Source organism: Temnothorax americanus, unplaced genomic scaffold (genome assembly GCF_048541705.1).
Source record: "Temnothorax americanus isolate GAGA-0224 unplaced genomic scaffold, ASM4854170v1 Scaffold53, whole genome shotgun sequence".
In the NCBI taxonomy this organism is placed as follows: Eukaryota; Metazoa; Arthropoda; class Insecta; order Hymenoptera; family Formicidae; genus Temnothorax; species Temnothorax americanus.
In genome coordinates, this window is record NW_027509688.1 from 330,714 (window position 1) to 402,802 (window position 72,089).

Consider the following 72,089-nt stretch of genomic DNA (forward strand, 5'->3'; position numbering starts at 1 on the left):
GATATTAGATCTTCTGGTACAAACGGTGCTGGCACAGAAGCGATAGGACGAGAACTGTTACCACTTCCACCTCCCATAATAACTCCGGGTGGTCCTATACGACCACCACTGCCACTCCCTCCGCTGCTGCTACCTCCACGTATCGCAGAACTGTTACGCATGATCCGTGCACGTGAACGTGACATCCCTGTTCTACTGCCACTACTGTTACTTCCATTCCCATTCGGCACAGAATTAGAATTTCCAACATGATTTTTACTTGTGCTACAATAAAATAAAACATTTTCTTATTATTGAACTGTCCTCTTTCATGCAATTGTTCTCTCGTTACTCACTTTCTATTAGGTTCATTTTTACTCAAATCCAATTTATCTGGTAGTACTGTAAATGCAACTCTAGCTATTCTATTGTCATCCGTAAGAAGAGCGATATGCGTTGGTCCAACTACAATGCGCTTTATCGACGCTTTTAAAGAATTAAAAGCCGGTGGTGTTACAAATCCATATCGATTTATTTTATCTGCTATTTCCCTCAATCTAAAATATAAAAATACAAAATGTAATAGAATTGTCTACATATATAAAATAGACAATTTATAGATTATTTTTTTAAATTGATAAGCTAAATAATAATGATTCGTAACTCCTACATTGTCTCCTAAACATTTCCATTGTTACTACAAGATAACTTTTCTTATCCATAATATCACAAGTTTGATATCAAGTTTCAATAGTGACATGGTTTATATTCATCTATTACACATGAAATATTAAATATTAGATTCAATATTATATCTCTCAATATTGTATCTTGCATCTTCTACAAGATCTTCTATATAAGACTTGAAACATAATCAATATATATACATATATATATGTGTATATATTATGTATAAACAGAATCAATTACTATAGCTGTGGTCCATTTGATGCTACAAATGCTTTGAAGAGTTCTTCTTCTCCTTCTTTCTTCATTGAAAGAAAGAGGAATGCTTTGAAGCATTTGTAGTGTCAAATGGACAACAGCCTATATCTATCTTTTGGAATTTCCACTAGTGGATAGTTGAGATGGTTTCAACCCACTCTATAGGCTTATATTGCTCATAATTTCTTGATCCTATTCTTAATATTTTTAATTCACAATCACACTTTTTTAACTCTTAACCTCTTATCAAGGCATATGCAATACTTTTGATCTATTTCATCATAAGTCTGTTTTTGTTTTATAGCTGACTAGTGAAGGATTTCTATACTTAAAATGCAGTACACTCTTGAAGCTTGACGAAAGCAAGAAGTTCTAGCTACAGTCCTAGTGCAGCAATAAAAAAAAAAAAACCACAGATTTTTCAAACTAGAGTTCTTTAAAATATCAGCCTCTTATCGAAGTACATACATATGTACAATGCGGGATGAGGGCCGGGGATCAAATCCGAGACCACACTCGAACGAAGAGCCACGCTCCGTCAACCCGCAATTGATAGACATCACATTTTTATAGGTTGCCATTAAAATATGGCGAGGACATCGTAAAGGGAGGCATGTTCGTCAAACGAATATACACAGAATAAGAGAAAAAATAGGTAGGAATAGTTACATACGCGTGACACATCGCAACATGTTGCGACATGTCGTGACACGTCGTAACGTAAATGGAAGGCTTGAAAATAAGAAAAGAATAGTATTTCTCTTCTCTCAAGTATGACGTACAAACTAGGATGCAGTAATGGAAAAACCGATAGCGGATGAAATTGCTTACCTATCATTGAGTTGGTCGTCAGTTCCTGGCAAAGGGTGTACGACGAGGTGAATCGAAGTCATAATGACTTCAACTCACATGAGTTCAACGTTGGATCGTCCTCTTACTGTACACAAAATTTCACTGAACAACGGAAAGATAATTCAGCCATGTTTTTGATGAAACATCCAGTTACATGCCTCGGATGCAAACATGGCGTGCTGTTTCCGCGTTCGTAAACACATCACCTTATTTCCTGGTCCCAAAGGTCAATTTACAATCGGCGTCAATAAAATGTCTTCCACCTAGGGCATAGCATGGTGTAAAGAAAGTAAGGTGTGCTATTACGCAGGTTTTTGAACAACCAATCAAATTTTGTTCCAGCGGCCGCCATTTTGTAGTGGCAAATTAAATTGACATATCACACTCATTTTTATACAATTTGCATAAAATTAATAAAAGGATAAAATAAAGAAAGAAAATAAAATGTACGTTCAATATGCATATATTATATAAAATTGTAATAAAAAAATTAAACATTTACACATAAAAAAAATAATAATAAATTTAAAAAAAAAATTTTTTAAGATGAACAAGTAACGAACGGAACATTTTATTACGAACGTATATATATTAAATATACATATACAATATGTATGGTCAAGTATAATAATCCATGAAGCCTCTTTGTATGCATTTGCATGAAAATGAAGCGAACAGATACGAGCTACACATATGTGTACAAAATATATATTATTTTTATTTATTTATTTATTATAGTATTAACAAATACATCAAAATAGAAAGTGTTTGTTTAACATACCATTTTTTACATTAATATTTTCATTTTCGCAGATAACTTTCCATTGCTCACTCATTACTGGATCTGCAGGAAATCTAAAAAATCTGAGATTTTCAGATCCCTTTTTTCCCGTATAACTTCGGCAACTTTTTACTGCACATGAAGGCATGTTAATATACTTTTTACTCTCGTAATTGCCGGGTACATACGAATTTAAAAATGGAGGCGGTTGGTACAATGCGCAGAACGATACGAAAACGCGTCCTCGGTATGAGCACACCTTACTTTCTTTACACCATGGGGCATAGTATTGATAGTATAACTAGTATGCTCACTCTTTATTCATTTCGCTTACGTCCTTAGAGAGCTGGAAAGAAAGCTGGATTTTCTCAGCTTTAGCGTCAAAGCCAAAGCAGCGCGAAGACGCCGAAATTTTGACGCTGTTTTCCTTTTCATGAATTTCAATTGACGCCGACGTCACGTGTGGTCATGCGACCTTCTTGCCGCTGAAAATGAGCGTCGAGCGTCAGCATGAAAAGGCACCTTTACTCTTACTCCTTACGCCTCTCTTAATACTTAATTTAGGCTTACTCTACGTAATGTAGACGGATCAACTTCTTATTGTAGATCGGGCATTACTGTCTCTGTTATAAAATTCAATAATATCATCCCATGAAGCAACTTTGTTATTTCTAAATTGTATTTTGGAATAATTGAAATAGTTATTCTACCGAAAATAAATAGGGAATGTTGACTAAACTCTTTGAGATATAGTTATGAACAATAGAGCTGTTATATTACGTTTGAATATTTCCGCCAATGGCTGCCGAGCCATAGTTACAATAGGCGGCCGATAGTGACGGCGGCGGCGTTACTTGTGAAATGATTAATTTGTTAATTTTTCAATAAAAATGCAATAAATCATTAAAATTATGATAGAGCAATAAGGAGCAATGAAGGAGCAATCGTTCTATGCCGGATTTAGTTGCATAGAGTTATTATAAATATGTTTTTCAATAAAAATTAGAAATTTTTCGTTTTTATTAAATATCTCAAAAAATAATAATTTTAAAAGGGGAGCAATTGTTGATTCTGAGGGAGCATAGGGAGCAATTGTTTGAGCTATAGTTCATTAAAAAATATGAACTTGCAGCGCCAACTCATTTCCGGTGGTAAAACTCCTTTTTTCGGAATAGTCGAATAGCCAAAACAGTCGATAATGTCAGTATTCTTCAATTACCACCGGGCCCCCGGGCAGTCACGAAAATTTACTCAGGGTTGTCGGTCTTTAATAGTATCTCGTCGGTGACGTAGTATAGGCCAATGATGCTTGTGTCGCTAAATGAGAAGCACCCATTATAATGACCACGTGACATGTTTGTATGTATGTTACATACATCGCATACATTCAACATAGACCAGTGTACACATACCTACATATACATATGTATGTATACATTACATCTCAATCCCAGGCTCAGGTGTACACGTTTTATTTCTCTGTATGTCTTATTGGCGCGAGACACTATCCGAATATCGTGTCTCTTGATATTAGAGTAAATAATTCGCTGTCACTTTCTCGTTGTAGAAAAATATGAAGCTTCTCACGCACAATATGTTAACATCTAGAGCTATGAAAGGCGTGACGGTCGGCTATCCTCTGAAAATTATTGTAAGCCTTTTTCTTTATTATATTAAGATACACAAATTGCAATTTATACGTCTAGAATATAAAATTGATTTAGAATTGTTGAAATACTCAGCAATATAAGTATTGAAAATTATTATATGGTACACTAAATATAGTACATTGAATAGTCTCCAAAGTAAGGTTATTTTTATTAAAGTTGTTACATTTAACTTTTGTTGCTAAATTGTTGCATATAGAAAACTGGAAAAAAAAAACGAGTTGATTATGAAGGAGAAGGGCTAAAACTTCACAATTTTGTGTATTTTTGTGCGTAAAACATGAATCTATAAGTTAAAATTGTCGCTCTCAATTAGGAAAAAGGTTATCAACAGTTATCAAGTACTAAAGTTGACGGTTGCGTGGTTAGGATGTCTGTCATTTATTATACTTTGTATTTATTGACTTTTTAATATGCCAATTACTTTCTGCTTTAAAAAAAGCATAATAACTCTTTCTATTATCTTTTTTAATCATTTAATTCAATATATTATGGCATAGTTGGTCCAACTATTCTCTGCTTCAATAAAAAACATAAATTATTATTTCCTTTGGAAAATATACAGTTTTGTTGCACTGGATATGGTTGGTCCAACTATTCTCTGCTTTAACAAAAGACATAAATTATTGTTTTTTTTGGGAAAATATGCAGTTTTGTTGTACTGAATATGCTATAACATATTGAATTAAATTGTTAAAAAAGATGATAGAAATAGTGTTATTATGCTTTTTTTTAAGCAGAAAATAATTGGCATATTGAAAAGTCTATAAATACAAAATATAATAAATAACAGACATCCCCTAACCACGCAACTGTCAACTTTAGTACTTAATAACTTTTTCTCTAGCGAGAAAGCGACAATTTTAACTTATAGATTCATATTTTAAGCACTAAAATACACAAAATTGTGTTTGTGAAGTTTCAGCCAAATAGGTAAAGAAGCTCCTCTCCTTCATAATTATCTCAATTTTACTTCATTTAATTAGGTCCAATGAAGTTTATGAATGTTATATTCTTTGAGTTGATAAGAATCAATAAAAATTTTAAAAAAGTTTCCAAATTAATTTTTATATCAATTTTTACTTTATATATATGTGTGTATATATATATTTTTTTTGTCAAAAAGTAATATATTTCGAATTATATATCCTCTTTGTCATTTGTTTAAAACATGAAAATATATATGTTTATGAATAATTAAAAAACTTGTATTAAATAATAGGAAAATAAGAGGTAAATCTATTATTTTATATATATATATATATATATATATAATTATTCATAAGCATATATATATTTTTTTTCATGTTTTAAACAAATAACAAAGAAGATATATAATTTGAAATATAATTACTTTTTGACAAAAATATATAGTTTCATGCTATTTTGATATTAGTCTTTGTTTTATAAAAGCTTGAAATTTATTTCTATTATTATTTTTAATTTTGTTTATCTTAAAAAACAAAAAAATTTATTTTAAATCTACAGCTCTCATTTCTCTATTACTGTTACATATGTATTAAAAATATTTGCAGGCTCGAGACATCCGAGTGTCCGAAGTAGACTTTAATCCAGAATATATCGCTAGGATAATTCCAAAACTGGACTGGACAGTACTATGGAAAGCTGCCGAGAGCGTAAGATATCATCTTTTCATGTAAAATATTGTAATAATAAACAATATTTTAAATTAATATATTAACAAACGTTTTATAGATAGGGCATGTTGGTGAATTACCTCAGATTCTAATAGAAGACTTCGAGACTAATGAAGACTTTCTGAAAAAGGCTCATCACGTTTTGTTGGAAGTCGAAGTTATAAATGGAGATTTGTTGTGTCCAGAATCCAATAGAAAATTTCCGATCAACGATGGCATTCCAAACATGCTTTTAAACGAAGACGAAGTTTAAATAACAGAACCAAATATTCTAAGAATATTATTTGTCATTGTATTCTTTTTAGTTATAGTTGTCCTGTACATTGTTTCTTTAAGTGCATCTAGTTTATATATATTTGTATCACGCGTATCACCATTAATTTTGTTTTTTTTTCTTCTTTCTCTTGAACTAGGCTTGAGTGAGTCTTTTTCCAACTTTATGGCGCCTCTTCCGAGGCTTATTGTTGGACCTGTGAGCATTTATTTTTGTTTTACTCATGGATAGGTTAACCTTGCCCATAAAGCCTCTTTCTTTGTCCGAGCTTGGGGCCGGCAGTGTTGACGTCTAACAATAAGCTACTAACTCATTTTTTACACAGGCAGAGTAAGCATATATAGGATAATGATCAAAATCGAACTCGATTTGCTTATGAATCGGTCGGTCTTGTATAAAGCCATAAGTTACCTCCTTATTTTTTATATTGATACAAAATGTTAATACTTTAATAAGGATAAAGAAAGCAATTTATATTTAGCGCATAAATAATGCATTAAGTTTGTGTGTATGCTTATGTGCGTGTATATACGTACGTGTGAAACTTTATAAGCTCCTATCTCGAATAATTTGGAAATATGTTTAATTGGAAATGTAGAATATAAAGTACAACAGTTTGTTTTTAGATAATAAAAAAATTGATTTTTTAAACTTATCCCAAGCGCGTGTAAATAATATATTAAATTAAGCTACACACAAATGTTATTTAAAGAAGTACAAAGTAAACTTACACACAAAAAATTTATCTAAGATAATACTGGAATTACAGAAAAGCAAGAGTAAAAAGTTTTTTGTTTGATCGGCCTAACATACGTAACTTATAAATTAATAATTCTTAATATATAGGTGATTTAATGAAATTAGATTGTCGCATATATATAATATGATTACAGATTTATTGCACATATATGTCTAAAGATAATGAGATATCATTTCTTGTATTATTTGCAATATTTAACATACATTTTTTATTTACATCACACTTACATTGCTACTTAGATAATTTTCTCGAGTATTACCTATTCGTTTTTATCAGAGCGAGCTAGGCCCAATTTCACCAACGTCGATTAACTGTAACCTTCGATTAAACTCACTCTCTGTCTCTTTCTAACTATTTCCCTTATAACCATTTCTATCAATATGGATTAACTAATCTCGGTTTAACTTACTTTTTATCTTTTTCTAATTTCGAAACTAGAAAAAGAAACTAGAAAAGTAAGTTAAACCGCGGAGATTGAAGTTAATCTGCATTGATAGAAATGGATATTAGAAAGAGGCGAAGAATGAGTTTAATCGAAGGTTACAGTTAATCGACGTTGGTGAAACTAGGTAGTAAGTTACTTTAGCAATGTAATACTTTGATACAATTGTTTTACTACAGCTAAGAGCATAGCAAACTCTTGTAGCAATATTACAATGAAGTATATATTAAATTATAAGTGAAATAGAATACCTATATAATTCTAGCATATATTATATTTGGAAATAAGATAATACTGATTGATATATAGGTACGAAAAATATCTTTTGACAAGATACACGCACACGCATACACGCACGTACACATACTGACACACACACACACACATGTAACACATGTGTAAGTTATTTTGGACTTAAATTTAAACTATCATGCAAAGTTATTTGTATATTGATTGTGCGTGAGGAATATAATAATTTACTGATAGATAAACATATACTTTTGAAGATTAATTTTCTAAAATACATATATAGTAACATAAAACAACATTTAACATCTTTTGCACAAAATTCTTTGTCATATTTCAAATTGTAATTTGTTATCTGAAATACGTGTTACAATTATTTATAATTTGTTATTTAACTGAAATTTTTTCATAAAATGTAACATACTGCGCAATTAAAAATGTTATTATCAATTATCACTATTTCTTCTTTATGAATAGAATAATGCATATATTTCAAATACACAAATTTGACATCATTAAATAGCTTTTTTCATAGAATAATATGTATAATATAAGCAAATATACTTTAAGAAGTACTTATAAATAAAATGACTTTAATTTAATGGCTAATATCGAAGGACGTGCGATATTATCTACTTGTAGTTTTCTGTACATATTAGTTTCCTGTACCAATGGCAATGCTCAAAATATAGCAAAATATATTACTTTATTCCTTGTAATTTATTTTTAAAAGTCAAAAAGCTATAAAAATAGCTCTCAATTAACATTTCAGCCACAGCCCATCCGTTATTAACATTTTAATCGTTTAAACATTTATAAAGCTGGATTACTCTTGAGTCAAGCTATGAAAATATTTCTGTATATTAATATTCGATTATAGCGTATATAAATATTAATTTTTATATAGTTTATTATTGGAAAATTAATTTTGGTTGTGACCTATTCTGCACATTAATTGTTGGAGATTTTGCTCTGTATTAGAGATATGCTAATTTTCTCTATCTTTATCTGGTTTTGTTTTTTCTGTTTTATATATAACGCAAGTTTACAAAACATATCTCTAAATATACATCCATCTAATGGAATTTCTCTTTTACATATATGTACACACACACATATACACACACGCACGCATACATTAAAATATATTTTAATACTGTATATTTGGCTTTAAATTTCAGCCAAAATTTTCATTTGGAATACGACTATTATAAACACTGTACTTAAAAGGAAGTTCATTTTATTATTAAGGAATTTATCGACATTAAAACATTTTAAAATTATCATGTGGAAAAATTTCAGGATTTTAGCTCTAATATTCAAGACTTAAAGTTACGTTATAGTAATGATAATTTTACTGGATAATAATAAATCTTACATTTTTGTAAAATAATCTGTAAAAATAATATTTAACAAAAGATAAGTAATTAATGATCTTATATTTTAATACCAATAAATTCCTCAGAGTATATAATTACTTATTTTATAAACTCAAAATAGATGAGACATTACATTCAACGACATTACATGTAACGAATATTAATACAGTGTAGTATTATGTTAAATTAGATTATGCTAAATTAGCATACAAGAATTTCAATAATATACATAATTTTATCGTTTCTAACGAAAAAAATATCAAAAGAAACAATTATGCATGATAATGATACTTCAAAATGTCATTAGATTGATGCTAAATTTTGAACTCTACCAAAGTTAAAAAAATCTTTAATAAACTTGTTCACATTTGTGGAAAAGTTTAAAAAAGATTCAGTTATGTATTATTTATTTAAGAATATACGAATATATGTAAATATATACCAATTAAAAATATGTACTATTAAGTATAATATATAATTTTATGTGTATATGTGTATAGAAAATCAAGTTTAAACTTCACCGGTAATACTTAAATATGTTCTGAGAGAGTTTCAACATGTTTTATACATATACAATATCAAACTCAATAAGATATGTCAAAGATAGAAACGCTATGTAATATTTTACGTTATTACGTATTGCGGAATAAAATTTTATAGGATGTATACTATGATTCTAGGAAGATCTAATAGCGTATTTGCCCTTGAAAAATATACCACACATTCTCTCAATCTTTCTTATTTTCAAAGAATGTAACATTTTCTGACATGCTCTATTAAATGGACCTGAACACCATGTTTTTATAAAGTAAACTCATGATACACGACTCATTAATGTTTCTCTTCATTTGTATTAAGCGCTTTTCCTTTCTCCCTTTCTTTACACACATACACATACACACAAAATTATTTATAATTGTTATAATAATAAATTATCATAATTACAAGGTTTAATTTTTTAATGATATTTTTGTACGTGTGCGTGTATGTGTGTATATGCATTATGGTCAAAGCTCGAAACACGGCATTCTTAGGACTGAACAGTCAATTCTGCGGAATGACTGGTCAATCCTGCGGAATGTCCAAGCGTCTTGATTAAAGCAGTTTCTAGGAATAGGCTGGGAGTTAGATTAGTTTTTTTGTGCGGCGGGGCCCCTTCCCTGCCTATTTATGTACTGTCTATATAAACATATCAGCAATTAATTACTACAAAACTTTGACCAAGACGCTTTGGCCATTCGGCAGAATTGATTAGTCAATCCTAGGATTGCCTGCATTTCAGGTTTTGACCATAACATATTCTTTTCTATTATATTTTTATATTTCTATTATTTTCACAAAGAAAAACAAGAAAAAATATATGGAAATTAACTGAGATGTTCCGTATATTTTTATCATTTTTGTATCCACATAACTTTTTTTCAACATAATCTGAAATCAATCATTTCTTAATAAAAATATCAAACCGGATAGTGGAAAAAGTCTCGAGTTATGATTGAAAATAAAAAGTTTTTAGGGGATTAAACTTTACAAGCGTATATAGATAGTAAAAGTCTTATTTTTCGTTTAATTTCATGTAAGTTTCGACAGATTGTTAAAGTCTGATAGTTAATTAGTCAAATTGCAACAAACGATATGATCTTTGTCAAGATAATTAAATTAAAAAAAAAATCTGAAAAATCCTAAATTAGTAAAAGAAAATTATGTGGCAGAAATCTGATTTGCTAGGCCTAAAATATTTTACATAGAACAAGTATATCGATAATTGCTAGTAAAAACCGTACAATAAATGTTAAAATATTAAATAAAAACTTCATAGGAGAGAGAAAGCAAATTGCTTTGCAATAGAAACGTATTTTTCTACTTATATGGTTTATTATGAATTATTGGTGAGTTTATATCATGTGGCAACTCTTACGAAATACAAGTTCTTTCTCTCCATACTTCTTTACAAATCTTCCTTTTTCTTTTTCTATCACTACCAGAATGTGTTAAAACCACTAAATATTCTATTATTTTTGTAGTTATTTTTGATCAATCTAGATAGAGAATTCTTTTTAAAAGTTCTAATTTTTGTCTCAGAAAATTCAAAGCTCTATATGTAAAAAAAGTAAAAATGTTTATGCTGCTTATTACTGTTATATATAAAAATAGGTAATTATGCATAAAAACACCCCACTCGCCAATGATCTTGACCTTGACATATGTTGTTATGGGGACCACCGCGCGCCCACGGTTGTTACGGCAACACCCGCGGAGGGGGGTGGCGGATGGACGTGGGGTCGTCCATCGACCATCCGTCACAAGTTAGATCTATGGGAATTTGCCGGCAAGGCAAGGCATGGGGGGGCTCATGGTAGATATCTCAAGTTCCCGGAGAATTTATGCATTGAACTTAGTTTTTTTATACAATTAATTAGAGATTTTCGGTCGGGCTGGATCGCTGGATCTTGGTAGCCAATAATAATATTTCTGTTACTACGTTTACGCGAGCGTTACTTTTGTAGTAACTTACGATAATTCACTCGTTTACGCGGAGTAAATTATCGTAAGTTACTACAAAATCCCGTTTACGCGAAGGAATTATCGTAATAAGTTACTACAGAAGTAACGCTCGCGTAAACGTACTAATTGTCAGTAAACTGTTTCATTTATTATTGTTTTTTCATGTCGAAAAACGTTCTCCTTAATAGTTACTGGTTATTGCGACATCATCACATACCTCAACGGCGAAGACGTCACATTAGAGACGTCACACATTGTAGCGAGGTCCGTTCGAACCCTAGCTGTTCGTGATACTTTTCGCAATAAATTCTTTACAGTGATTTAAATAGGATGTTTATTAGCATCAAAAGTTTAATCGATTATCGATTTAAGTGGATTTACTGTTCCAACAAAAAGCTGTGTTTTAAGACCGACAAATAATCGGCGCGCAGTTTACTGAGGAAAAAGTATACAAAAATTCATACAGAAATATTATTATTAGACTACCAAAATCCAGTCCGACTAGTATCTTCTCTAATTTATTGTATGATTTATATCGGTCCTGTAATTTATTATTTTTTGTTTATTTTGTTTAGATTTCTAGATTTGTGTTAAAAAATTGGCACATCTTCCAATAAAATAGTAACTCTAATCAATTAGTAATTTATTTATTACTAGACATCACAGGCGCGCGCTATTTAACTTTAATATTTCACTCTGTTACTATTCCACTATTAACCACACAACTGTCGAAATGTCATGACAGCCGCTCATGAAGCGCAGAGAGAGAACGCGGAAAAGCGACAACAATACTTTAATAGATTCGAGTAGATGACATGCCCTTTTGATTTTTATATGTAAATAACATTGAAAAAAAAACTTGTACAACTATTTTCAAAGGTGTAGTATATGTTTAATACAAAGTAGTACAGTGGAATTTTCGTATATTTATATAAATTTATCGGAACTATCCATGTAGTACAGGTTTGAGATACGATTTGATCCGGAAAAAATTGTACCACGCACGTTTTTAGGCTTAAAATTTTCAGAAAAATATACTGAATAACATATCCGAAATCCACCAAAATCGCCTTTGCCTCTATATTTTTTTAAACAAAATACACGTGAAAATGTAAACAAATGAGTTTTTCTAAAAAACTATGAGGAATATCGAAAAAACTCAAGAGATCAAAGTTGTAGATCTGATCAAGATCTACAAAACATATTTTATCATTTTTTTCTTAAAATTTGTAGTTTTCGAGATATTTACAAAAAAACTGTGATTAGTCAAAGGAATGAATTATGCAATGTATACACGTTTAATTACTATATTGTTTTGGTGCATTGTTGTAACAATTTAAAAAAATTATTTATTTAAAAAAATTTTTAAACAAATAAATATTTTTTATTAACATTATTTTTGCAAATAAGAAGTATCTATGTTATAGTAATAAATAAATTGTAACACAAATATATAATATATCAAAATTGTGAGGTGATCAGATAGAAAATACCCGGTTTGACTTGATTTTTCTTGTTCATGTATATTCGCGTAATTCAACCGTACTCGTAAATTAATTACTTGTTTTAAATGTATGTGCCAGTTACTTTTAGTTATTTGTTTTAACATCTACATGATTTTTTGAGTATAGAAATGTATCCTACATATCGAAAACTTTGGACAACATAATCAGTGTTTAAATAAAAAAAACTAACGTAAATATGTAAATAGTTATTGCGTTTAAAATGCGAAAATGTCAAGCAATCCTATATAGTATATGAACAAAAAAAAGGTGGTGATTCGATGTACACAGCCGTTTCACCAGTTCACTGTCGTCGCTGGTTCATGAGCTATGATTAATGTATATTTTTACTTGCATTTACTGTACAAATTGTCTCATTATTTAAATTTATAAGTTTTACTTACTTTCAGCTGACATAAATCTATGTATAGCATGGGGCCGATTGCACTTGTGTATATAAAGTGTTTACTTTAATAGTGAGATAAGCCAAGTTTCAAAATTTTTAGCAAAATCAAAATGCATCAAATTTTACGCAGCTGCGTCTTATTAATAGATTACGTTTAGTAAAGTTTCTTTTATATATATACACATGGCTCATATGATAAATATAAATTAAGTTCCTAAGAGAAACAAATTCATAAATAAATTTATTGTGGCTCAATAATAAATAATATAATCTCAAATAATAATCAATATAATGTATTTGTCGTTTAATCCTACCAAACAAAAATATATATAAACTATCAACAAAATATAAATCTATTAAATTACATAGAACCAGATTAGATTTACATAAGAACAGATTATATTTTTGAATGTGCAAATCAATAAAAAATATTAAAAATTAAATCATAACATCCCAAAACGGGACAGTTGTACAGTTGCTACTAAAAATTAGAATTTAATATATAATTATTTAACAAATGCGAAAATATCAAGAAAGAAACAATTGCACATATTTCATTTACCACGACTCTCGGTATTGGCTACATTCCTTTGCGAATAAATGGAGCCTTGGGCCAATCCCCTTAACGGTCCTTTTCGTAATTCGGACTGAGAACCTTTAGCAAGACAATTGCGGGTAGAAATCAGACTTGCATCATGCCCCATCGCGAGTGATCTTGAAAATGGTTGCTTGGTCAGCAAATTTGGATCTGGCCCCGACCACGGTGCATAATCCGGCCTATAGTTTTCGTTTACTTAATGTTTATAAAGATATACACATCGTGAAAAGTAGTTAAATAATATTCTTTTTAACGTACAGCAGCAGATCATTATTCGCTCCCTTTGTTAAATCCGAGTTTGATCCTACTGGTTTTGTTAAGTATGGGGATTTATATTCTTTATCCTCTGTAGTACTGGTTCCACGTGAAACTCTAACGCAACATATTTTATTATATAGATAAGTGTTATCATGGTAATAATACATCTTAAAAGACATAATTTTAAAGAGATATCTTACTTCGGTATCTCAGTCTTATTTTTGGACCGTTTTAATTTTTCAGTTTCCGCATCTTTACTTATCTTTTTAATTGGAGAAGCAGTTAATTTTATAGCTTCTGTTATTGGCAGACTATCTTTCCGTTCGTCGCTTCTACTACTACAATATTTTATATAAACTCATGAGAAACAATTAATAGAAATATACATTTATGCATAATTTTTTATACATTGTTGAAAAATGAATCATTACCTTTGGCTGCTAGAAGTACATAGTGGTCGAGTAGCTTCTTCTGCCATTACTATATCTAATATATGTATTGCTCTTTCTTCATCATAATCTACACTATCCATAGCAAGCATCACAATTCGATCCGGTAAATTCTTATATTTTTCCATCAAACGTGTTTTTACTGTAATGTTTTCTTTCTGTAGTATACTATCACCGGACATAAAAAAAATAGATATCTAAACAAATACATACACTTATTCTTTTCTTCCAGGCTTTTTATGCGCGGAGGAGGCGTGGGTGCAGTTGGCTCGTCATGTACCTATAGAAACAATTTTTTTTGCATATAACAATATTACATTGTTTGGTAAAAAATTCATTACCCGTTCTTCTTCTTTCTTCTTTGCTAAGGCTCTGGCAGAAACAGTTGGATTTCGTTTTTCGTATCCTAAATTAATTAATTTTTCAGATGCCTTCTGCACATTATTATCGCTCTGTTCTAGCACATCTAATAATATTGTTTCATCCACTTTTGGAAATACATTTTTCAGGTACCTGTACATACATTCCAAACATATAAATGTATAATAAACTGTTATCGCAATATGCACAACATACAAACATAATACAGTGCATATCATATGGACTTATGGATTATATACTTTTTAATAGTATACAAATTGTAACTCATGACTAACACAACGATAATCTAATATAATCTTATTTAAATGTGACTCGTGCACACAGCATTAATGTGTGCCATCCGGTATATGCGCATTCAAAATTTGCTATATTATATTTAAGAGAAATTTATCTTGTCACTTACATTATTAATAGTATCGATTATTTGAGTTTGCAAAAAGAACTGATAAATCACAGATAAAGATCTTTCCGTAAATGCGTAACGGATGACGTTAATGCTCTCGATCATAACTTAGTAAATTAATAACACATAAAAGATTAATAATTAACATTATTTATAATATGTACATGTGATCTAACACCTGAAAATATTCATAAAATATCTCTTTTCTTCATGGCAATGAGATATCTGATACAATTATTTTTATTTGAACATTTTTAGAATAGAATGCACATGCACATACTATCATGCTTAATTTTTATCCCATTTTGGGATAAACGAGTTTCTTTTATATCTACCTATATAAAGCAGTATTTAAAGAAAATATTGCCAATATATATTTATTTTTAACAATAATGTATGTGTGTGTGTGTGTGTGTTTGTTTGAAAAGTAATGAGACTGATTTTTTTTCAACAACTGGTAGTAACACTGTAAAAACTGCAGTAGATCGAGAGCTACATTCATACTCTACCTTCAGTTAAAATTTCAATTTGATAGCATTAACACATGTGATTCTACAATAATTTGTATAACTGTATGTTTGAGTGACTCATCACGAAAATGAAACACAAGAAAATCGAGCAACGTTATGCAAAGTTTGACACGGTAAATTCCGTGTAAAATTTCAGGATAACGTGACAGAAACATTTAAAAAGTTGACAATGATTGGTGATCAATTTTATTAAATTTAAATCACCAAATTATTTATGCCATTAGTGATCCAGAACGGGATTCATCTTCACAATTTCACCGCCGTTTAAAAATGCCTTGTGCCAGGGATAGAACTTGACCTTTGTAAGTCTGTTTCAATTTCTTAAATGTTTCCATTGCATTGTCCTGGAGTTTGACACAGAACTTAAGCCCCTTGCAGAATGCCAGGCAACAGGTAATAGGAACAAAAAAATTGTTAATTATAACCTAAAAAATTCGAATGCTATGATTGGTTGGCAACAGGCAATAGGCACAGAATTTCCAACGTGACTGAAACTCTGTGTCTATTGCCTGTGTCACTGTTTATTCTGCATTTATACATGATTTCTGATTTCTATTCCCTGTTCCTATTGCCTGTTGCCTGGCATTGTGCAAGGGGCTTTATAACGCTGCTCGATTTTCTTGTGTTACCAGTTGTTGAGAAAAAAAATCAGTCTTATTATTTTTTAAACAAACTACGTATATTATATATATATATATATATATATATATCTCCTTTATATATATTTGTTTCTACAAAAACATAAAAACTCCTTTATTCCCTTAGAAATTTTTTAACGACTAACATAACAATAACATCTAATGTAAGCTTCAATTTGTGCCATTAAATGACAAACAAAAACAAAACAAGAAGAATATTGAACAAAAACCAACCTATTTTAGATAGAGTAAATTTCATACTATCCAACATCTATGTTATAGCAAACCAGGAAGAAACTGAAAGATAAAAGAAAAATCTAAATAATACAGATGTCATAAAATTGGGTATTATTGATCAATGTGACAAAATATTTTTCAAATTTCTGAAAAACGATGAAAATGTAACAAAATAAACATAATTAATAATAACTTATTAAACTATATTATATGTATAATATTTGCTACCGTGCATGATAAATTATCTTGAAGAGTCGGCCAATCTTCTACATACAAAGTACCCTATTTTAAAAAAATATGTTTAAAAATATAAAAAAACCGCGTTTTGGAAAAAAATGTTTTAAACAAAAGTTATGTTAAGTATAAATTTGGTTTTGCGGGAGACACAAAGTGATAGTCAGTTTGACTTTGCGCAAAAATTCCAAGGTCACGTGAAGATCACATAAAAAAAGAATAATTTTAAAATAAAAACTAATTTTTTTATTGTAGATAATGTAGATTCTTGCAGCTGACGTCAAGACTTTTTCAAATCACTATGGCTGTGTTCGTCTTGACGTGCTGGCTCTATCCTCGTTTGATATTCGATGTGCAACGAAGATAGAATGATGCTTACAGCGCTAAAAGCATCAAGATGAACTCAGCCTATGATTGAATTGAATTTTATTCAAAATTTCCTGACCTATAAGAAATTAAAGTTTGAGAATCACTGACATTTAGTCCACGCCTATTTCCACTGGTATTATTAGCGTTACCTGATATCCCACTGTTTAGCATTTGCCCATCGCGGGGAGGTTACTCGTGAGTACTCAGGACGACTACATGATGCAAAAAGAGAAATATTTATTTTCCTATTTTCTGGTACCGATTTATGAAAACATCTCAAATTAACAGCAAATTTTGAACTTAAACGATTTGCACATATTTTAAACATGTTGTATACAAGTTATTCCTCGCCACCTAACTGCTCTATAGAATTTCATATAACCCACCTGGGATCGTTTTTAACCCCACTTTATAATTATTCATTTTACATTAAAAAAAAGGAGTTTTTAACACATATAAATCAAGAATTTTTAATATATAAACATTTTTATTGAAATCAAAAGTAACAAAAAGTATAAATGTTGCTATAAAAATAACTACTCGGAATCATCATCGATAAAACAAAAAATATCATCATTTTTAAGTGCATGGGGTAAAAAAATACTCCTGGTGAGTGGCAAGAGTTAATGACGCAAATTTCGAGCACTTATTAATTAAATCAAACACGCCTACGTGTAAATACTTATACTACATTAGCTTTTTTTAAGGGCTACATAATGTACAAAATCCCACGGAGCAATATCTCAGCGATGTACATCATCAGATAGAGCCGGGTTTCAAAATTTAATGTTTCATAACTCAGAAAATTCTGAACAAAATTCAATTTTATCAGTGATTTAAAAAGGTCTCAACGTCTGACTACAAGACTACAAAAGTCTGCAATAAAAATTTATTTTAATTAAAAATTTCAATGTGACCTTGAAATTGTCATGCAAGGTTAAACTGATTTTATCACTTTGTATCCTCCTCAAAACCAAATAACTTTTGTTTAAAACATTTTTTAAAAGCAATGTTTTTTTTATACAGGGTGAGTTAATTTTAATCCACGCAGGCAAATATCTAAAAAATATAGAAGATACGGAAAAATGTTTTAGACAAAAGTTGTATGTTTAAAAGTTGTATGGTCTAAAGGGGGACACATGATTCTGATATAAGTCATGTCGTAGATGTTATTTTCAAAAAAATTTTAAAGGCTAATTTTTTAAATGGAACTTGATTTTTTCTTGAGATTAAAGTTGTAAATCTCGTCGAGACGTTTTCAAAGCACTATAATAAAGCTTAAGGAAAAAATCAAGTTCCATTTAAGAAATTAGTCGCCTTTAAAATTTCTTGAAAATGATGATATGAATCATGTGTCCCCCTTTAGACCATACAACTTTTGTCTGAAACATTTTTTCGTATCTTCCATATTTTTCGAGATTTGCCTGCGTAAATTAAAATGACTCACCCTGTATATTTAAACATATTTTTTTAAATGGAACACCCTGTATATATATGTGTACATACGCATATACATATTTTATATATATATATATATATATATATATATATATATATATATATCGCTCATTTGCTACAACAATAACATAACTCAAAAAACAAAATTTTTCAAAAAATAGGTTTGAATGTTTTAAATCATAAAATTTTCAATATTATACTTTTAAATATGATTTTGGTGCAATAATTGATTGTAGAGAAAAATATATATTAGCTCTTCTTTTTAGTTATGTCATATGTCATTGTTGTAGCAAATAAGCGATATCGCGTATATATATCGCTTATTTGCTACAACAATGACATATGACATAACTAAAAAGAAGAGCTAATATATATTTTTGTTGTATGTATATATATATATATATATATATATATATATAGTATATAGGTATATACACATATAACTGTGTCTCTAATACTTAATATCTAAATATAGTTAAAGGAAATCTATTCTATACATGCTACCGCTACATAACGTCGTGTGTATGCGTGAAATATACCAGACAGTTATAACAATGCAAAGAAAGGCAGTGCTCTTTGACTGGTATACTTCCACGGAACTATCACAAGATACGATATCAACATCTAGCATCCAGACTGGGTGAAAGAGACTGAAAACTATGAATATTTGGGTTAAACCTAAGTTTCATTTTTGGGGAGTTAGGGGCTGGCCGAACTCCGCGAGGCGGACTCAATGTTAATGCTGCATGTATAGAATGAGCCGGTAGACGCCATCTCGGGATTGCATAATTTGAATGCACTCCCACAGGTGTACACGGTCCTGGGGCACAAAGAGGATTCTTTTCCACTTGGAGAGCACTCATGACCAAAGCTGCTCTGTTATGGTATCTGAAAGATATCGGCTGTCGACTTAGCACCAAATCTGATATAGTGCTAATTTAAGAAAATGGACAGGAAGCTCGGATAAATTAAATTAAAGAAACTTGAAAAATCAACTATTCCTTGTACATGTGTAGTAGTTTTATTTTCTGTGTTAATAGTACTAATATTAATATAAATGTTTATAGAAAAATGTTAAAAAGCGTGAGTACTAAGCTTTAAATGGAAATCTTGCTAAAGTAGATCATTTGCATGAGATAAGAAACTTACTTCTTCAGTAAAAGACGAATATGCGTGTCCGAAACTGTCGGGAATACAGCGTTGATCTTCGCCACTTGTGACTCAGAGTCGGAATTTTGAGTAAAAGTTGTTTCTGTGTTTCTTACTGGAGTCGGAGATCCTAAAGTCAAGTCACCAAATCGAGTCGTCACCGCACTGGTCGATTTCAACGACAGTGGCGTTTTCAGTTCCTGCACATACATATAATTTGAATTGTATAACAATTAAAAAATATCTTGTGTGTATGTGTGTGTGTGTATGCGTGTATGTATATACGTGTATACGTCTACAACTATATCGATAACTAACTTATTAACAAAAAGCATGCATGATTCAATGAGGGGATGACTTTCAATATAAATATTTACTTACTTGCGCACTGGGAGGTAAGAATGCTAGTTGTGGATTATGATAAGGGGACGGTGTTGGATAAATTTGTGGAACTCTGTGAGCAACTGTGTGATTTAAGTGCCCACCACTTCCGCTTCCTCCAGTCTATTTATTTGTAGTATATCGTGTGCGTTATCCAAATGCAGCGTGTGCATATCATAAGAATATATACATTTTTACAATTTAACATCACACACGCGCGCGCGCGTGCACGAACATACACACGAGCGCGCGCACGCGACACACGCTAAATGATGTATCAAGTGCAGGATAGAATATCTTTGTACATATAAAAAAAATTAATACGTGAATAAAATCTTACATACAACACATTTCACGTAAAATATTTTACTTCATGAATAATGCTACATTTTCGGATTGTTATAATTATGACTTTACATTTCATTTTTAGTCCTTTTACGTTTCAATAGAATACTTTAAAGAATTTAGAAACTCTTTTGTCTTACCAAAATTATTTACATTTAATCTTTGAACGATCTAATTGAAGAACATCCACTTCAATAAATAAAAATACTTTTTACATAATTTCTTTTTATTTATTATTATTAAAAGTAAACGTGTTACATGTAATTATGATATACATATAGACATATGTACTTTCAGTAATCTATTTAATTAAGTCAAAAATTTTCTTGATGTCGTATACGTCAAAATTTTCTTGATGTACGTGATTTGTTAAAAAATTTTCCGAACTTATATTAGTGCGCCAACGCGATATCACACCGATGTGCGATAAGCAGTGCGGCCTAGCAGCGACCTTAGTGAGTAACCTTCCGTTTGCCACGTTTAAGGGGATCCTGCAGTGACAGGCAAACTTCCTCGATATCGAGAATGTCAACTTTTCTAATTTTGTTTTCCCTATATTTGTCTTCGTCTAACGAAATAACATCTGTCTTTGTTCGATTGCTCGCCATCTTACGCAAGATCCGGCAACTACTGTTGCTGGTCTTCTTGTCATCCTGCATCCGTATTTGCATTACAAAAATAATTTTTAGATTTATCTTTTTTTGTACGCATTAAATCTTACTTCTACTTGCATGATATTATTCCTACATGTTTTCCCAAGGGTGGATGATAAACATTATGTATGTATAAACTGCAGAACTTTGGTTTTAAGCAAATATTGTCGTCAAGTGACAGCTGTGTATGTGCCCCAATAAGCAATATTTTTCATTTTTTGGTGTTTTTGATATAAAATCGCGTTTGGCACCCTAGATTTTTGTGCGGACTTTAATTCTGTAAAAGATTTTTGCAATTCTATAAAGCCAATTAAAAGATCCATCTAAAAACGATAATGTCGGTAAATCATACGGCTGCAAGATCCCCTTAACGTATCTTTTTATTGCGATTAATTATCATGCTGCATCGCTTTGCTTACAAGTTTATATGTATTCTGCGATTTTCAAGATGACTAAGTTTCACGAGCAGCACGATAATCCTTTTATAAATTGATTAAAAATTTTTCTTTGTAGATTCAAAAATCTGAACGTTCTTTTACGTAGAATAGCGCTGCTGAAAAAGCTCGATTAAAACCATTAGAAAATCCTATTCAGTCTAATAAGATTGAATTGTATTTTTGAACCTGCATTTTCCATTAAAACATAATTACTCTCAAATCGGTTGTATTTTGTTGAACTGAAACTTATGCCAATAGTACGTATTTTTTTATGGTTTTAAATAAGATTTTATAGAAATATTCACATTCCGTCCTATATGTTTTAATATGTCTATTTTGGTTCCAATCGCTCAATCGGGAACAATAAAAACTGTTTAAGATTTTGATTGCTATTTTACGATTGAGCGTTAAGGTAGTCCTTTCGTGAGAACAAGTATTAGATAAGTACCCCTAACGTTAATATATGTTAAATATACAGTAATAAGGGACATGTGTACGAAAAATCAAGTGAGGTTACCGACACTTTACAAGAAATAAGTCATTCTAAATGTGCGTTCGCGGAGCGTGCCATTGTCATTCTATCCTTGTTTACATCTAATGAACGAGAAAGATAGAATGATGCAAATCGCCACGGCCGAGGTTTTCAACGAATAATACATGTACTTAGCGATCAGATGAATACATTATTCATGTCTTAAAATATTCCCTGAAGTTTCCGGATTTCGTACATACCTTGAAAATAAGGGCTTGCCGAATGTTTTGCTCTGATATATAAGGTTAAATAAGTAGTGGATCCACGCGCATATTGCTTTACTCGTACTGTCATGCCTGACCTAACCTAAATCGAGTCCAACCGCACTACTATTGTGATATTTTTTGAATTAATAAATAATTAATTACGATTAAATCGTGCGTGTAAAATCAAGTTATATTATTATAATTAATGGAATGCTGTGTAATGTTTGTTTTCAATTACCTCATGACGGACTGTTACTTGACTAGCTGGGTCCGCGAAAGGACCACCTTAAAACATATAGGACGGAATGTGAATATTTCTATCAAATCTTATTCAAAATAAAAGTCGTTTTTGTTCGACCCAACTGGCCAAATAATTAATATCGTCGTAATAATTAAAACCGTCGTGAGACAGGTTAGTTTTACCCTACTGATGACCAGTCATTGCGATAGTAATCCTGCTCAGTACGAGAGGAACCGCAGGTTCGGACATTTGGTTCACGCACTCGGTCGAGCGGCCGGTGGTGCAAAGCTACCATCCGTGGGATTATGCCTAAACGCTTCTAAGGCCGTATCCTCTCTAGTCAAAGGTGGCAATGATATCTCTAGAAGTCTCGTCCCTAAACCTAAAAAATCTGTCCCTAAACCGAAGTCATATATTAAAGACGGTTGGTCTTTTGTTGAATTGATTAGTGACGTAGGGATTGGGGAGGATGATGTTTAGATCTCTTTGAACGTTGCGTCTCTTTTCACTAACATCCCTAAAGACCTTGTTTTGAGAGCGATTGAACGGAGGTGGAATCACATCTCTAAAGAGACGAAGCTCAGCCGTCCTCAATTCTTGTTTTTTATTAAAAAATGCGATTGCGCAATCAATCTTCAAAAAGACACAGAAAGTCTGCCCGCGAATTACAACCGTGTGATTGGCGTCACCTAACTTACTTTTGTTCTGCTCGTTTCCACCTGTGAACACATCTATTTATTTGTTATGTATCGGTCATTTAGTATGACTTCGTCTGTCACGCTGTACTGATGTGTTCGCAGTTATGGCTTGCGACGTTTCTTCATTCTGCGCTACCGTTCTCATTTTCCGTTTTGACGCACAGAATATGTAAGCCTTTCATTTTACTTTGTACATTATTTATAACTTAACAATTCAATTTTATTTTTACTTTTTATTTTATGACTTCTGAGCGTTTTTATCCTTTTGACTATTGTGAGTTTATTTCACTTTTTTAGCTTTACGTGTGCATGATGTGGTTAGGGCACGATGTCAGCGACGTAATCGATATTTTGTACGCGGTTTTTGAGGATGCATAGCTTGATGAATCACTTGAGAAGGACCAAAATTGCGGTTGAAACGTTGTGAATTTTAAATATATTAATTATTTGGCCAGTTGGGTCGAACAAAAACGACTTTTGTTTTGTATTTATTTACTGGCGAAGGAAGCTTCTTATTTTGTTCTTATTCAAAACCATAAAAACTTATTTATACATACTATTGGCATAAGTTCCAGTTCAACAAAGTACAACCGATTTGAGAGTAATTATGTTTTAATGGAAAATGCAGGTTCAAAAACACAATTCGATCTTATTAGACCAAATAGGATTTTCTAATGGTTTTAATTGAGCTTTTTTAGCAGGGAGGACATATCATTTTTTCCCTTGTTGATTCTAACCACAATAGAAGAACGCGGTAAATGCAAGGTTACTTGCTAAGGTTACTGCTAGGCAGAACTGCTTACCGCATATCGATATAATATCGTGTTGACGTTATTATAAAAATTCGGAAAATTTTTGAACAGACCACGTAATGTGAGAGAATAAGCATCCTTTCTTTCATTTTATATATTTATAAATAATGTGTATTTTACTTTGTCTTCAGTGTCACCAAAATTAAACTAAAAACCTAATTAGTATATGTAACTGTTCGTGAAACATATATCTAATTATCTTTAATGACAAATAAAAAGAAAATACATTTATATACATTCCATCTATCTGTAATTTTTTGGGGGGAAAAATTATTTATACAGTGTTTCTTATAGAACATCCACTAATTATATAGCGTTATTTCTTATAAAAAAATTGAGTAAGAAATTCCTGAACCATTTTTTTAATAATGCTTAAAATAAAGCAATAACTATAGAGTAAAGAAAATCCAATCAGTGTCCTCCTTTAGACGTCAGTGAGTGGTAGCGCGCCTGGTAGTGTGAATGTGTGTGCTCTGTAATTCTCCTGAATAAAAATCGTCTTCTACGACAACTTTGTTGTCATGGTAAACTGTACTACCAGCGGAAATTATAGCATCACCTTTTCCTCTCTGGATTAATTATTGTGGTACTATGATTCCTTAGAATCAGAAATCCAATGGGCATTTAACCCTTTAGGGGTTTGTGTACATAATTATGTACATATTGTTAAAAAAAAAACTTTCATCAGGGACATCTTTTAAGACTATCTTATAAATTGTAACGTTTTACTCCAGCGGGATCGATATGTGGCCCCTAAAGGGTTAAAGAAGAAAGAAAGCATCACTTTTTCGGTCGAAAAATAGACCAATTTCATGATGTAACTTTACCAAAAATGATCAGAATGAGACAATTCAAGAAGTATTTTACAGCTTCAGGTCTTTACTTTTCAGACTAGTCTTTAGATAACGGTGAGGAACACTCACGCATACTATCAGGCGCACAGCTCATTGACGTATGTCTGTTTCAAGGACGACGCTAATTGGATTATCTTTATTCAATAAGTACTGCTTTATTTTAAGCATTATAGAAAAAATGGTTCAGGAATTTTTGACTCAATTTTTAATAAGTGTTAAGAATTGAATACGTTCAAAAAATGAAAACGAGCAACGAAAATATTCGGGAACGCTCGATTTGCTCCAAACCGCGAGTATTTGCCTTCCCCCTTTTTTTTGGTGTTTTCGCTAGCGACCAGCTCGCAGGTGTATATCGCGTAATCGCACGTACTGCGACCAATAGTCTTGTCGCTCGACGATTTGGAGCCAATCAGCGTATCTCACGTCTCAAAATTCCTCGCGGCAAAGTTCGGAGCTCCGGCCGGGAGCCCAGTGAGCCATCACAATTCGTACGCGACACTTGCATTTGTTGACGTCGAAAACCGGAGTCGAACCATAGCGAATATTACGTGGCAAAATAGCGAATGCGATATTACAACGCGAATCTTCGTGTATTGTAACAAGCTTTGAATAAAGTGACTCTTGTCTCGTTTTACATGCGAGCCTGACTATTCCTTGTGCTGTCCTCGGCGCGGCGCGCGAAAACCTCGAGCGGTCCACTAACAATAAGAAATAGCGTTATATAATTAGTAGATGTTCTTGAAGAAACATTTTGTGTCTTTCCTTTATATAAATGGAATATACTTTTAATAAATATACCAATTGCCACATATATATTATAAATATATATATACAGACTAAGACATCAGTATGTGTTTATAGTGTGACGAAGATATTTTTTAAACAAATGCATTTCAAAATAGATCAACGATAATTATTAACATTAGCAATAAGAGATTTTTATATTACATTTTTATCTTCATTGAAAGAAAGTGATGATGATATTGAATTATATCATAGAAAATTATATTATAGAAAAAAACTTCCTAAATTAAAAATACAGAATTATATGCTATGTTTAAAATAAGCTATAACTATCATTCACGGGCTTCTTACTAGTAAATGTTCATAGAATATATTAAAGTAACCATTATAGTCACAAAAAAATAAAGAAATAAAGTTATAGAATAGATAAATTAATGTATTATACATATATTGAAAAACTATTTACTTCAATATTAGTGTAAATATCTTGTAAAATCTTGAAAATATCTATAATAAAAACCTCAAATACGATATAACTGCTTGAAAAGTTTAGTTTATTAAAATTTATAATATTTTACTTTTTAAAAATAAACTATTTCTTTACAACATTTCAGAACATGTCATCCGACAACAGTTTGATTTAACAGTTTGTAATTTTTCTTATTCATTGGATCAATTATTTACGTTCATATTTTTACATTCATTCATATTAAATAAAATATTACTTGTTCTTGGATTTGTTTTTTTCGTTCATTATTCGTTACTGTCTGAATTAGTAATATTTAAATATTGCGTTCGTCTTACAAGTAATTTCTTTCAAGTGTCACACACCGATTTTTTCATTTTTTGTATTTTAATTCAAGATGTCAAAAAACGATTTTTTATGTAAAAAATAACTGCTTAGTATTAACCATAACACTTATAGATTTATTTAATTTCAGCTACAAAAAGCCAAGAAATGGACTTGGTTTACAATATACCTTATACACACTCATACCAACTTTTTTAACTTAACGCGTGCAACTATTAATTCATTATTCCGTACTTTCTTAAATTTCTTTTAGAAAAATTCCTTAAGCCTTAAACGACTTAATCCATTATTTGCACGTTAAACTTCACAACCTAAACTAAAAAAAATATTTGAACCTAGTCCGCTTCAGCAGTAGGCCAAGAAACGGACATTATACACCTATACACACACACACACACATACCTTCATACAACAACGCGCAACATCTAATATTAATATTCCATATATTTCTAAATTCTTCTCAAATCTCCTTTAATCCAGGAAGAACCATCCTAAAACTTATAAAACTTGAATTCTAATGTATTCTCTCTATAAACCTTATACTCCAGAACCTATCATATACCTTAAACTCATATTTTCCATAACTTCTGCGTGCGAAACTCAAAGCCAAATCTTAAAACTACAAAACATAATTCTCTCTCTTTTTCTTTATCCCTACCTCTACCTTAATATTACAACCATTTTCCTATTTTTCAACCACATATTGACATATTAATAATTCTTTACCTTTACCTTAAAATATTAACGCAACTCTCTCATCTTACAATACTCAATTTAACTGTAAAACCCTTACACTCAAATATTTACATACACCTACATATAATAAACTCGACTAATAACAAATCTCCTGCTTCCAACTAATACTTTCCTATGTCCCCCTATCTAACTCATCACACCTCCCTGTATGCCCCTCCTTCCTCTTCTTTTCTTTTCTCTTCCAATATATTATCTTCCTAATCTTAATCTTTCTGATCTTTTTGAGTTCATTCCTAATTTAACTAAAAAAACTTCTGTGCCCTCGAATCGCTCCTTTCCTCTTCCTTATTTGCCAAATTCCTCAGCACTGCTCCTCTCCTCTCCTACTACATTGTCTCCCAGCTCTTCTTCTCTCGTTCCCTTCGAAGCAACATTTATTTCCTCCGCGCGCGCGCGCGCGCGCGCGTTCTCTGGTTATCTTCCCGTACCTTCTATCTGCCGTTGCATAACCAATATACCTGTATTCGCATCCGTGCCATCCAAAGATTCTAATATTTCCAGAAACTGCTGCGTCCTTTCGTAAACTGTAACGTTCAAACCTCTTATTTTTCCTTTTTCCACATTTCCTTCCTTTTCTTCCTCTCCTCTTCTCATTACGCCTTATGTCCTCGTTTACTCCCTTTCCTATTTCCATCTTCTTTTACCTTTCCTTTCCTTCAACGCAGATAAGTTTCGCTAATCCTTGTTCCAGGATTACGCCAATCGCTTTCCTTCACCTTTCTTCTGTTCATCTTCTCTCTTCTTCATCAATGGCTTATAACCCTTCCTCAGTTACTTATCTTCTTTTACTTCCCTTTTCTAGAACACCTCTGAACCCGCCAATCCTTGTGTCCTAGCTTTATTTCACCTTTCTTCTTTTCATTTCCATTAACCCGGAACTCGAGTTTTTACAACTACTTTTTTCTTCTTTTTTCTTCACATTTAATCCTCTCTTGTTTCGTATAACCTCTTCTATAACAGCGCTTCTTTCACCTACCTCTTGTCCTCTCCTGTTTTCTTCCTTTTTCCTCTTCTTCCTCTTCTTAAGGCCCAGTTCAACAGTGGCCAGTTAGCTTAACTAGTAGTTAACTCTCACTCTCTGTCTCTTTTTAACTCAAAGGTTAGATAGAGACGGAGAGTGAGAGTTAACTACTAGTTAAGCTAACTGGCCACTGTTGAACTGGGCCTTTATTCTTGATCCTATATTTCCCAATCTAAAATTTACCTGTGTTCTGAGTTCAACCTGTCATCTCTTTAACTATCTTCTTAACCTATACTTAATTTACGACCAAAGGCTCCTTAGCTAATCATGCACTTATCATACAATCTTCTTTACAATCATCGATCGAAACCTTCCCTACTTTACCTACATTACCTTTACCGCCTTTGCCGCCTAACTGATTCGTCACCATAACCTCATCCTACCACGTTCTCTAAACACTTTTATACTACTTTTCTCTACTTGCATCCTACTACCTCCCTTCATTCTCATCGCATCTTCTACTTACACCCTATCTTTCCATTATCCTTACTTACCACATACTAATCTTTAAACCCAGAAACAAAGCTAAAATCGCACAACGCACTTTCACCGCTACCATTCACACACGCGCCATTTAACCAAGTCCCAACCATAACACTTATATACGATGTCTCATTTTTAATAATGGAATGAAATACTTCGGAAATAACACTTTCTCCAAAAAATGTTTTAAACAAAAGTTGTTTGATTTAGAAAAAAATGTAAAATAGTGACCTTTATGCATAGTGTATATACGCTCGTCGACAGAAAAGTTTTACGTGACGTAAACCATAGATTTTTAGTACTGGCAGTGAATATCGAAACTCAGCCTATGTGTCAATCATTTTGTGATACAAAAAATATTTGTTGTGCCTTTCTCTATCACTCCTAAAAATTTTGGCACAAATTTTTGATACACCCTGTATATGTTACGAGCAAAGTCCGCATAGTGTGCAGTGTCGGCATTGCCCGGGCAATATCAGCATTTCACAACGCGACTGGGCAAAGTAGTTTATTAGCGGATATTGCCCGGTTTGATGTGGACAAAGTTAACACTGCCCATCCAGCGATGGCAATGTCAACGACTATTATCACATTGCGGACTTTGCTCGGTTCCAAGTGGGCAATATCGAAAATTAACAGTTAGCCTTATGTAGGCAGGAGAGGGGCTCCGTTTCCACCGAGACGAGTTGCCACATGGGTTTACAACTTTCCACGCATGTACTTTGCAAGGCACACTATGTGTCTAGTTTAACGGTAGAGGAGCCCCCCGCAGATGGACGGAACCTACTGCCTTCACGCATACACTTTCCACGTGAGACGAGTTACTACATGGGTTTACAACTTTTCACGCGTGAAAAGTTCATGCATGTAATCAAAAACATCCACATTGCGTCATGACTGCATCAATAAGTGTCCACAACGCGTTGTGGCATTTTCACATTGCCAAAATGCGTTGTGAGCGTTATTGAAAGTGCCACGATACGAATTTCGCATTGTGGCCTTTTTGAATATGCCACGCGTTGTGGTCGGCTTTTTCGTTTAGTGAGCGTCGGTCTTTGAGCCTGACATGTCCATTTAGCGCAGCTTGTTAGTCCACGGAGATTTAGCATTGTCGACATTGCTCACATAGAATTGAGCAAAGTCCGCAATGTGATAATAGTTGCTGGCATTGCCATCGCTGGATAGGCAGTGTCAATTTTGCCCACATCAAACCAGGCAATGTCCGCTAATAAACTATACTTTGCCCAGTCGCGTTGTGAAATGCTGATATTGCCCGGGCAATGCCGACACTGCACACCATGCGGACTTTGCCCGTCACATATTATACATATATACAACAACTAAATTGTATAAAATTAAATTTCAGTTAATTTTATTTATCTGTAATTAAAAAAAATTAGCCTAATAAAAATTTTAGAAAAACAGTTAAAAAATATAACAAAATAAAAAACATCTTATATAACACAAAATATCTTTTAAAATGTTTATTTTGCGAACATTTTACCTTAATATTTGTATACGCAGAATAATGAGAAGAATTGATTTACGTAAAAAAAATTATATAAATTTTTTGGAAAAATTTAAGTGACTTTTATATGACCTTGGCAGAAACTCCTAAGGTCAAATAAAGGTTATTTTATTCCATTATTAAAAATAAGACATGTATAAACGGTTAATATTGAGCAGTTATTTTTTGCATGAAAAATTATCTTTCGACATCTTGAATCAAAATCCAAAAAATTGGCATGTGACACTTGAAAGAGGTTACTTGTTAGCTGAAAGCGCGTGTTTTTATTACACTATTTCTTTAAAAATAAAAACAAAGCAAGAGTAAGCGAGAAAGAATAACGTATTTGCTAAAAAAAAATAGTTGTTATTACAAAAGTTTAAGGCTTTACAAAAGTGCTTTGAAATGTAAAATCCATTGGTAATACCTACGAACGTTTTTAGTGTAAAAGCGAGCAAGAAAAACTTGGCCACAATATGCCAGGAAACACTTGGACACTTTCAAATAAAATATTCAATGGTTGAAAAATATTTTATATTGCGACTTATAAAATACCAATATAACAGGGTTATATATGTTAGGACAAAGTTAAAATAAAAATCTAATGAAATATATTATATATATATATATATATATACAATGTTTTAATAAAACAATCAAACACCACAACATAAACACCATAAAAGTATTAAATGATATAAAATGTTAACATAAACATTCTTTTGGCATAACAAAGATCAATTTTGACATTCTTATAATGTGGTAAAATATAAATCTTAACATGAACCTTGACCTTTAATGTTACACTCTTTCCTTTATTAATATTATCAAGATAGAGAAAGAACATCGCCAATTTTATTATGGGTTCTGGGCTATGAACGCATACTTCTATATATCCATTTCTAAAAAAGGTTGGTAGAAATAATAATAATATAACCATATCTAATATTAAATAATTAGCACTAAAAACTTCACACAAATTAACATAAATGTATTATAAATAATATCATTAATTTTATATAAAATAATATATTTTGTAATATCGTCCAGGGTACCTTCCCGTGGTGACAATAATATAACAAACAAACTTATTTGTTTGTTCAGCTAAGTCTCTGGTATACAATCAAGGTACATAAATAAAACAATATATTGTGTTTTAGCAGAATGAAATAGAAAAAGATTAAATTCTATAAAAGCGTATTATTGCATTTGCAAAAATAAGGCTCGTACTATATAGATGTTGTACTCATATCATGACATTGGTGTGGTATTTAAGTCAAGGCAAATACTCAAACGCAAAAATTAAGCTGTCATCAGAACATATTGTAGATATTTTTATATCATTTTCTGACAGTTCTGACGATGAAGGTATTATAATAATGAATAGGTATTAAGACTGGTAATTTAACTGGTCATAACTTCTTTTGCTCTCCGTCCCAAAATCTAAAATTATTTTTCTAGTATTTCTTTAGTAATATACACAACATCTACAAAATGATATATGTTTCAATACTGTGCGCGTTTATTTTGGGCAAAGTTCTTTCTATCATTAATATATCCATCAAGGAAAGTAGAAACGAATCCAAGAAAACTATTAATTATATGGTGTATAATTTGTAATCACAATAATTGTTGATAATTTTAAAAAGTAAATTTATCCTAAATTATGGCGGAATAATATTCTTTTCTCTGAAAATACACCTTTATGGTCAAAATTCCTCAAGAGAAGTCATATGTTAGTAAAGTAAATCATTAATAGCGATTAAATTCTGCTAAAATATATGTTAATACAAATAATAAATTTTTAAAATGTGAACTTTTTTGCGATTAAAGTAAATCCGATATATTTATATCAGATAAATAATAACAATTTGGAGAAAATAAATATAAAAATTTTGCAAATTTTTATATTGAGAAAGTGTGGTAATAATGGTATAAATATACCAAAGCTAGTGACACTGGAAATCTTATGTGATTACTGATAACTAAATTTTAAATAAATATAAATATTTAGATATTTTAAAGGAAAATTTGAAATAACTTGAGAAAAATTTAGACTTACTAAATTTTCGTTTTCGACAAGTACACTTGTATAATGTATGTACCTCATGTTGTAGAAATATGCCACTACAAAATTTTTAAATCCCACACAAATTTATGACCATCAGACATTGATGGAAAATTAAATAAATCGTCACTTTCAAGAAAGAAGTGCTTTGTAAATATTTATATTGAGTGTTATTTAAAAATCTGATATACATATATATCATTCTGATATTATATAAACATTAAACGCAAAGTGACACAAAAAGATGAAATAAATTTATTATTTAATAAATTGCAGTAAAAATATTTTAAAAGTCATTATTTCGAAATCTGTTAATTTAAAAAAGTATAAATTTCATAGTGTAACATAATCATCTTTTTAAGCATTTAACATTTGACTCAGAAATACGTCAACTTTTATGACTTCCTGCTTATATATATATATATATATTCAACTAATTGTTATAACTGACCTGCATAGGAATATCTTGAGATGTAGTGGTAGTGGCTGAGCTCAGTGCCATTGAGTTTTGAGACTGTATATACTGAGAATACTGCCAATATCTCACTCTTGGATCTTCCCATGTTGTAGTTCGGTTGAAATGATTTATGAAATATCTGAAAGACATTTCATTAACAGTCATATTTAATTTCTCATGCTAAAAAAATATGTGATTTTTTATAAGCATTTTTAACTTGAGGCATCTATCGGAGCCAAACTTCTTTGAGCACAAAGCATTTCGATTAATGCACGTAGAATATTATCTACATCCTTATCTTCTTCTTCAACAGATATATTGATATTTTGGCCATTTATTTATCTCGATAACTGTAATTATTACTATGTGCGTTAAACTTTGCGTTAAACAACATGGATTTACTGATATGGGACAATTTTGATTTCGAGAACTTTATCAGTACGTTATCCTTAATAATAAAAGGAATATAACGATAAAAAGTTCTAGAGTGCAATTTACATACGGACGACCGCTGCGAATGTCATATCTGCATTCCCAGCCGGGTGGTAATTGACTCCTGTCATTCTGCTCCGCCATCTTTCTGCGTTGTGTTGTTTTGATAATCACAACGAAAATATCACGTATATATATAAATTACTCTTCTTCTTCAAGTCCGCTATCAATACGCTATTATTTATCCAATCTCGTTATAGCGTTGTGTAGCGTTTGAGAGGCTTTTTCTTCTTTTTTGTTTAATGGCACCCGCCTCTTGTCAGTGGGCGATACGGCCAATTTCTTGTTGAAAATGAGTGTCAATCGTGTCTCGTGTCAATGAAGCTTGTGTCACTATCGCAATATTCAAGATCCATTTTCATTCGAGTGGTGAGACAGCATAAACTGTGTACGTGATGTAGAAAGGAAATCTTAAGGGGCGGCGGAGAGGAATGCAGCGCGCAGTTCTTTGAATTTTAATAGCCTACAAAAACAAAAAAGTTAAACGAAAAGTACGACTACGTGAACACGTAATGTATGTATACATACATTATCGTACTTTTCGTTTAACTTTTTTGTTTGGAGTCTCAACCTAATTCTACAAACGCGCGCGGTATGATATTCCTTGATGTCTACTGAATGGACCTGCACCCTCATTTTGTAACATCAAGTTGTAGAATTTTTGTACGAAGCAAATATTGTTAAAAACAAGTATAGGGATTACAGACAGCTTTAGGATCACCTTAAGGTGCCTTTTCATGCTGACGCTCGACGCTCGACGCTCATTTTCAGCGGCAAGAAGGTCGCATGACCACAATTGACGCCGGCGTCAATTGAAATTCATAAAAAGGAAAACAGCGTCAAAATTTCGGCGTCTTCGCGCTGCTTTGGCTTTGACGCTTAAGGGGATGCTAAAGCCGTTCAAATTACCGAATTACAGTCAAAGGTCTCATTTTGAAACGGCTTTACAGATCGCAAAATCCTTTTACAGGAGTAAAGTAGAGGTACTAATGAAAGGTGGGATTGTCAAATAATTAGCAATAATTGAAAAAAAATTTTAAATGCTGACACCTCATAACCTTATTTTCTAATATAAACAGTTGTATAAGTAATATGTACGAAATTAAACTTTTCCACCCTTCAGAAGACGTGCACAAACAATAATAAACGTACCTTTGAAATTGAGATTGAAAGCCTGGAATAAAAATGAGAGCTTTGAAACAATCGTGTATATTTTTCACAAAAATATTCACGCAGAGCAGCAATCATGTCACAGCACAGGCAGTTTCGGGGTTGGGCGGTTGGCTACATTGTCTGGTTCATACACACAGCAATCGAACCAGGACAGATATATGATACAGATATCTCGTTAAGCATTTTTTTCAATTATTACTAATTATTTTACAATCCCACCCTTCATTAGTACCTAAACTTTACTCCTGTAAAAGGATTTTGCAATCTATGAAGCCGTTTCAAAGAACAAGCTTTGACAGATATGGGGCCCGATTTTCTATCTACAAACGTATGCGTAAACTCTGCTCTAACAGAAAAGCTGCAAGCTTATTGGCTAAAAACTGTGCGACAGGCTACATGGCGTCGGTATGACAGGAATCATAAGTTATGATTCATAACCTAATTCCTGTCAACTTTAACGTTTAATATCTCGCATCGCGGGGCAGAGCGACACTTTTTTCTGCTAGATTCTTTCGTTTCGTACAAAAACGCGTCGATTGAACATAATTACATCGAGATTTGAGGTGAGGCCCCTAAACTGAATAATTACCATATATTCAAATATTAGTACATAGGTACTCGAAACGTGAGATAATTCACTTATCCAACGACTATCGGGCGTTAACCGGGTACGATCCCGTATCACGAGTCGGTTTCTATATCACAATAATACTTATTGCCGCTTAACAATCGTACGTTGTAGAAATGACGATTACAAGTACGCGAGATCGCGAAACTAGTTCTTCCTCTGAACGATTACACGATCGTTAATCTTAATGCAAGATATATCTTTTTCCGAACACGTTCGTATTACACGAAAGACCTTCGAGGAGAGTCTGGACGAAGACTATCTCTCAAAGTCAGGACGGGAAAGACCTCGAGTCGTTCGATCGGGCTTCCTTTTATACGTCGGCTGGCTGTCCATTATTCCCACTCGCTTGCATGCGGCATGCGGCCAATCAGCAGCCAGTCGCGCCACTCTCGCTACCTCTCTCCAACATGTAGCTGACTTGTCTGAACTTGCTCAACGGAAAATTCCTTTCAACGTAAACAACTTTTTATAATATGAATTTACTATAACTGCTTTTAATAAATGGTTTTTAGCTGAAATATTAATTAGACACGCAACTACATGTTTTACATAAATTATCTTTCCTTTCAGTCAGAAAATGAAATAAATCTTTAAATAATAAATCCCGTACGTGTTAATCCCGAATGTGTTTTCCTGTCCCTTATGTAATAAAATCATACATTTCATTTTTTACATTAATTTGCGGTTAATCCCTGCTCATTACATTTTGATTTTAATATCGCACATTTATACATCCATGCTTTTAATCAATCTCTTTATTAATTCTTTTTTTTTTTCAGGTACGTCACACACGCTTCAGACCTCTTACAAGGCCCTATTCTCGAATCGTTTTCATGAAACTTGCATGCGAAATTCAATGCTTTTCAAATAGAAAGTCGCATACGAACATCATTAAGGCAGGCTCGAGAATACGGTCCCAGGATTCATCAGGTGAGTATAGGTAAGTATAATAATCGTAATTATATCACATTCGTAACGGAAAATAATCAATTTTCCCCTTTTTCAGGTTTTCAGATAGAATCTTCGCAAAACGCTTCAAATGCTCGCAAAATAATCTCAACGCACTCTATTATGCTCAATATTAATGAACATATCAATATAACTAACTTTACATGCTTTATTCGAAATTCGGTATAACCACGGTCTTACATACAGGTCTTGAAACGGGATCAAATTTCGAGGGTGGGGATGTCTCGTTTGTCCCCGGTTTTAGGACTTGGCATCGCCACTATGCGGCGCAGCCATCGACAGATGTAGCGCAATCAGCCAATCACAGCGTAGTTGCGGCAGTTTCTCTCGAGCTTCGTACGTGTTTATGACGTGTGTTTCTGTGCCACGTGTGTTCATCTTTATTCATCTATAATTGTTATTATGACGAAAAGGTGTATTGTAATAATTAATATTTTACGTATTTTGAAGTCCATTTTTGATTGTACTGGGACGATCAACGACGATTTAGCGTCAACGCTGGATGTTGAATAAATTCATTTCTTCAACTTCATTTCTTGACGCTAGCGTCAAAGCGAAGCCACGTGAGCTTAAAAATAATATTTATATATATATATATAGTTATATATATATATATATATAAATAAATTTATATATCTATATATAAATAAAAAATATTATTTCTGAAGTTTTTTGCGCGCTGAAAATGAGCGTCAAGAGTCAACATGAAATGGCACCTTTATGACGTCATAAGTGAAAATTAACTGAGTTTTGGTGTAAATGGGAAGCTACTATTGTTTGCTAACACATTGTTTATGATTTTCACAGGTTATTTATGCAAGCAGGTATTAAAGGTTTACAATTCTTGCACTACTTGCGTAGAAGCTATAAGATCAGATTAATTCTTTGCATGAATCTTCTGTGTCACAATTGGTCGACATTAAATCAAAAGGTGGACTAATACACTCAAACTTATGATTTTTTGAACTGATTTCTCACGTAGAAACATGCTTTGTGAAATATGCATCTTGCAAAGATGTTTTCAATCTTACGCTGGATGAAATGTTTTCTACGTACAAGTTTACTTTTCCTTGCATGGAGCATGCATCCGAAATTTTGTCATATTCTATATTGTATTATATTCGGTTAAGAATGAGGCAAAATGCGCACCAAGAAAACTTAAAAATGCCAAAACACAATCTCGTAAAAAAAAAATTTCTAAATGGACCAAAACTTAAAATATACTTTACTTTTTTCAATGCAGTTCTATGTTTTTACCCTTGGTCCTTTATACACGTATAGTCGCGGTAAGGAGTAGTTGCAACACTTAAAAAAACTAAACTTATTTTTAAAAAGCTATAAACATAACTTACAATTATAACTTACTTTTCTAAACTTATTAAAAAACAAAGTGTCACAACTACTTCAACCGCTACCCAACAGGATCTTCTACACACATACAATCACTTCTATGTTCTATTTTCTATTATTTATTCAATGTTTCACTCAAATATTTATTTTATTTCATATTTTTCTTCCTCAAGTGTTTGCAATATAAAAATTTAGATTAATCGTAATACGCGTGCGTCTGCCACTTCTGTAGATCGCAGCGCCGCCCTTATGGATACAAGTCGAAATAATTTATGGGTCGTCAGATGAACTCCCCCCACCACCTTCGTTTCAAGACCTGTATGTAAGGGCCTTGGGTATAACTGACCTACGACAACGAAATCTTCGTATGCGTGAAAATATGCAACTCTGACTTTAGATATGCTTTTATTATTTTATTACTATGCCTCCTATGCAATCATACACGCATATTTATCGATATTCGCTAATTTCACAATTTTTATCAAAATCTTTAATAATCTCTGATAGCACAGTGTCAGTTGGTGCCGTTATGATGTCGTCGTGTTGCTGTTAATATACACAAAATTCATGCATATTAACAGCAACACGACGGCATCATGACGGCACCAACTGACACTGTGCTATCAGGGATGCTTCGAATTCAATAAATGAGGGTTTGTTGGATTCCTTTTACGATAAATAAATCATTTCCATCGTTAAAATTCAATAATTATTAAAAATACGAAAGTTGATCAAAGTGGGTGAGTTTTTGAACTAATCCCTTAAGGTGGTTCTAGCATTTAGGTCAAATGTAGATAGCTCGGAAAATATGATATTAAATGAAAGGTTAACGTTCCTAAAGTGTGTCTGAAAAATTTCGAATTTTTTTACCGCTTGGTTCCGGAGATATATGTCCGTAAACTTTGCCAATTTTACATGATGATAATAGGGAAAGGAGGGTCAGATCGCACATTTATGGAATACGTTCATATATACTTCTCGAGTAGATGAACGAATAAAAAACTGTTTAATCGATCTAATAAACATTTCTAAAGATATATACTGACGCGACACCAAATTGATTGGCCGTACCGTATATAAATAAAGCGAAATTTTCGACAAACTTTCGGCAACTTTCGACGTTTCGATACGACACGAGAGTCATGGCGGCCGTCTTGAGTCCTTGAGTGGCTGCTTGACAACGTCGTACGCGTCAGCTGACGCACCAAGTCCGAAGTCGCGTGTCCTACTATTCTTCCACCGTTGAATGGAGGTTATAAGGAGGTTATAACATATCTTTTTCGGCAGTTGTATAAATATATTCACTATCGTGGAATTCTAAAAATTTTGACGTATATTTTTTCTATTTTAGTATATTTTATTCTTTACCGGTTTGATCATATTTATGGTTATATCACCAAAGTCAAATTTGTGACTTTGCTCTGATATTTTCAGTTTATAGCAACGGTTAAATGAAAAAGAACCTTAAGGAATAATTAATTTTAATGTATATTAATTTTTACATACTAAATCATTCATATTTGTCACTAGTAACAATAGTTGTTTTTGTGACTTCAAATTACTGCGAGAACCACCTTAATTTGTATATAAACATTATATTTGAGCTTCTTACATCCCACTGAACTCAAAACTATCGAAATAATTGATGATTTTTCGATTTTTAACAATTTTGCCCAAAATGATCAAGTTCTGTATTTTCGAGAAACTTCGCGTTTTCTCATCATGAATTACTTTAGATAGTCTTACTAAGCAGAAATATCACAATTACAACTTAAAATATCAATTAATACGATTTTTTACCCAAAATGGTCATTTTGCAAAATATCGCGAAAATTGAAAAAAGAACTTCAGATTATCCTTATTTAGGTTTATTCTAATCCGTATATATCATAATTGCATCATAATTAAGCTTATTCTCAATTTTGGCAATTCGAAGTTAAAATGCAAAATCTTATTAAAATAATGAGAAAAATAAAATAAAAATTATGTGGGTCACTTCTAGAGAACATGAGTAAACGTTTAAAATCATTTCCGGCTCAATAACATGAGAATTGGCAAAGTTCACCTGAACAGGTGTAAAAACTTGTAATAACGGACAATTTAATATAAAAACCATATGGGTGGTCTCCTTAAGACTTAACAAAATGTTTAAAACCACCCAGATAACAATTCGTGCGGGGTCATATTACCTTCACGGCGTGATTATCATATCGTGCATGCACGAACGCATCATGCTCGCTTCACGAAGTGATTTTGGCATACGTGCGCGTATAGAAGGTCGCACTATGCCATCACGTGTGATTACACGTGTGATGGTACAGTGATTACGCACACGTGATGGCATAGTGATTACACACGCACGTGATGGCATAGTGAACACACACATGATGACATAGTGCGATCTTTTACGATTAATATATAATTGTTGATGAATTATAATATTGATCGTAAAAGATCGCACTACATATAAAAATAATATTTAAATATTAGATAAAATGGCAAAAACGTCACAAATACGTATAAATTCGGTACGTATGCCAAAATCACTTCGTGAAGCGAGCATAATGCGTTCGTGCATGCACGATATGATAATCACGCCTACGCGACCCCGCATGCTTTCATTGTTCGCCCGCCAACGTGACTCGCTCGACAGCAGCGGCTGGATTGTCATTTGTCGTCCTTCGTGATCCGAATGTTCTCGCGGTAACATTTCTGCCTTCACGGGCCATCCACGCCTTCCTGGCTTATTCTCATCGAGCCTTGCCTATCCGTCTGGCGGTGTGAATTTTAAAAATCTCGCGTGTCCGCGCGCGACCGGCCGGTCGATTATGGCTGCGATCCATTTGATATGTTACAAATGCTTCGAAGCGTTCTTTGTCTTCTTCTTTCTTCACTGAAAGAAAAGAGAAGAGAATTCCAAGCATTTATAGCATTAAATGGACTGCAGCCTATATCTCAACGGGACGCTTCCGCTCGCGCGGTCTCACGCCTGTTCGCGCCTTGCCATTCGCCCCTCGTCGCCGTCGTAAGGAGGAGGATCGAGCTAATCGATCAACGCCAGTTGCGCGAGGTTAGTAGGATTATTTATATAAATATATATATTGCTCTTATTAAGCCATATATATATATATATTAAATATTAAATATTAAATATATATATTTAAATATTTTTAAACATCGGATAAATGGGTTCATCAGCTCATGGTAGTCCTTAATGTGTGCGGTCATGTTGGTGTGTGCCTGTGTGTGTGTGTGTGTGTGTGTGTGTGTGTGTGCGTGTGTGCGTGCGTGCGTGCGTGCGTGCGTGCGTGCGTGCGTGCGCGCGTGCGTGCGTGCGTGCGTGCGTGTGGGTGGGTGGGTGTGCGTGGGTGTGTGTGTGTGACTGACTGACTGAGTGTGCGTGTATATATGTGTGTGTTTGCGCGCGCGCACGTGATATTATTTACACCTACTCACACCCCCCCCCCCACACACACACACACACACCAACATGACCGCACACATTAAGGACTACCATGAGCTGATGAACCCATTTTTCCGATGTTTGACGCTCTGTAACTCGAAAACTGTCCATTTTTGGACTTAGTGCTCATAGTCACTTTTCATCAGGACGTCATAAACTACATCATACTAAATTTTTTTAGCCAATTTGACCGGGATCTATTTATCCGTGGTTTGGTGCGGAATCCTTTAAACTTGTCGGTTTTAATTGCTGTCGTATCGAGATATGATTTCATTGAGTTTCAACTTTATAAAATGTATGAGAGAGCGTATATCTTGAGAGCGTATATATGTATGTATAATATATGTGAGAGCAATGATGCTCATATGAGCCGCACGCATGCGGCACTCACGTGTGTGCAAATTTTAAAATAAGAATGTTTATAAATAAATATATATTTGGTCTTCTTTAATTTAACGTTTTTTTATAACTGTAATAGTACATATATTAGATTTATATTAAAAAGTAGGGTACAAGGTGAGAGCAATTGATGCTCATATGACCCGCATGCATGCGGCACTCACGCGTGCGAGTCATATGAGCATCATTTGAGGACGCATCTGTCTAGCACCGTGAGTGCACGCCGTGTAAATTATTTGCACGACGTGCACGCGTCGTGAGCTCACTTTGCGGGCATTTTGTTATCTGGGCATTCTTATCGCAATCGCATCATAAATAGCAAAGTAGGCCTAAATATGCAAAAAGTTAAACTATCGCAATTTCTTTGGAAAAAACTATGCAGGCCTCTTATTTAGGTCACCACGAATCCATCCACACCCATTTTTCATCATATTTGTCCCAAATGCAGAAGTTCATCTCAAGATGTCAAAACTTGAATTATCGGTCGGAAATCGATAATGGGCATATATTCCATTTCAGGAGATCATAAGTAAATAGAATCTATTACTACTACTACTACTACGTTTACGCAAGCGTTACTTCTGTAGTAAACTTATGATATATCATACGTTTACGCGGAGTAAATTATCGCAAGTTACTACAAAATCCCGTTTACGCGAAGGAAAATCTCGTTTACGCGAAGGAATTATCGTAAGTTAATACAGAAGTAACGCTCGCGTAAACGTATACTACGTTTACGCGAGCGTTACTTCTGTAGTAACTTACGATAATTTACTTCGCGTAAACGGGTAAATTATCGTAAGTTAATACAGAAGTAACGCTCGCGTAAACGTAGTAATTATAAAGTAAATAAATCAAATCTTAATACTATATATATATATATATATATATATATATATATATATATCACGCAAACTATAATATATGCTCGTTTGGAAGAGCTTGACGATTATTTATATATTTTATATCAAAAAGAGTAAGTATCAAAATACTGATAAATAATACTGATAAATAATACCTATCACAGGACAATTATGCTATTACTATTATCACGCTTTTGCTATTTATTTATTAAGCTTATTTCTCTAATTTCCTGAATGTCTTTAATCATGTTTCTTTTTATTTTCAGCACAACACCAACTTTTTACGTCGTCGTCTGTGACTCGGCTTGCGCTGTCTCGTCTCCTCACCAGCTGACTGCTGGCAATCAGCTGTTCCACCGGGATGTCTCCTTCGCTCATCCAGCGGTATTGTGATGTCCGCATAGACTCGTTATCGTTCTCGTTCGTGTCTTTTTCGATGATGGGAGTAGAGGAACGGATTTTAGGGTCAATCATTTGTAGACAATTATTAATAAGTCAGACAGCATACAGAAAATCACTTGCTCCGTTTATTATGTTCGTTCGGTTTACAGTTTTACCGATTGCAGATCCGTTTCACAAAACACGATCCGACTCGGCAGTCCCTTGGATCGCGGGCAGACCGTCCGGAGTATTCTCTCCTACTGCTCCAAATCCGATCCTGTCGCGTCAGCCTCATTCGACAGGTGGAACCATATATCGCAAATCGGCGCTTACCATATGTCATATGTCTATCCCAATTCGGCGCTTGCACTTATACCCACCGCAATTCGGCGCTTACACTTTTTATTTCAGCTTTGGTTTTAACCGTATCTCTCGCTGGCGTTGCCTCTCGTCCCGCTGTCATCGGTGTAGCTGCTTTTCCTCGTGCTTTGGAATCTGAGGATGACGATGCCATTGTCTGAGCTCGTGAGGACGATTGCAAAAGCAGGAAGAAGAGCATGTGGTTTTGAAGAAAGATTGCTGGAGGGAAAGGGAGGGGGGTTGGCACAGAGATGCTTATGGGAGATGGGGGACAATATAGCAAAAGGAAGGAAACTGTCGAGATAGGAGGAGGAAAAAAGGCATCAGTTCTTCGAAATTAGAGGAGTAGCCCGATAAAAACAGTACGTGAAATGCACGTTATTGCTACGTGGATCAGCATCGTGGAATCCACGTGGACATTCGGTGGACAATCTAGAGAGCCTCTAGGACAATCCGCTCAAGAACGGTACTGTAGTCCACGTGCATGAGATCATCGATTTGACGTGAAATCCACTTTCTAAATTTCTTAGAGTAGAATCTCACTCCAAAAGAGTGAGATTTCACTGCCAGTCTAATTGGAGTGAAATTTCACTTTTCGAAAAAGTGAGTTATTCATTCTTTACTTGGAGTGATTCTTCAACTCTGAAAAGAGTGACATGTTTCACTGAATAATTATTCACCCGACATAAAAAAAATTATTTATTTCAAAATTTTATTACTATTTTTTAACTAAATATGTTTCTTAAGGTAGTCGTCTCGTCAGAGCATGTATTATAAATCGATTAAAGGAAAAGAGGCAGTAAGAGCCGGCGCGGTAAATAGGGCGCAAGTTAATCGATTTAATCACGAGAGCCTTATAATTTTTAATTCTTAATGTATTATAAAGTTTTCGATTTCGGATTTTATATCAAATTATATGATCAGCTTTGCAGTCGATTTTTTATGTGGCTCCTTACCGACTATTTACTCTAGAAAATCGATCTCGAAAATCACAAATTTTGCATTACTTCATACAGACGGCCAGAAAAAGAAGGCTCTATCACGGTTTCAATCACATATTTTCGCATTTTTCGATTAGATGAAGTGAGAAAAAACATTGCTTTTTGTACATTAGATTTCGAAGAAAACAGTGCAACTATAAAATATATAGTTTACCGGAGATTTCGCTGCTAATTTTTTAGTTTATTTTAGTGAAAATGCGGTAATCGAGCAGACATTTTTTGGTCGAGGTGAGGTTGGGAAGACTTGGCAACGCCGCTGGCTAATCACTGTAGTTCCAGGTTCCAGGTTATGGGGCTCGTCTTTCTTAGCCGAATTGGATAGTGATTGACACCCCTGTCATACGTTTTGAAATCCTTTCTCAGTAATTGTCAAAATTCAATCGAAGTATTCTTCTCACTTGTAACCTTTCTCGACGACTCGCATGATCAGCTGATCAAAAAGGAGTCAAATGAAAAAAATCACATAATTTGGAAAAAGTAACATACTTTTACTACGTTTACGCGAGCGTTACTTCTGTAGTAACTTACGATAATTCCTTCGCGTAAACGGGATTTTCCTTCGCGTAAACGGGATTTTGTAGTAACTTATATACGATAATTTACTCCGCGTAAACGGGTAAATTATCGTAAGTTAATACAGAAGTAACGCTCGCGTAAACGTAGTATTTGTCACGTATGAAATTTTACACCATAATTCATAAAATTATTTTTCCCTTAGCAAAAATTGCCTGAAATATATTTCTGAACGTAAAAACCTACAAACAGTCACATGACTAGCACGTAGCGAGACGCCTACCTTAAGAAGTTTTGTAGTCTCTTTAAATTCCCAGAGAGCAAGTTGCCCGCAGGTTGCTGTCAATTTGCTAAAACTGCTCTGCTAAGTTGTCTTGGCCGCGTTCAGCAGACACAACTGTTGAGTGTCGTCTTATCAACACGCTACGTTGATTTGTTGGGTCTAAAAGTAAGAGCCAATCACGTTCGATTGCTACTGAGCGGTTTGTTCTGCTGAACGCGCCCTTATTGAGGAAAGCGGCTTCCGATTTTGCCTATTGGATTGCCGACTTTTATTGCCACCAAAACAGTTGCCAACAGATTGTGGCTACTAACTGTAGCAACTTTTATGGCAATAAGTATATGCTACGAGCTTTCCGCTTGTTTGCGTAATCGTTGTCTGCATAATGCTTTTAAGTTCTAAACGAAATTACTGTTGTCGCGGTGACAGCAATATGATGACAACTGAAGGGAAACTTATGCCAAACACTATTTCTTTTTTATGTCAAGGAATGCTTGGCTATTTGGATTGTTTATAATTAATAATATATAAATACATTTGTTGAAGTTACTAATATGTAGCAGAGGGCAGCAGCTATCGTTAATTGATTGTCGGATAGCTACATATAGTTCAACAAATGTATTTATTAATTATAAACAATTCGAAAAGACTACAAAACTTTTTAACTTCACTACAAAGCTCTACAAACAACATACAATTAACTACAAAAGAGTTTTTTTATTTTATATAATATGTTGATGTATTATATGATGTTAGTAGCCGACTGACACTTTAAATATTTAATTAAAAATTAATTATGGACTAATAAACGAAAATGAATGCATTGCAATGATCTACAAACAAAATACAATCGATTCAACACCTATTTTTTAAATTTCATAATACATGTCGGCTAGTTTTATGGTCTACAATTAAATAATTAATTAAAAATTAATTATGAACTAACAAACGAAAATAAATGCACTACAATAATCTACAAACGAAATACAATCAATTTCACACCTAATTATTTTTTAAAAAGTGTTGGTCGTCGACTAACATCCCAGATAGCAAAGCGGCGTGTCTGAGCAAAATCGCGCAAACTTGTGATAGCTTATGATGCTGGCAACTTGCCGTACATTTGCTTCAATTGATTTCGAGTAATTTAATATTTGAAGCAACACGCAGGCAACATTGGATATATGTATTGCCAACAATTTGTCGGCAAGAGAGCAGCATCAAATTTACTCCGCGTTGCTATATATAACAATATAACAACATTGTGTGATCCTATGAATTATTACAGCAATAACAAGACAGCAACAGCTCGAATTTTGAACCAGACGATTTTAGACCGCAGCATAAGTTGCCAACAAGTTGCTGGCAAGATTGCTATACAAAATTTGTTATATATTGTGAAGGCATCAAAACTTATCGACAAATGCGGATTCAGTTGCCACAATTCTGATAGCAACACAACGTTGTCGGCAACATGCCAGCAACAATGCAGACACGTTGCTATAATATCTGGGATCTAATCCTTTTTTCCCGAAGTCATTTGCAAGTTTGCACTGGGGCTTTCGACTTCTTTTAGTATGTACTACTAAATTGTACGTACCACTAAATTGTGCCTGCAAAAATAGATTAAAATCGGAGGGGGGTCGCATACGGAACAATAGAATTCTAGCCTTTCTCGCTTCTGACGTCACAATTTGAGATAGTAGTGGTGAGTGAACAGGAGCCTTGAAATCATTTTATATATCTTATTCACATTTTCATATCTTAAAATGGTACATTATAACTTTTTTCAAATTATATTACGTACTATATTTAATAGTGATTTCATAATACTAAATATTCTAACTTTCTAGGTATAAGGATGACAGGATAATAATAAAGTATTTCTGTAACTATAGTTTCGGGACTGAAATCGTTTAATCATATGTCTTTGTACATAAAACAATTAAAATTTAACATAAATTTATTGAAAATTACCGCAATATATTAGCATTTGATGTATAGGCTAGCGCTACAGTACACATGCTTGATACTTTCTAAATTTCTTTCCGATACAGATTTATATGAGTATGATTGATGTTGCAAAAATTGCGCTTTTGTTTCTGTGAGTCCATTGCACAGAAATTTATATAGAAAAATAAGCATTAAGAATGAATGTCTCGAACAACAGAACAAATAGTATAAATTCGGTGAAATTGTATCGATGAGTTATGTCGAGAGTTTTATTAATTGAAGCACTTCATGCTTATACTTTTATGCAAATTTCTGTGCCTTAAAGATGAATAATTGAAGATTTCCTTCCGTATTATTTCTCAACGTTACTTGCTTTTTATTACTTTATAGACATATTTGTACAGTCCCATTACCTAAAAGGGCTCTGTTTAGATAATTAATATCCTATTTTATTAAAATGATTAAGTATAATTATCTTTTTATCCTTTCTCTCTCTCTCTCTCTCTCTCTCTCTCTCTCTCTCTCTCTGTGTGTGTGTGTGTGTGGTGTGTGTGTGTATGCGCGCGCGCACGTGTGTATATGTACGTATCTTTATATTTACCACAATTGTATTATTTATATAATACAGTTTCTATATTATGTTTACATTACAACTTATAAATCTATAGAATATAGTTATATATTTACAAGGATATCAAACAATAAGTATATTTAAAACATTTGATAATTCATATAAAGAAAAGAAAAAACAAAATTTGAACAAAATCCCTGTTAGAGGGATGCGTTACCTAACAGGCAATTTGTATATTTGCATAAAAGATTGCAAAATTGCTGGTGAATTTAATATGGATGTATTTCTTTGCTTTTATACATAAAAATGCTTTATATCATATTAATTTATTTCAAGGCCTACGTTACAAGTGTATTTCAATCAGAGGACATAAATATGTAATTATTCGATCTTTGTAATTCAAGAACAATATATATATATATATATTTTTTGTAATTTGTTTGATCGCGATGACAGATTTGATCAAATTCAAGAATTTTGGAGATACACAACATATTCTTTTTTCATCTATTTAAAAATTTTGAAATCATTTTTCTCCATGATCTATTAATATGATTGGGCTACTTACATGGGTATTAAATTATATTAGCTATATCCATATTAGCCGTATCCATATAGTCAATACATTCTTCGAAAGTAATAACAAAAGAGATATATCCTTTCTAAAAAAAGGCATGTTAAATCGATACTCGCATCTCTCGAAGTCTTCTCGAAAGTCTCGACGTGCTTTGTTAGCTCTTTTCCGCGATGCTGATTGATTCTGTTGCTGCGCTAACTTCGTGAGCGGCTGTCATAGCATATTTTGACAGTTGTGTGTAATATTAAAGCTAAATAGCGCGCGCGAAGCGCGCGTCTGTAGTGTCTAGTAATTAATAAAAAACAAATGAAAACAATTTTATGTAATATAATATTGGCTTAGTTTACACCGTGCGACCTGATCGCGACCTGACCTACGCCTTGACCTAAAATAGGCTGCTAAACAAAACGTTCACACCATGTAGACCTATGATACTTTTGGTCAAATATAGATAAAAATCCAGTATCCAGTATCTATTGGTACACTCTCTGCATTTTAGGCGGTCTTTAGGTCACCTGCGTTTACACGCGTTACGTCGTGTGACTTAATTTAAGTCAGGGCACGCGAAAAAGAGACCTGACCCAAGCGAGGTCGCAACCGTTTACATCGTCGCGACCTATCGTGTTTATGTTGAATATAAGGTATAGGTCGCGGCGTAAACACGCGGTGTAAAATTAATGTGTTTAAAAAAATATCAGATTTGTATTTGCTGTCAATATCATTCTGATGTCACGTTTTTTTGTGTACTATATGAAATTTTATGTATGAAAACTGTACTGTATTATTTATTGGTTGTTGTAATATCAATATAAAAATAAATTATGTAATTAAATCGCGTTTTACTTATACGGGCCTAATCTAAATGCATAGTAATTAATTTCTATAACTGTGATGGACTAATAGTATTATAGTATATTTATTTGTGAAAACAGTATTATACGATTATAGATGCTTCACGTATGTTTATCAGTCGATTGTATTCCATGTTGTATGAACAGAAACGGAATAATAAATTTTCTTGCGAAGGGAGAACACAAGAGATCAGAATACATTACAAAATAAATTAAATTTCTTCTACTCACAGAAATAAAATGATACTTACGATGCAACATCCAAGAGATGAAAATGACTAAAAACTTTTACTCGGGAAATTACATGTAATGAATTATAATCATATTGCAAAAATAATTTATATAATATATATATATATGTGTGTGTGTGTGTGTGTGTGTATGTATAATATACATATGTATCATATATATATATGTATATAATTTAAAAAAATAAAAATATGAAATTATATAATTGAATCAAATTTATATCTAATTCCATATTTTTTTTTTATTTTTTCATTCTTGCAATATAAGTATAATACATATGTAGTTCAAATACGATATCTATAATTACAAGTAATTAAAAATATATGCCTAATTAAGAAATACAATAGATATAATTTTTATTCTTAAATCTTACATCTTAAAATAAAACATGATAATTAACGACCATGGCATGTAATAATTTGCTATATAAGTCCTCTTTTTATCTAGTCATTGTTTTCACAGTATGAACGAAACACACATTGAACGTAGTACACTTATTTATACATTTTACACTGCTTTCATCTGCTTGTACTGTGTTATTTATTACTATATCAAAATAACAAGTGTAAAGTTGAGGAAACAGTTGAGATAATTCAATTAAGAAAACTAGTCTTTGTTCGGGGTAAACTTTAAAAACTGCAAACACTATCTATATTTAAAAAAAAAAGAAAAAAAAGAAACAAATATGCCTGTACAATTGGCACACTTTGCCTAACAGTAAGGAATATCAGAGAATATAAAAAAGTTGGTTGTTATTTAACTTCTCATATAAGTGTAAAAAAATACACTTATTTAAATTACTCAAGTCGTAATACACTCCTTACAAACAAAGACCTTTGGCCAGAGTAATAAGTTTTTGGATAAGGCTTTTCAATATATATTCTAAGTTCTTTTTCTAAAAAGAAATAATTTTATCTTTATTTCATCATTATCTTTCTTTCTCCTTTTTCTTGTCTTCTTGTTCTCTCGTTGTCACGCATATACATACAGAACATATCTGTATGCTATTACCATTAATATAACTATCCGTCAACTTTTCTAATGCTGTGTATCTCTGTTGCTGCATGAATAGTCTTGAAAAAGTTGTCATCCACCAGCTTATGTATATATACATCCATTTAAATATTTTACTTTACAGATTAACAACGGGCCATTAAGCTGTGAGGCCATTGAGTAGTTGCTGTAGTTCATTTCTTATAGAACACTTATTTAACTGTAGAATAGTTTTGTTGAGGATTTTGATTTGAAGACACCCATGTGTTGAATACATCTCTGAAATACATAATAAAGCAGGTATAAATACAAGATAAATAGAAGTCATAAAACATATATAAGAATAATCTCTGTGAATTAGAAATATATCACAATTGTGATATAAATGAGTATACAATCAAACGTACAGCAAAGACATGTAATAAGATGCAACAAACTTTGATTGTCCACTTTATATACTTCTTTATATAAAATGTATGAATTAATTTAAGATGGAGAACAATTAAATATAAATGTTCTTGGCCAACCTGCAATGGCTGACCACACACTCGTTGCTGCAATATTCATCTTCCCATTCGTTATTGGATATAGCAGGATTGGGACATCCCTGATGTATACAAGGTGGTGGCCCTTGTCCTGTCATAGCCACTTGTGAAGGATTTACTGGCGACGAAGAACTAGATAAAGTTTCGGACTTTATCGATAAATCTTCAGATTTTAAAAATTCTGCTCTAGGTGGACTTGTATGTATTATTTGTTGCTGCTGTTGTTGCTGCACTTGTACCTGCTGTACTTGCTGTTGTTGAGGTACCTATAAACAATGTTATAAGATATTGTACACTGTAGAGTATAAAAACGTACTACACACAAAAACATATTTGTCACAGCTTACGTTAAGATTACATTATTGTAATATTTAGAGAGTACTATCTTTACTCTAACATAATAACAATAAGTAAAAGTATTGAGATCGACCCAACTGGCAAATTTTATTGTTCACAAAACGCTACGTTTCGATCACAGATTCAAAACCACAATCAAAGAATCTGTGATCGAAACGCAGCGTTTTGTGAACAATAAAATTTGCCAGTTGGGTCAATCACAATACTTTTGCTTATTGTTAATTATTCACTGGCGACTCAAGTTCTTCGTTTTTCATAATAACAATAAATGGTAATTATTCAGTTTAGGGACCTCACCTCAAATCTCGATGTAATTATGTTCAATCAACGCGTTTTTGTACGAAACGAAAGAATCTGGCAGAAAAAAGTGTCGCTCTGCCCCGCGACGCGAGATATTAAACGTTAAAGTTGACAGGAATCAGGTTATGATTCCTGTCATACCGACGCCATGTAGCAACACTGACCATGCTCTGTGGCCATATGCGCATGCTCAGTGGCCGAACGCGCATGCAAAAGTGCGCGAATTTGAAACGTATGTATACTTATATAATGCATATCACTTATTGTTAGCTTTCAATGATGATTATATCTTACATAATGTATCAAAGCACATGCATGAAGAGGTGCACCCTCTGCACCCCTCCCCCCCATGCATGTACTTTATAATTTCGCTTTACAACTTAGCATGTACTTTAAGTTATAAAGCGAGGTCCACGCTGCCTACCGGCGGGGTGGGCGCAAGGGAGGGGGGGCCGTAGCCCCCCTCGCACCCCCCCGTGTGTGTGTGTGTGTGTGTGTGTGTGTGTGTGTGTGTGTGCCCTGCTTTAACAAATATTAAACAGTTAAATCGTGCAGAATAACCAAGCATCTCGATTCAAGCAGTTAGGTCTCACGCTGGGAGTTTCTTTAGTTTAATTATGCGCGGGAAGCACACACACACACACACGGGGGGGGGAGGGGTGCAAGAAAGAGGCCTTTGGCCCCCCTTCCCCCGCGCCCACCCCGCCGGTAGGCAGCGTGAGCCTCGCTTTCCAACTTAAAGTATGTACATACATGCTAAGCTAAGTTGTAAAGCGAAATTATAAAGCACATGCAAGGGGGCTTACATGCGTGAGCGCACGTGAACAGGAAGGCTTTTTTCCCCTGCACCCCCCCTTCCATGCATGTACTTTATAATTTCGCTTTACAACTTAGCATGTACTTTATGTTGTAAAGCGAGGTCCACGCTGCCGGCGGGGTGGGTGCGGGGGAGGGGGGGACCGAAGGCCCCCCTCGCACCCCCCCCGTGTGTGTGTGTGTGTGTGTGTGTGTGTGCTTCCCACGCATAATTAAACTAATGAAACTCCCAGCGTGAGACCTAACTGCTTGAATCGAGATGCTTGGTTATTCTGCACGATTGATTCATTTAAAATTGGCGCAGTTTTACATGCGCGTGCGACCACTGAGCATGCGCATGTGGCCGCAGGGCACGTTCAGTGTTGCTAAGTGAGCGGTAGTGCAGCCAAGAAAAAACGCTACAATTTTTTTAATTTTTTTACTCAATAATTAGAAGAATAAAAAAAAAAAAACGGTTTCCACAAAATCGGTAACAACAAACTATACACTCTATAGTATTCCCCGGAAAATTCTACCCCTATGTCATATACAATTCGTTAAGATTTGGTTAATTAGTTCTGGAGTTATAGAAATTTCGGTAAATTTGGCACATACACACATTAGAGTTGAGAGACCTGTATGTAAGACCGTGATCTTAAGACATCACTTCCTCTATGAGGAAGCCAAGTGCAAATTTCTAATTTGCACTATTTTTTTACTTTTTATCTTTAAATCTTCGTAATAATTACTGTAGCACTAATATATGACGTCACATTACATTACTTTGCATCTCTGTAAAAGGCAATTTCCGATAAATGCGGTAACGGAGTATGATTTCGGTTTCGCGATTTGCAGTTTGCGGCTCTTTTTTTTCTCGTTTTCGATATAAATTCGACCACCATGACCTAGATTTTGATGCGTACTTTAATTCTAGACAAGAATTTTGCATTTCTATAAAGCCAATTAAAAGATTAGTGCTAAGAAAAAAAGCGGGTATTACAGACGGCTTTAGGATCCCCTTAATGTGATACAATACAAATTTTTTAGCAATTCCTGATCAAATTTGTCAATCTATCTGCATATTACAAAGAGTTATTACATATTCATTTATTAAGGCTCCTGGGTAGTCACGGTGGCGCCGTACCGTCGCGGCAGAAATAAGAACTCTCCAATGGAGAATTCTGTCCTTTCTGACATGTTGACAACCTATTTTGCGTTGCGTTAAATTTCTTCATTATTCGCTCTGTACTTGTGCTATAACGTTTAACGTATTCGTGAAACTCGTAAAATTGACCGTATGGTAAGATTTGCAAGAAATACATATGCAGAAGGAACATTCTCCACTCCTTTCGATAGTCGCCAAACGGCTTGTTTTTCCGCGTATGTTTAGGCTTCGTTTTATCAACCCCTGTTTTATGTACAATTCTTTGAAATTCCGTCAATTATTTCCCGAAAAAATGAAGAAATGAAAAAAACCAGTTTCCACAAAATCGGTAACGAAAAACTATACACCCTATAGCACTCCCCAGGAAATTCTACCCCTATTTCATGTACTCTTGGTAAAAATTCGGTCCACTAACGAATGAGTAGTTCGCGGACAGACGGACGGACAGACAAACAGTCGGGTTTTATATAATAGTATGAAGTATGATACAAATAATAAACCAGAATGGAGATAATATATTAACCTGCATATATTGCTGTTGTGAAATCTGCTGTTGCATATGCTGCTGTTGCTGTTGTGTTATGTGTGGTGGTGCCATTACATTGCCCATTAAACCCTATAAAAAATAAGAATATATGTATCAATCGTTGAAATTGTTCATATTTTTCATGACTTTCATTAATCGAATATGAATTACTAGAATTATAAAAACAAAATCTCTCAATGTCTTCATATATTTGTTCTTATTATACATAGACAGAGAAACAAAGACAAAAACATGAAAAAATTTAAAGAATTTTATACAAACAACGTTTTTACAAGTTTTACTTATTGTATGTTATATGATAAATGTAACAACAGTCTTATTTTATTTATAGAACAACGAGTGATTCAGTGATTAATGAGTAATACGTTAATCACTGAATTTATGTATTAATTCTTGTCTAGGTACCAACAATTATGTCATAAGGACACAAGTATAGAATTAAATTACAATTTCGAAAAAAATTATATTTGTCTTTATCATGTTTGACTTTTTTCAAAAATTCTATTGTATATTTGCTAAATCATACTTGTTGTTGAGGATTTCCTTGCATAGCTAAATGATGGGGTGACTTTTTATTAACAGCCATTTGTTGCTGCTGCTGTTGCTGTTGTTGCTGATGTTGCTGTTGAGGCGACGAAGGTTGATGCTGAGGGCTATAGACTTGATATGTAACATTTCCTGGCGCAGTATTGTTGGCATAGCCTGCGTATCCGCTGTATTGCATTTGTTGTTGTGGCTGTTGTGTTTGTTTTTGTTCATTTTCACTCGCACCTTTGCTTACTAAAGATGCTCTATATGCCGCGAGAGCCTTCAAATATTCCTTCTTAGCTGCCTCGGTTTTCTTTTTGTAATACTATGTGAAAATTTATACTTTAACTCAACAACAATGGTATTAAAATTAAAAGAAATAATTAGCTAAAGACGCTTGATATTAAAATTTAGAGTAAAAAGGAAAAGTGGGCTATATGAGAGTCAAATACAGTTATTTGTGTGTAAGTTGACGCTATGTAATATTCAATTAATAATTTAATATAAACTATAAATTGTACGTTTCGGTTTTACTTTGAGTCATCTTCAGCGACGCAGTGATAGATAAATTACATAATCTCAAGTTCTCCGTAAAGTATAGGGGAGACCGGGGCGAAGTCGGCCCTGGGGCGGAGTCGTTTTTGCAATTATCTCGATTATCTCTCAAAATCTGTATGTTGTGTGAACTCGCCATTAATACTGTAAGCGTGTAAGCGCGACTTAATGGTGCCCACGCGACCAACGGAGTTTAGTGAGGTTACGCGTCATGTTGTGATTCTTATCGAAGCAAACGTGTTTTCGCAGGTCGAAAGTAAAATTTCTTCCGCGTCGAAAGTTTGTAAAATCTTACATGCTGAACACGAATCCAGTGCAGTTTTTTTTATTTTCATTGATTTCTATTATTTTATAAGCGACCAAACCTAAAACTTGGGTTCGGGGCGAAGTCGTTTCCAAGCCAAAACGAAGTCAAGAAAGCTAAATAATATATGCTGCGTATGCTCGGAGATAATAAAAAACAGAGCCGATGAAAAACAGTGCATTTCGTGCAGGCGTAAGGCACACAACGAGTGCGGGCGCTCGTCAGACTCTGTTTTTACATGCTTTAACTGTTAGCGAAAAAGAAAATTGATTTTCTTGAAATTATTTTCCGCTTTCCATTTTGCTACTAAAAAACAATGAATAAAGTGTACTCTATTATTTTTTATGATCAAAATTATGTATCTTTATTTAAAATCCAGTCCGAGAATGAGGACACGACTGCGCCCCGGGAATTTTGACTTTTCAGTTTTTGCACCTTTGTCGTTTTTACTCTATACCGGTTGAACAAAGCGACGTAGACCAAAAATGCTTATATAAATTTTGTAGCCAAGGGTTCACTCTTAGAATGGTATACTATATTTCACTAAAATGATTTATTTTGTTGTTAAAAATCGGCACCGAAAAAAAAGGGCCGATTTCGCCCCGGTCTCCCCTAGTTTGGTGAGTATTTAAAAGTTAAAGGTACAAAACAAAATGTAAACTTAAAGAGGAAAAGCTAGAAAAATTTAATAAAAATTGAGACTAACCGGCAAAAAAATCTATTTACCAAATCAAGTTCAGAGAACGTGAGATTGACAAACTGTTTCCGTTGTCTTTTTCCCAACTTCAGTTACTCACTTTATATTTTTCGGAGCTTGAGATTATTTAATTTATCTATCACCGCGTCGCTAAAGATGGCTCAAAGTAGATCCAAAACGATTTATAGTTTATATTAAATTATTAATTGAATATTACATAGCATCAACTTACATACAAATAACCGCGTTTGGCTCTTATTAGACAACTTTCTTTTTCTCTTTTTAATATTAGTATTATAAAATAATTATATAAAATTATATAATAAAATCTATAATTATATTAAGTAGCATTTGTCACAATTATACTTGAAACGATACTCGATATAGATAATCATCGAACAAATAATAGAAATACATAAGATTATTAAGATTTTAAATACTTACATTTTTATGTTCAATGTCTAATGCATCCCACATTGACGCAACGATTTTAGATACTTCGCCGAAGCTGGCATTTGGATGTTTTCCCTTAATTACTGCCTGAGTGTCTCTGAAGAAAAGGGCGTATGCTGACACAGGTCTGAAAATCAGTAACCAGCATTATATCATAAATTTTAGATAAACGATTACGTTTAAAGAAATTAAAATTTTTAGTAATATATTATTAGTGTTTACATTAGTATTGCAATTATTATAATTCAAGAAAATATCATAAATATTAAAAAAAAAATGACAACTAGTTTATATCGTAATCACCTAAATTCGACAGCACCTCAAAAAAATATATGACAGATTTTTAAGTTATCATTTCTGTAATGCATTTAATTATTATACTTTCCCTTTTTTAAAAATAAACCTTAGTAACTTCATTATTTTGATGGAAATATCGATATGTTTTATTTCTCTAATTAAATAGATATCAGCATAGTGCTTTCCCTCTCTCCATTCCGTTTTTATCTCTTTTCCTTTTTCTATTCTGTTGTATTTTGCTACGACGAGTCACTTCTATAGAGGTAGATAATAGATCATAATCTATTATTACAGTAGGGCGATAGGTAGGCGACAAAGAGGCAAGTTAGGAAAATAGTCACAAATACACTCAGTCCCAAAAAAAGTAGTACACTAAAAATGGTTTCAAAGGTTTCACATTATTTTTGAAAATTTATGCTAGGATATTTTAGGTGCCGAGATATTCAATTTTGAATTTGCAACAAGGTCGATTCAGCAAGGCCTATATAAAAAACTAGGAGGACCTGCGGTTCGTTTGGTTCTTTCATTATTTCAATAGCTGCATTCATTATTCTCTATACAATAATTTTCATAACCTGCACCATATTCTTTATTCAATGATTTACGTCATTTTGAAGGCCAGGAAAGTAAAGACAAAATTCGATTCAAGCTCTTCATTTTTCGCAATCAATATTACGAAATAAAGATGATTGCGTTTTAAGATGTCACTGTCATTAGCTCAAATTATGATTGTCAATGAAAGTTTTTAATTAATCCTCTATGAGATTACAATTCTCATTCACCTCCACACTTAACCCTATTAAACTTTTTGGACCCACGGCTTAACGTCTCTTCTGAAAGACGGAGCTCAGTTTTCTCCGCATGAGAGTCAATTTCTCGCGCGAGGGGCGCAGTTTTCGGAATATTAAAATTCCATGTTTATGTGCTCAAGTGGACTCGAATGTGGTTCCTCAGATTACGAATCTGGCGCTCTATCACTAGACCACACTGCCGCCCCAAATTATGGTTGTAATTCTTCCCAAAATAAACCGCATGAAGTTTTACTAGTCAGAATTACATCTCATTGTGTACGTGCGCACGTGTGTGTGTGTGTGTGTGTGTGTGTGTGTGTGTGTGTGTGTGTGTGTGTGTGTGTGTATGTGTGTGTACCACAAGAATAAGAATCCTGTGGTTCGTCAGCTCCATAGTGTTTCAAGAATCCAAACTCTCCTTGTAGTGTGTGTGTATACCATTAGGATCCCGTGGTTCATCAGTTCCACATAATTTCAAAACTCCAAACTCTTCTTGTGGTGTGTGTATGTGTATGTGTTTGTATATCACAAGGATAAGGACTCCGTAATTCGTCGGCTCTCGACAGTATTTCAAGACTTCAAACGTCCAAACCCACATACACGCACACACACACACACACACACATACACACAACAATGAATGCACACCACAAGGAGTGTTTGAAGTCTTGAAATACTGTGGAGCTGACAAACCACGGGGTCCTTATCCTTGTAGTATACGCACATACGCACGCACACACACACACACACACAAGGTGTAAAACTGACCGTATGACCTCCACGTAGTACACCGTGTGGTACCTTGGGTAATGCTAACGTCGGCATCTTAACTTTCAAGCTTCATATTTCGGGAATTTTTCACCGAAAAAGGGCAAATAGGTAGTGTTTTAAAATTGTCTCGACAAGGGCTACAAGAATATGGAGCATTCCATGTCAAATCGACCAAGGTTTGACTCTCGACCTCTCGAATTTGGTCGGCGATTTTTTATGTCATTGTTCCACTTCTAAAGATGCACTCTGAATTTTTTTAGATTTTTTTTTAAACAATCAATTTATAGTTATAATTTTTTAAACCAACATATCAATGGCCACAATTTAAAAACATGAAAAAATTCTCAAAAATCCTGTGTCAGATATTAAAATTTTTAAGCCTAGGCCCGAAGTGGGCCGGCGTTTGCTTCTAATTTTTTCGAGTTATTTTGAAAAAAATATTTAAACAAATTAGAAGCAGACGTCAGTCCACTGTAGGCTGTTGCTTGAATATTTTTGTACATAACACAGGAATTTTGAGAATTTTTTCAGATTTTTCCGACGCAATTTTTTTTATTTTGAAAAAATGCTAAAAAAAAATTTGAAAAAATTCTCAAAAATCTTGTAACGCCAGACAAGCGTCGTAATCGTAAGAGTTCAAGCTGAATCAATTCATACGATCAGCTTACGATAGCTATTACGACAAGCGTTACGATCGCTTAAGGTGAACATTACGATAGATATAGTTGTAGCTTTACAGGAACTCTAGCTCAGCGATATCAGAATCAAGTACATTCGTGAGGCGTGTGATGAAGGCTGAATTCGGTGCTGATTGTGCAGAGACAGAAAAAATTTGGAGCAATCCGAAGCGAGGAACTGTTTTGGCTGAGAGACGTTGCGCGAATTTTTGCGATAGCAAATCCAAAGAGCGTGCATTTAACGATTATAATTAGGAATGTTCAGTGAAAACTCGGAGCAGATGGCGCCATGGCGTCCTGTCCTGTCATGGCGGCGCCACCAACACTAACTCAATATATTGTATGTGTTGGTGTATGCGTGAGCCTATCTGTGATACTTCGCGGCTAATGCGATTCATCAAAAATGTCGAGAGAAGATTATTACAGTATATTAAGTGTAAAAAAATTGAAGGAGCTGCTGCGAGAAAGAGGTGCATTATTATGTGAAAAGAAAAAAAGAGTTAGTGGACAGGTTAGTAATTTTATATGGGCAGATTACAAAATGTAAATTGTATTTAGATTAATTTTTAGATTAATATATTTTTATAACTTTTTAGATTAATATATTATGATAAAAATAATAATTTTGGTTATGAGCCAATCCTGGAAACATTTTTACATTCAAGCACACTACACTTCATTTTCCACTTAAAATATGCAAAGACAGAGGAAATATCGTGTAAACATTACAGGCTTTATTTACAGTTATGTATATCTCACGGATGTGCTCACAGATACACCAACACATGTATATTGAGTATATTGAGTTAGTGTTGATGACGCTGCCATGACATCAGGACAGGACGCCATGGCGCCATCTGCCCCGAGTTTTCACTGAACATTCCTAATTACACTTTGTGATTGTAATTGGAAACCGGGCAATAAAACATTGTTAGACCACCACGGTGGTTCACGTTTGACCATAGCAATCTCTCTCTCTCTCTCTCTCTCTCTCTCTCTCTCTATATATATATATATATATATATATATATATATATAGGAAAAGATATTTAAAAAATATTCAGACTCTCTCTTTTAATAACCTATCCAAAAAACTTTCAATAGAAAAAAAAGGGTATGTAAAATTATTTTCCCTTGGTGCTTACATCTGTTTTGCTTATTCCAACATTCTATATTTTTACATAGTTCTACATTTACAGCAATAATAATGACAGATAATTTAGAGCGATAATAATACCATTATTACAAATGTGAACATAGAATATTGACACAATATAGCATTAGTTCTGTATGCTTTTGTCACATACAACATACAAGTAATACTAACTCAAATAAAAAATATTTTTTTCTTAATTGTAATATCAAAAAATAAAAATTTCCAAGTGATATTATATTATAGACAAGAAAGAAAGTGGAAGAAACGTTGAAACTGTATCATTTTGCGAATGTTAACTTCTTTAAAAAGATTTTACCTCGGATTTTACGATGGATATTTCAGACTTTTTTCATTACTTTATACAGACCAAAATATAGTTACTTACTTCTGTGGCTCGTTAGGATCTCTCTTCTTCTTTTTCTTCTGTGGTTTCGTTTTTCTTTGATTCTTCGCTCCAACGTCAGCTTCTGGCGACGGTGGCTCACGTTTGACCATAGCAATCTGGATAGGAAAAGACATTTAAAAAATGTTCGCACTTTCTTTTAATAAACTATTCGAAAATAAACTGTCTATTTTCATAAATTATCCAAAAATATTTTAAAACAATATTATTAATTTGTGCAAACCCTTCCCTTCCTGAGAAGCTGATATTAATGTGGAAGATATTGATTATACAAAAAACGCTTAATGAACTAAAAAAAAATATTTTTATAAATTAAAGAAGTATTGCTTACACAGAAAGTATTGTGCATATATATATAATATTTATATATAACATGTTATTTAAAAAGTATGTAAATTATAATGTAAAGTAAAGTAAAGTAAAGTAAAGTAAAGTAAAGTAAAGTAAAGTAATAATGTAAAGTATGTACCTATAATTGATGAGTATATATGTGTATAAATAGATAAAAATATATGTATGTACAATATGGAAGAAATAAATCTGACATTTTCGTCGAGTTGGATTTTACGCTTAATTTTAATTTGTGAATTACAGTTTTGAATTACATTTGGTTTATGCTTTAAAACACGTATTGTGTATTATTAGCTTATAAACATCTTAAGAGATCTATTTATAAGACAAATTAGTCAAACAAAAACATTGCGTAAATAGTATACCATGCGTGATTCGACTTACCATCCCAGAATGCGGAGTGCTATCATCGCTATCTTCGCTGGTCGTAGTATTGTTATTCGTTTCTGGAATATTGTTAGCTTGCATAGTAGTCGGACTGCCTCCGGTAGGACTTCTGTATTGTATTTGTTGTTGTTGTTGCTGCTGCTGCTGCTGCTGCTGCTGCTGCAGTTGTTGTTGTTGTTGCTGCTGCTGGGAATGTATATACTGCATATGTTGCATTTGTGCCTGTTGCTGCTGCTGTTGTTGTTGCAACATCAACAATTGCTGACCGCTGTGTTGTTGCTGGCGCGGAGAACTCATCGTCGCGTACGAACCTTGAGAGTTGCCATATGCCGAACTGTAAGCAAACAAAAAATAAGTTTTGTTTGCAAAAAAAAATTTTTTTTCGAACTGAGTAAATAATCGCGGCATTAAGAGATAGAATCTGTTCGTATAAATAATTGAAACTTTAGAATATATAATGTTAATACGAATATTGTTAATTAATCTCGTGTTGCTCAATCTTTTGAGATTTCCATCGTGTAGTAATCATAAATTATAAGTGCTATTGTGTTGACTATATTGATTTTCGGGTATTAAGAAGAAAAGGAAATTGTGAACGTTCCTTCATATGGAGCGTTAAAAATTTGCGTGACTATCGTTTTTCGGCAAAAATACGCATTGAGAATGAGGTTCGAACTCACGAAAGAAAGTGAATACATGTGCAATGGCATGATATATATACATATGTGTGCGCGCGCGCGCACACACACACACACATACTTCTGGACATTTTCTACTAATGTGATTTCTCGACATTTTGGAACATTCTAAACCTATTTCTATCAAAATCTCAAAAAATTTTTTTTCCACCATCACAAAACTTTCTCTATGAGGAAGCACAAATGATAAAATGTCAATAAAAACGATATTAATAAAAATGATATAATGTCAATAAAATTAAAATCTATACAAACTATAAAAACATCAAGGAATATTAACTTAGAACAGGCTCCATGAAACACGAGCAAGAACAATATTTTAAGTTTATTTTTATAAATTTCCAATATCGATATATTTCGATATATTAATATCAAATCTTTTCCTTATAGCCTTGATTTTAAATAGACAAAGATAAAAAAGATAAATCATTGCAAAAGATGTAAAAGTTGTGACGCCAAATAGCATCAAAACTTTCGAAGCGCTCTCCTATAAAATTATTTTATATTTGAGCTAGAATGCTGTGGGCCAATCACCTGAACATCAGAGCTCAAAAGTGATTGTAAAAGCAAAAGCATAAAATGCTCTATGTACCACCTCAACACTTTTGGGTAAAAAAGAGGGCGGAGTAAGTAGTTGATTTTTTTCATTTCACATATAGTATAGACATTTTTAATTCAAACTTTTGACTGGCAGTGTGAAATCATAAGGCCGTTTTGCATTGTGATGTTACAACTCTATTCTCTCTGTAAGATTTACGACATCGGAAAGAAGAAAACTTATTAAAAAAGATATTTTCAGTGTTCTCTTTATTAATTTGGCATTGTTTTCGTATGAGTTTAACCGTATATAGAATTTACTAATTAAACATTAATCGGCAATCGCTTATCGTCGCATAAACAGTATTTTTACTGTGTCTCAACAGCCATTTGTACGATACTTGTTGCTAATATACTATCTATCGATTGACCTGTCTATAAGATTGCGTTAGCTACACGGTACAGCATTCTGCATAAGAGCGCAGTTATTGGTGATCTATGCGTCACATTATGCACAAGATAATTGATAGATAACTATTGGCGATATATCCGCTTTGATTCACGGTGTACTGGACTGTGCTGATAGCGCGCGTTTAGATCGGATATTTTTACCCGATGTATTTTCCTCTCTAATTAGATTGATTACAGTATATAATTTGAATAGCAAAATATGCTCGCTCGGTACTTCGCAATACCTCTGGGCAAAGGGCCGAGGAGACTCCCTCCCAGTCTCCTCCCAGTCATCTCCCATAGTAAAGATGTTCATCCGCTAAAAAAAATTTCGACGTTCTAAATTGCGGTTTGTAAGACTACGTAATGGCATGCAGGTTCTCACGAACGTTATTCGGTAGGCATTAATACACACGTAAATCATATAGCATATCAGTTACTTCTTACATAGATGTGCGGGCACGCATGCACGCATGCACGCCAGGCACGCAGGCACGCAGGCACGTACACACGTACATATACATATCCATTCATTCGTATGCAGCAGACGATTTTCCATCATTTCGCCCAGAACAAAGAAAGAAGCACTTCGTCCCGCGAGAAGACATACTTAATCCTATAACGGCAGTGAGAAGTAATATGAAACATTCTTGTGTAAAAAAAATATTGTTGGAGAAACAAAGGCAGGAATCGCGCACCGACTCCTCCGATCTCTCGCTGATTAAGTTCCAGTCTATTACGGAATGATACGGTTTGCTTAATTCTTAACGCAACGGATTTCCATTGGAATCGCACCTAACGTACGTATATCACGATGTCAATCTTGTCGAGCCTCTTCCTCATTCGTAGCCACGACAAGACAAAACGGTGAATTTATACTTTATTGTTCGATCATCTTGGGCATTACGAGATTAAGCGGGAATAATTTTCGCGAGAACAATGTACAAACGAACGAGATCTTGATCTCTGATCGTGATCGTGCTACATACTATGCTAATGATCAAAATTGGCTTTACTCAAATTGCTGCAGGACAGTGCGCAGTAACGAGGTAAGTAGAATTTCCATAATTTGGAGTTATGCAACGGTACGCCTGCCGCGACGCAACGGTTTGCGCGATGTTTGCTATATATACTACGTATAAGAGAGTATATCGCTAATTCAATAATTTTCCATTCGCAGAATGGAATCGTCGAGTTTCCCAAGTTAATGTGTAAATTGTTATTAACGTTGCAAAACAGTCTCGGTACTGGGAGAAGAAACGTAATTTCAGACTCGTGCTTATTCCCGCATATCAATCTTAATCGATATGACCTTCTTTTTCATAGAAAACAAAGCCTTACGTGTCTTAATGGAGTAATGATGCTCAATCATAGCGGAATGATTTCTAGTCGCGCAGTAAACGAGTCGAGTGCTTTCATAGTGTCATTGGCATCGGTGAACGATCATATAAGATAGCTAGGAATGTTCGATGTTCATTAATCTTGCTTTATTACGCTTTAGTATCTTCCGATCATCGCCATCTGTTTGAATTCTGTTCGAGCTCCATTCGAGCTCGAAGAATAAAGGAAGACGACGACATGATATTTTGAAACTCTTTCTCTCTCTTCCCCTCTCTCCCTCCCTTCCCCGGCTTCTCCCTTTCTCTCTCTCTCGAATTTCTTTCAATTACTATCGCCCTGCTATCCCTTATCTCGCTTAATTTAAAAAATTACGAGCTAGAATTTTATTGCAAGCAATTTTTTTTCTCCCTTTTATTTTCTCTATTAATGGATTTATCATGGAATTCAGCATATTACGCTCGTACAGATACGCGGCTAAAAAATGCATGAATTCTGTGCGCAAAATCAAGGTCTAATTTATACCGTTATCATTAACGTTAACTTAAAGAATTGAGTCGTACTCACCTGACATTGATCGGTTGCATCGAATGCTCTTGCTGTAGATAGAGCTGTTGCTGAAATCCACCAGCGTCCAGACTCAGACCATCCGGCGATTGTTGCATACCGCTACCTTGCATTATCTATAACAATTAAATATACACAATATACACATATATGTATACATATATATATATATATATATATATATATATATATAACGTAAGTGATACATTAATCCATACGTAACAAAAATGCATGATTTATAGAAAACAATTTTAATTGTAACCGGTGTTATGGTTAAAGCCCGAAACGCGGTCAATCCTAGGATTGACTAATCAATTCTGCCGAACGGCTAAGCGTCTTGGTCAAAGTTTTGTGGTAATTTGTTAATATGTGTGTATAAAGAGTATACAGCACAAATAGGCGGGGGAGGGGCCGCAGGCGGAGCCCCTTCCCCCGCATAATAAAGCTAATCAAACTCCCAGCCTGAACTGGTTTAATCAAGACGCTTGGTTATTCCTCAGGATTGATCAGTCATTCCGCAGAATTGACCAGTCAATGCTAGAAATGGCCGCGTTTCGGGCTTTGACCATAACAACCGGATCAATTTCTTTTAATCCTTATTAATCTTAAATATGCAGATTATGAAAATAGTAAGAAGTCACGTAGCTTCGCTATTATTCAGAGAGTATTCATGTTTTTCCATAATTAATATAAATACTATGGATATAAAAAAAATCTTTGAAAATAATGTCTTGCTGTGAAAGAATATTACGCGCGAAATTAGTTATTTTCCTCGAGGCTTTTCTCGTTGATAAAGATCATGGAATTTCTACTGCGCGTTTCAACATCTCTTTATCTCTTTTTATCTCGAGGTCAGAATGAGAAGAAGAAAACGATGAGCGTGCGTCTAAAAATAATATCTTGAACGTTACATGAATAATGCCTGAATGCGGAAGTTGTTAAATGACTGATACATCATTCTGACGTCGTTCCTTTTTTTCTTTTTCATGTTTTTTCAATGGTCGCATGTATGCGTATATGTATATTGTTACGCATTGTTATGCGATTTATAATTTTTTTAATGTTTTGCGGAAGTCAATATTCAATGAATTGATCAAACAAATAGAAAAAAATATGTAGAAATTAACGATGGAATTAAATATCTTACAAGTAGATTCAAATCAGTTGGCGTAATTTCGAACTCTCTATGACTACTTCAAAAAATAAAGTAATACTTTCAAGTAAACTCGAATCTGAACGAAATGGTTGAATCTGCTATGAGTATCTTGAAAAACAAGAATAGGGTAACTCCAGTATTTACGCCGCGTGGGGTTTTACGCCGCAGATGTCAGAAAAAATAAAAGGAATGAATGTACTTGCTCGCAATTATTCTGTTATGTGCCTTTATGCCATATTAGTATTGTGTTGTAATTTTAGTTCTTTACTGTTAATATTAACGAAATTGTCGTAAGTTGAATCGATTTCTCACCGTAGTAAAAAGCGCGATCTTGTGTTATACGACCTACATAAAATGATTACTGTAGAGAATGTAAAAGGTTTAATGGTTATTTCATGATACATATAAGTGTAGAGGGATAGTAAATAATGGAATACAGCAAAATACAAGTGCATAGTTCTTGTATTTTTTGTTTAACTTAATATCTTATATATCCCTCCTATTTAGGATATACGCCGGCAAGTTAGCATGCGGGATTTATGCTATAGTACAGACACTTTGTAAAACTTGAAATCTCCTATGTGTTCTTTTTCTTCTTTTTTTTGGATCGTATAACAATAATCTTTAATGCATCTCACTCTCTCTCTCTCTCTCTCTCTCTCTCTCTCTTCTATCTTCTTTTTAAAAATTTTCAGTTTTATAATTTGTTTATCATTCTTACATCTTAATAAACTTCTTACACACATTTTATAACTTATTATTATTACATTTTATTGCCTTATTTATGAACATTATTTGTAATTTTTTATGAGGCGTATATTTCATCCATGAATGTTATATAACCCACCGCTCTGGGATATGTATATGGCAAAAATGCAAGAGTTTCTAAAAGTTTTTTTGATTAAATACAAAGAATAAATATTTTATATTTCTATTTTTTTTATAGTAGTAGACAGTATAAAGTTTTTATTGGTATAATTGATTTGCCTTAAAAACATAATAAATAGTATTCGATAAATTAAGTTTTCCTTAGCTGCAGCGTATATACTGGAGTTACCCTATTACTTCCATGTAGACTCAAACTTGGATCAAATCTTGTTCGAATCTTGTAGGTATGTGTATTTCACTAAAAATTTCCTTCGAATCAAAACGTTTGTAAAGCAACAATTATTTTAATATATTATTTTTTGATAATTATATAGTATATTGTATTAATTGTTGAAATTAAACATAAAAAAATATTATTAAAAATATAGACTAAGAATAGATATTATTTAAAAATTTACATTTTTACAGTAGTAAAAGATTCGATTCTTTACGATAGAAACACTTATAAATACATTGTGTGTGAATTAATCCAGCAGGTACTCATTCTAAAATTCGAAACTAACTAATCGGGATCGATTATTTCGCAAGTATAATGTATATGAAATATTATTTCTTATAAGAATATCACTCGAAACTTAGAAACTTAATTATTGGATTTGACTTGGATTTTTAAGTCCGCTCCAAAGCAATTTGTCGCAATTTCAACGTCAAGATGTCGCCAAAAACGTCATTTTGACGACAAATAACCTTAGCTTGCTACTTGAGTATTGAACTTGAATCCATCCCTAGTAGAAATATACAAAAAAAGCCAAACTAAAAATTTTGAGGGAGAGATGTTAATACAAAGTTAGCATAAGACGGTTAGGTATGTCAAAATTTAATTTGAAACTTCTATCATATATATATCTATATATATAAGTACCGGACGTTTGTCTGTCTGTCTGTCTGTCTGTCTGTCTGAACGCGAACTACTCATTCGTTAGTGGACCGAATTTTTATCAAGGGTATATGAAACAGAGGTAGAATTTTCCGGGGAGTGCTATAAAGTGTATAATTTTTCGTTACCGATCATTTTGGAAACCGGTACGAAAATTTTTTCAATTTTTCGGGAATTTATTGGCCGAATCTTAAAGAATTGTATATAAAGTAGGGGTAGAATTTTACGGGGAGCGCCATGATGTGTATAGTTTTTGTTACCGATCCTTCTGGAAACCGGTTTTTTTACATATGTCCTCCGGGGCGAAGCCCGGGTAACCAGCTAGTATATATATATATATATATATATATATATATATATATATATCATATATATATCATATATATATATCATCTATATATATAAAGGAAGATGTCTTGACTGACTGACTCACTGACTCATCAACGCCCAGCCCAAATCCCTGAACCGAATTTTTACCAAAAGTATATGAAATAAGGGTAGAATTTTCCGGGGAGTACCAATATGTGTATAGTTTTTTGTTACCGATTTTCTAGAAACCGGTTTTTCTAATTCTTCTAATTTTTCGGGAAATAATTCACCGAATTTCAAAGAATTGTAGATCAAACAAGGGTAGAATTTTCCGGGGAGTGCTATGAAGTGTATAATTTTTCGTTACCAATCTTTTGGAAGCCGGTATCAAAATTTTTTCAATCTTTCGGGAATTAATTGACCGAATTTGAAAGAATTGTATATAAAGTAGGGATAGAATTTTACGGGGAGCGCCATGATGTGTATAGTTTTTGTTACCAATCTTTTTGGAAACCGGTTTTTTTAATTCTTCCAATTTTTCGGGAAATAATTGATTAAATGTCAAAGAATTATACATGAAGTAAGGGTAGAATTTCCCAGGGAGTGCTATAAAGTGTACTATTTTTTATTACCGATCTTTTTAAAAACCGGTTTCGAAAGACTGAATTTCAAAGAATTCTACATAAAGTAGGGGTTGAATTTCCCAGGGAGTGCCATCAAGTATATAATTTTTCGTTACCAATCTTTTTGGAAAGCGGTATCAGAAGTTTGACGAATTTTTCGGGAAATAATTAATCGAATTTTAAAGAATTGTATTTAGAGAAAAAGAAAAAGAGAAAGAGAGAGAGAGAGAGAGAGAGAGAGAGAGAGAGAGGAGAGAGAGGGAGAAGGAGAGGGAGAGGGACAGGGAGCAAAAGAGGGAGAGGGAGAGGGTAAGAGAGGAAGAGAGGGAGAGGTGAAGAGGGAAAGAGGGTGAGGAGGGAGTGAGAGAAAAGATGAGGGGGAGGGAGAGAAAGAGAGAGAGAGAGAGGGAGAGAAAGAGAGAGGGAGAGAAGAAGAGGGAGAGAGAGAGAGAGAGAGAGAGAGAGAGAGAGAGAGAGAGAGAGAGAGAGAGAGAAATGCATTAAAGATTATTGTTATACGATTCAAAAAAAGAAGGAAAAAGATATATATATATATATATATATATATATAAAACACACACACACACACACACACACACACACACACACACACACACACACACACACACACACACACACACACACACACACACACACACACACACACACACACACACACACACACACACACACACACACACACACGCACGCACGCGCGCGCGCGCGCGCACACACACACACAGATGGAAAATTTGTGTTAATTTAACCTAATATGGATGTGTTAAATGGTAACACCGATACTATGTTAAAATATTTCAACAAAAAGGAAATGTAGTTCTGATCGTAATTTGAGGTTAATTATGTGTACAATTAACATAACTTTTATGTTAAAGTTCAGATTGTAAGATAAAATCAACACTCTTTTTCTGTAAATTTTTATTCCCGCTTCTGTTATAAAGTAAAATCAACATTCTTCTTCTGTAAATTTTAACACATTTAATAAATACATTCAAATTGTGTTACTTCAACATATTTTTTAAATTATTTTAATAATTTTACATTTTAAATTTGTTAAGTCCAATTAACAGAGCAGGCATATGTTAAATCTACACATGTATTGTGTTGATTATTTTACACAAAAATTTTAACAAGGACTTTTTTTAACAAAACGCCAAAAAATTTCCAACAGTGTATATATAATCTTAGGACAACTTGAATGTTGTTCTATTCGGTCAACGCATAACAGAATATGTTCATTTTAACGTTGTCGAGTGGAAGCATACCTGTGATTGGTACGCTTGCATGGAGTCATGTTGTTGATGATGTTGCTGCTGTTGCTGATGCGAATGAGGATGAATTGTTGGTATGTCAAAGTCCTCGTCACCGAAGCTCGGTGTGTGAAATGTCTAAAACAAACGAAAATCACGTTCATGAACTGGATTCAATTTTGTTATACAAGTTTCGTAGAAAGCAAAACTTTATATCTTCCATTCTTTTTGAAATGTTATGTTTGCAGATTTACTTTTCTTCATTAGCGTATTGCTGTTATTAGTCAGCGATCAAAAGGTTTTACTTTTAGTTGTTGTATATCTCTGTATGTGAAACGATTAAAGGAACAATGGAGATGAAAAGTTTCGGGAAAAGAACTTTTTCGAAGAAAAGGAGAAATCGATGTGGAAGTGGAATCAAAGAATCAACCTTCCAACGTCCCTTGATGGATGATAAATAGCGTTATATTGTTCGGAATCCTTTTAGCAATTTATTCCCCTTCACAAAGGAGAAGAAAAATAAATTTGCCGTGGTAGGGAGAATAAAAGTTTTAAAATTGGATTTAATAGCGTCAGGAATTTTCCTTTGAAGAAACACGCTTGGCTATCGATCGTCAGTGTAGCTATAGTATATTCCATCTGTCTTTATTTTACTGTTATTAAAGTATCATGGCCGAAAGAATTAGACAATGTCAAATAGAAATTTAAATAACCGCTTGTCGCAATTTGATTTGGCAGAACGGGACAGGTACTGTTACATATAAACCAAACTTCTACGTCATTAATCATTTTATTACGCCTAATTCGGCGACTGTTTATCGTAAAATTTATTTTATGTTTACACGCTCGTCGCATGAGCATGGTCACTCGTGGTCCACTAGCGAATTACTGCAAACATGCCGAAAATTAATTACTTCCGTTCAACAGAATAATCGTTAATTAAATATTTAATGGCATCTCAACGTATGCAATACCGTTACTTTATTCAACGAGTCATTTTTCATCACTTGTTTCTCCTTTATCTCCATTTCTTAGACGATATTAAATCCGTATTCGCGATTCACATTGGATTGCAGGTAAATGGAGAGTTAGAAGAAAAAAAGAGATAAGAAAAATAGTACGATCGGCCCAAGACTGTGGGTGAAACGTGAGAGTGAAGAGAAAGGCGAACGAACGACGAAGAAATATCGTTCTTGCTGCCGTCGTCGTCGGCCTCGTCGTTTTTCTTTTCCTCGCTGTGAACTAAACTCGTTCCGCCATCTCGTTAAAACTTGCGCGCGACTCTCGCAACTTGGTTCTTCTTCTTGAAGAAATATTATTTAGATGGTTTCCTGGGTTATGCAACCAACCCACCCGTTCTCTTATCATTTTTTACTCGTCCTATTTCGAGTCTGTGCTCACGTATACAAATTACATATTATTTCAATGTAAATTGTACAAATTTTGTCATATATGCAATTTTCAAGAAAATATGATATTAAAAACGAGGATTTAGCAAGGAACACTCTTACGAAATCGAAAGATATGAGTTTAGAAATCGAGAAACACAGTCGATACTCCCAATTAATATATATGCGGTAAATATTAATAACATAAATAAATTGCTATATCATACCCTATTGGGGTAAACTCAGGGATGGCCTACACTGAAAAAAATACTTAGATCCAAGAAAATATTGTTTCACATAGTACCAATGGCTTATTTACTTAATATAATCACATATTTATATATATATATATATATATATATATATATATATATATATTTAGAATGAGATATTTTTACTTATAATTCAAGTACGTTTTACTTAATTTAATAATTTCTTGGATCTAAGTATTTTTTTCAGTGTATACAGGAAAGATGGCCAACTTATGATCTTTCAGTCTAGCTCGCCATGAAACATCGAATGAACATGGGTTGACCATCTTTCTTGTATGGCCATCTTACCCGAGTTTACCCTATACCCTATATATAATATTGTCTTAAATTCTTAATAAAGTCTGAATCGATCAAATTTCTATTAAATTTACTCGGTAGCTAGGGTTCCTATTATGTAACGAGAATGTCTTCATCATCACTTTTTACGCTGTATAAATGGAGATATTATGATAAACATACAAAGTCCA

The 72,089-nt window shown here is 33.4% G+C and overlaps 5 protein-coding genes and 1 long non-coding RNA gene across 19 annotated transcripts in view; 3 read left to right on the forward strand and 3 right to left on the reverse strand.

Annotated features, from left to right (window-relative positions):
- The window catches only part of Hyd (E3 ubiquitin-protein ligase hyd), a 20,904-nt gene extending 18,943 nt beyond the window's left edge, over positions 1–1,961 (reverse strand). For 2 of the 4 annotated variants that reach the window (XM_077419303.1, XM_077419302.1), the window contains exons 1-3: positions 1,756–1,961; positions 336–536; positions 1–264 (exon numbers count right to left, since the gene is read on the reverse strand). The exon at positions 1–264 is cut by the window's left edge and continues 58 nt beyond it. In XM_077419303.1, coding sequence (XP_077275429.1) covers positions 1–264; positions 336–536; positions 1,756–1,817 — 527 coding nt within the window. In that variant the 5' untranslated portion in view covers positions 1,818–1,961. Of the gene's footprint in view, positions 265–335; positions 537–1,392; positions 1,536–1,755 lie in introns of those variants that run through there. The other 2 variants (XM_077419300.1, XM_077419301.1) reach the window with 2 other exon arrangements.
- A 1,975-nt stretch (positions 1,962–3,936) lies between these two features.
- On the forward strand, positions 3,937–8,313 carry Trmt112 (tRNA methyltransferase subunit 11-2). The gene is made up of 4 exons (XM_077419209.1): positions 3,937–4,038; positions 4,125–4,208; positions 5,760–5,861; positions 5,941–8,313. The coding sequence occupies exons 1-4, from the start codon at positions 3,982–3,984 to the stop codon at positions 6,133–6,135; spliced, it is 438 nt and encodes a 145-aa protein (XP_077275335.1). The 5' UTR covers positions 3,937–3,981; the 3' UTR covers positions 6,136–8,313.
- On the reverse strand, positions 7,034–34,016 carry LOC143904483 (uncharacterized). 4 transcript variants are annotated; one of them, XR_013258921.1, is made up of 12 exons: positions 33,609–34,016; positions 33,101–33,245; positions 20,482–20,604; positions 20,101–20,300; positions 19,630–19,839; positions 15,043–15,214; positions 14,915–14,981; positions 14,684–14,843; positions 14,453–14,590; positions 14,253–14,366; positions 13,395–14,173; positions 7,034–13,318 (listed from the first exon to the last, which is right to left on the reverse strand). XR_013258921.1 is itself a non-coding variant. In XM_077419206.1 (11 exons), the coding sequence occupies exons 1-11, from the start codon at positions 33,680–33,682 to the stop codon at positions 13,951–13,953; spliced, it is 1,626 nt and encodes a 541-aa protein (XP_077275332.1). In that variant the 5' UTR covers positions 33,683–34,016; the 3' UTR covers positions 7,034–13,950. The 4 variants fall into 4 exon arrangements, 3 of the variants coding, with proteins under 3 accessions (XP_077275332.1, XP_077275334.1, XP_077275333.1); XM_077419206.1 differs by having other exon boundaries at positions 7,034–14,173; XM_077419208.1 differs by lacking the exon at positions 19,630–19,839 and having other exon boundaries at positions 7,034–14,173; positions 33,609–34,008.
- On the forward strand, positions 29,389–37,609 carry LOC143904485 (uncharacterized). The gene is made up of 3 exons (XM_077419210.1): positions 29,389–29,885; positions 36,182–36,332; positions 36,409–37,609. Exons 1-3 carry the CDS (start codon positions 29,847–29,849, stop codon positions 36,537–36,539), a joined length of 321 nt encoding a protein of 106 aa, XP_077275336.1. The 5' UTR covers positions 29,389–29,846; the 3' UTR covers positions 36,540–37,609.
- Positions 37,610–42,490: 4,881 nt separating this feature from the next.
- Positions 42,491–47,053, forward strand: LOC143904549 (uncharacterized). The gene is made up of 2 exons (XR_013258959.1): positions 42,491–43,129; positions 43,239–47,053. It is a non-coding gene; the product is annotated as an uncharacterized LOC143904549 (long non-coding RNA).
- Positions 47,054–47,422: 369 nt separating this feature from the next.
- LOC143904540 (TOX high mobility group box family member 4-B) overlaps positions 47,423–72,089 on the reverse strand; it is a 162,189-nt gene continuing 137,522 nt past the window's right edge. For 5 of the 8 annotated variants that reach the window (XM_077419310.1, XM_077419309.1, XM_077419308.1 and 2 more), the window contains 9 exons: positions 69,978–70,100; positions 64,842–64,957; positions 61,249–61,585; positions 60,496–60,611; positions 56,410–56,545; positions 54,408–54,734; positions 53,858–53,950; positions 50,700–50,983; positions 47,423–50,451 (listed from right to left, as the gene is read on the reverse strand). In XM_077419310.1, coding sequence (XP_077275436.1) covers positions 50,385–50,451; positions 50,700–50,983; positions 53,858–53,950; positions 54,408–54,734; positions 56,410–56,545; positions 60,496–60,611; positions 61,249–61,585; positions 64,842–64,957; positions 69,978–70,100 — 1,599 coding nt within the window. In that variant the 3' untranslated portion in view covers positions 47,423–50,384. The remainder of the gene's footprint in view (positions 50,452–50,699; positions 50,984–53,857; positions 53,951–54,407; positions 54,735–56,409; positions 56,546–60,495; positions 60,612–61,248; positions 61,586–64,841; positions 64,958–69,977; positions 70,101–72,089) is intronic. The other 3 variants (XM_077419311.1, XM_077419315.1, XM_077419314.1) reach the window with 1 other exon arrangement.

What these genes read in the sequence shown, in the direction of transcription:
- Trmt112 (XM_077419209.1), top strand. Translation starts at nt 3,982, where the DNA reads ATGTATGTATACATTACATCTCAATCCCAGGCTCAGGTGTACACGTTT. An exon ending in GCTATCCTCTGAAAATTATT is followed by an intron (nt 4,209 to 5,759) that starts GTAAGCCTTTTT and finishes AAATATTTGCAG; the next exon opens with GCTCGAGACATCCGAGTGTC. An exon ending in TATGGAAAGCTGCCGAGAGC is followed by an intron (nt 5,862 to 5,940) that starts GTAAGATATCAT and finishes AACGTTTTATAG; the next exon opens with ATAGGGCATGTTGGTGAATT.
- LOC143904483 (XM_077419206.1), bottom strand. Translation starts at nt 33,682, where the DNA reads ATGGCGGAGCAGAATGACAGGAGTCAATTACCACCCGGCTGGGAATGC. An exon ending in GACATTCGCAGCGGTCGTCC is followed by an intron (nt 33,246 to 33,608) that starts GTATGTAAATTG and finishes AATGTCTTTCAG; the next exon opens with ATATTTCATAAATCATTTCA. An exon ending in ATTCGTCTTTTACTGAAGAA is followed by an intron (nt 19,840 to 20,100) that starts GTAAGTTTCTTA and finishes GATATCTTTCAG; the next exon opens with ATACCATAACAGAGCAGCTT.
- LOC143904485 (XM_077419210.1), top strand. Translation starts at nt 29,847, where the DNA reads ATGGACGGAACCTACTGCCTTCACGCATACACTTTCCAC. An exon ending in TTCACGCATACACTTTCCAC is followed by an intron (nt 29,886 to 36,181) that starts GTGAGACGAGTT and finishes TTTTTTTTTCAG; the next exon opens with GTACGTCACACACGCTTCAG. An exon ending in ACGGTCCCAGGATTCATCAG is followed by an intron (nt 36,333 to 36,408) that starts GTGAGTATAGGT and finishes CCCCTTTTTCAG; the next exon opens with GTTTTCAGATAGAATCTTCG.